Source organism: Triticum dicoccoides, chromosome 6A (assembly GCF_002162155.2).
Source record: "Triticum dicoccoides isolate Atlit2015 ecotype Zavitan chromosome 6A, WEW_v2.0, whole genome shotgun sequence".
Classification (NCBI taxonomy): Eukaryota; Viridiplantae; Streptophyta; class Magnoliopsida; order Poales; family Poaceae; genus Triticum; species Triticum dicoccoides.
The window spans coordinates 370837620-370909006 of NC_041390.1; the positions used below are offsets into that span (position 1 = coordinate 370837620).

At 48.7% G+C, this 71387-nt stretch overlaps 3 protein-coding genes across 4 annotated transcripts; 1 reads left to right on the forward strand and 2 right to left on the reverse strand.

Moving 5' to 3' along the window:
• The first annotated feature begins 1165 nt into the window (after nucleotides 1-1165).
• LOC119316934 (cryptochrome-1-like) lies at nucleotides 1166-5444 on the forward strand. The gene is made up of 5 exons (XM_037591323.1): nucleotides 1166-2435; nucleotides 3013-3228; nucleotides 3315-4024; nucleotides 4131-4965; nucleotides 5118-5444. The coding sequence occupies exons 1-4, from the start codon at nucleotides 2087-2089 to the stop codon at nucleotides 4950-4952; spliced, it is 2097 nt and encodes a 698-aa protein (XP_037447220.1). The 5' UTR covers nucleotides 1166-2086; the 3' UTR covers nucleotides 4953-4965; nucleotides 5118-5444.
• Nucleotides 5445-6048: 604 nt separating this feature from the next.
• On the reverse strand, nucleotides 6049-19254 carry LOC119316935 (UDP-N-acetylglucosamine transporter ROCK1-like). Of its 2 annotated transcripts, none has more exons than XM_037591324.1 (7): nucleotides 18825-19254; nucleotides 14977-15025; nucleotides 14678-14904; nucleotides 7848-8046; nucleotides 7634-7777; nucleotides 6600-6674; nucleotides 6049-6510 (listed from the first exon to the last, which is right to left on the reverse strand). In XM_037591324.1, exons 1-7 carry the CDS (start codon nucleotides 18983-18985, stop codon nucleotides 6346-6348), a joined length of 1020 nt encoding a protein of 339 aa, XP_037447221.1. In that variant the 5' UTR covers nucleotides 18986-19254; the 3' UTR covers nucleotides 6049-6345. The 2 variants fall into 2 exon arrangements, with proteins under 2 accessions (XP_037447221.1, XP_037447222.1); XM_037591325.1 differs by having other exon boundaries at nucleotides 18861-19252.
• A 1074-nt stretch (nucleotides 19255-20328) lies between these two features.
• On the reverse strand, nucleotides 20329-29560 carry LOC119316938 (ubiquitin carboxyl-terminal hydrolase 4-like). Its single transcript, XM_037591331.1, has 6 exons — nucleotides 29180-29560; nucleotides 27356-27472; nucleotides 24645-24743; nucleotides 21641-21826; nucleotides 21384-21565; nucleotides 20329-21011 (listed from the first exon to the last, which is right to left on the reverse strand). Exons 1-6 carry the CDS (start codon nucleotides 29423-29425, stop codon nucleotides 20615-20617), a joined length of 1227 nt encoding a protein of 408 aa, XP_037447228.1. The 5' UTR covers nucleotides 29426-29560; the 3' UTR covers nucleotides 20329-20614.
• Between the last annotated feature and the right edge of the window lie 41827 nt (nucleotides 29561-71387).

A 71387-nucleotide genomic window follows, 5' to 3' on the forward strand; every position in this document is an offset into this window, starting at 1 on the left:
TTATAAATTTTAATATTAATTATTTTATTTAGCTTAATATGTGATTAGGTTAATATGGGATTAGATGAAAAGTGGTAGACAGGTATGCTTTTTATCATGAATTGTATTTACTGTTCACTAGGTAGTGCATTATTCATAATAATGTTTATTATTTAGTATACTATTTGGAATAGTATTTCACTATTCATAGCAATATTTAATTCATATTACCTTCACGTTTTAACTTGATTATATATTTGATACAGGATCTATTCTGGGCTGGCGAGGCCAACAATTCGTCCGATGATGTACGCAGTAGTGCAAAATCCTACTCAGTATTTCCTCTGTTTTTATTTAGTCTGCATATTAGGTTTTACCATAACAAATCTATATGATGTGAAAGTACATTTAATAATGAATCTAGTGGTATTGAATTTTTATTGTATATATTAATATTTTTGTTTATAAACTTAGTCAAAACTTACAAAGCTTAACTTTGACCAAAGCTAATATGCGGACTAAATAAAAACGGAAGGAGTACTCACCATATTTATCATTATGTTGCATCAAATATAGCTAGTTGCGTTCACTTAGCAGTTTTAATTGTAAATTAATGGGGTAAATTCTTATCGTCTTCCCAGGCAGTTCCACCCGAAGGGAACACTTCTCTACGGCCACAAGGTTCTCATTCAAACGCCACTCTGGACTACACACGCAAAGGTTTCTCCTATAGGATCCCTAGCATAAGAACTCGTCCCATGAATTCATAAATAAAAATACCAAGTGAACCAAGAAACTACATCATCTAGTGAGTTGTAGAAATCACTATTTTGTTCCGAATCATCATATTTGTCATCTTCTAACCACATTTCTTTTACTAATTCTTTCTCCTCCTCATAACTTTCTAATAATAACTTATTATTGATATCCCATTGCTCTTCTTCACTAACAACTTCTTCTTTTTTGAACAATATTCTTATTCTTATTATTATTAATTATATCATTTTTATTAATAATAGCATTTGCTTTTCTTTCTGCGGATGCTATAATTTTATCTTCCATGGTTGAACTACTTGTGGCAAACTTTTTATCATTTTTTAGTTTCTTTATATATATAGTCGAAATGTTGTATTGGCACCCAAAACTTCATTGATGCAAGTTACCCAAATAGAGACTACTAAACACAGTGTGAGACAAGCATGTCTCCCAAATGCATGCTACCAAACAAAATCTCAACTTGACATGTCTCGACACATACAAGGTTTACCAAGGGGTTGTTTGATTACCAATACTAGCGATTTCTAGAGGTTACATGGGAGAGTGAGATGCATGTTGTTTAGTTCCCTGCATATGGGTTGCGTGCATTGAGAAAACAATTTCCAGTCGGTGTTTGGTTACATGCATGCATCGTAACAACTATGGTACACATGAACGGAGAGGGTACAGTAGTAAACAGTAATAAACTACACACGTGACAACACACACAAGTTTACATGAACAAGACACACGTACCAGCACACCCACACGTCCGCATGAACAAGAAAGACGCAGAATCGAGCTCCTTTCCACGGAGACGGAAAAAAATGGAGGCGAATATTATGGGATAGGAGAAAGGCCAAGAGGAGCAGAGAGTGAGATAGAGAGAGGAGAGAGCGGAGGGGATAAACGGACAAGAGGGAAAAGCTGAGAACAAATCCAAGCCAACCAACCAATCCCAATATCCATAGACCACACTGACTCTCCATTGGACCACAGCTCTCCTTCCCCAACCAAAACTAAGAAACCCCTGCAACTCTGCACTGCAAGAACACCACCATCCCACCTCCCAGCGAGAAAATCTTTTTTGTACGAAAAAAGGGGGCGGTCAGATTTACTCCACATCACTCCCCATGCACCGGCCCTGAGGAAAGCGTTCCAGTCGACTCTCCATTCTTCCACGATTCCAGGAAACCCTCGCCGATCCAAGCAAATCTTGTTCACCAGAGCGCCAAGAAGTTGTTGCCTCTTGGCTTCATGACAGCTCCTTGAGCTGCTGCTCGTTATCCAGCTTTTTCCTTTGGTAATTAGCTACCTGCTCGTCGTCGCACAAAGGCCTTGGTGCCTAGTCATGTCGGCGTCGCCGTCGATGAGCGGCGGTGCCGGGGAGCGGACGCGGACGGTGGTGTGGTTCAGGCGGGACCTGCGCGTGGAGGACAACCCGGCCCTAGCGGCGGCGGCGCGAACAGCCGGGGAGGTGGTGCCGGCGTACGTGTGGGCGCCGGAGGAGGACGGGCCGTACTACCCTGGGCGGGTGTCCCGGTGGTGGCTCAGCCAGAGCCTCAAGCACCTGGACGCCTCGCTGCGCCGGCTCGGCGCCACCCGGCTGGTCACCCGACGGTCCACCGACACCGTCGCCGCGCTGCTGGAGCTCGTCCGCAGCACCGGCGCCACCCATCTCTTCTTCAACCACCTCTACGGTTCGATTCCTCCTACATCTCTCACTCTTGCTTGTGGTTATTTATTTATTCTCTAGGTCTCTCTGTTACTCCTATTCCTACTTTGTTAAGATTTCTTCTCTTCTCTGTTAAAAAAAGAAAAAAAAAGAGAAAGGAACTAGATCCACTCGAACACGATCCAATAGAAAATGGAGGGGAGGGGAGGGGAGGGGGGGAATCTTTGCATCAACAGTACCCTCTCTCCCTCCTGTGTGATGTGTGTGCCAATCAATCATATTCGTGGATATTTCATTTCATACTACTAGCTTAACCTGTACTCCACACGTCAAACAACTCCAAGTTTAGCATCAAACACTACTCCCTGAACACTCGGTCTTTAATTCCCAAAAGTTCTTGTACCCACCAACCTAGTATTTATTACTACTAGTCCGGTTTAGTTAAAACTTACTACTCTTACTAGTACTAGTTGTTTTAAGAAAAGAAACAAACTTTTTTTCCTTTTTGATAACAAGCACCTTATCGTGTGAGCTGACACAAACAAATGGCCATGTGTTGCTCACCAATCGCTGTCTGCGCTACTCTGCTGCCCGCCGTGTAGACCCGCTGTCGCTGGTCCGGGACCACCGGGTGAAGCAAGTGCTGGGGGCCGAGGGCATCACCGTGCAGTCCTTCAACTCCGACCTGCTCTACGAGCCATGGGAGGTCCTCGACGACCACGGCTGCCCCTTCACCATGTTCACGCCCTTCTGGAACACGTGCCTCTGTATGGTCGACCCCCCCGCGCCCATGCTGCCACCCAAGAGGATTAATTCAGGTCTCTGCACTGCTTTTTTTTTTCTTCTTCCTTTTTTCGAGGAAGAGGAACAATCACTACTAACCTATATAAAACAATAACGACAGGTGAATTGTCGAGGTGCTGCTCATCGGACGACCTCATCTTCGAAGACGAGTCGGAGAGGGGGAGCAACGCGCTGCTCGCACGCGCGTGGTCGCCGGGGTGGCAGAACGCCGACAAGGCTTTCACGGCCTTCATCAACGGCCCGCTCATCGACTACTCCGTGAACCGCAAGAAGGCCGACAGTGCAAACACCTCACTGCTCTCCCCCTACCTGCACTTTGGCGAGCTCAGCGTCCGCAAGGTCTTCCATCAGGTACGGATGAAGCAGCTAACGTGGAGCAACGAGAGCAACGGCGACGGCGAGGAGGGCTGCAGCCTCTTCCTCCGCTCCATCGGCCTGCGAGAGTACTCCAGGTACCTCGCCTTCAACCACCCATGCAGCCACGAGAAGCCCCTCTTGGCTCATCTCAGGTTCTTCCCCTGGGTGGTCAATGAGGTCTACTTTAAGGTCTGGAGGCAGGGTAGGACCGGCTACCCTCTTGTCGACGCCGGCATGAGGGAGCTTTGGGCCACCGGCTGGCTGCATGACCGCATACGTGTCGTCGTCTCAAGCTTCTTTGTCAAGGTTCTCCAGCTGCCATGGCGCTGGGGGATGAAGTACTTCTGGGACACCTTGCTGGACGCCGACCTTGAGAGCGACGCGTTGGGCTGGCAGTACATCTCCGGGTCTCTGCCTGATGGCCGTGAGCTCGACCGCATTGACAACCCGCAGGTACATCATCTTCGGGTCATACTATATGATACAGTATGAAGATAATCAGAATAGCTAGCTAGCACTCTCGATTGATTTGATTTTTTGTATATATTGCATTTCTCAGTTTGAAGGCTACAAGTTCGACCCATGCGGGGAGTACGTCCGGCGATGGCTGCCGGAGCTGGCGAGGCTACCAACGGAATGGATACACCACCCCTGGGATGCACCCGAGTCTGTGCTGCAGGCTGCAGGAATTGAGCTAGGTTCCAATTACCCTCTCCCCATTGTTGAGCTAGATGAAGCCAAGTCCAGATTGCAGGACGCCCTGTCAGAGATGTGGGAGCTTGAGGCAGCCTCTCGTGCTGAGATAGAGAATGGAATGGAGGAAGGCCTGGGAGACTCCTCAGACGAGCCACCCATTGCCTTCCCCCAAGAGCTGCAGCATATGGAAGTGGACCGTGCCACTATCCATACACCAGCGATGGCTGGCCGGAGACGAGCAGATCAGATGGTGCCTAGCATCACCTCTTCCTTTTTCAGAGCTGAAACAGAAACAGAACTTTCTGCGGCTTTTGAAAGCGAAGTGACTAGGCCGGAGGTGCCATCACAGGTGCATTTCCAGCCTCAGACTCGGATGGAAGTCAGGGATGAAGTTGCCAGCGACGACACTGCTGCCAGATACAACGGCGTCCAGCAGCAGCAGCAGTATACCCTACACCGTCACCGTGTGCAGGGCGGCATAGCACCATCCACTTCAGAGGCATCAAGCAGCTGGACTGGGAGAGAAGGTGGGGTAGTACCCGTCTGGTCGCCTCCGGCTGCGTCAGGCCATTCAGATCCCTACGCTGCGGATGAAACTGACATTTCCAGTAGGAGTTATTTGGACAGGCACCCGCAGCAGTCACATAGGTTGATGAATTGGAATCAGCTCTCCCAGTCATCGTGACCTCAGATGCATGGTAAACCCAACTAGAATTTGCTTCTCAAGTACTCCTATGTACTTGTACGTTATATCTTTTTTTTTTTGAGGATTTACTTGTACGTTATATCAATAGAGCATTCTAGTACATGCTTACTAACGCCTTATTTATTTTATTTTGTTTTTTTGAAGCTGGATGAAACAACAGCGGGCTGCCAAGTGGAAAACTTTTGCCCAGATGCATGAACGAATTTAGTTGTGTAGGGAGTTGGAGAGTGACGTATGTACATTATATTGCCTTCTGTTCACCTATAGCCTTGGTATGCAGGAAGAACCAAGTGATGCAGCTTCATTCATGGGTGCAATAAGTTATGTAAAACTAGACTTGTAAAACTTCTGTGGTAATAGTATAGATTGATAGTTGTCAAAAGGATGTGCACCGTTTATCAGATAAAGGTTATGTCTGTAATGGTACATTACCTTTGGTTCTTGCCATCTTTGCAGACCAAGAAGTCACCACATAGCTTGACTCGGAAACAAACCTTTGGCAAAGTGTATACTGATAGGAATGATACAATGATCTGAAACACGAACAAGCCAAAAATGATACAACGATCTGAAACACGAACAAGCCAAAAGTAAGTTAAAACGAAACTGCACAAGCCTCACCGGAGACAGCATAGATGAACATCAGAGGACCATACGTTTCTTTCTTCATGGCCTTACAATCAAAATGGGTAGTGGTGTAACTGGGAGCTGCTACAAAATAGTACTGGCGACAGGGGGGACGCGATCCATTCAAAATTAACACAAGTGGACAGAGCAGGGCCCCACAATCCTATCATTAGCTGGGACCAGGAGCATATTGGGCACATCTGCCACTGTGTTCTGGCATAGTGAGAACGTTAGCAAGAAAATGACAAGCAACTCATCTGGTCTGATGATGATGGAACCATCATAAGACGGTGCTAAATTGAAACGAGAAATATTACCCTACGTTGCCAGAATACAATAAGGATTGTGGGCATGAAACCCGTGTTAGTATTTGGGGTGTTCTGTTACAATTAGTATGGAAGATGATGTTCCCTCCTCTCCTCATGATCAAAGTTCAAACAATCACAACAGCTCAAAATATAATACTACTCAGAAAGGCTTGACCCACACAACAATAGCTCAAGAGTAGAAGACAATACAACCAACATGAAATTAACTGGAATCGACTACATGTTTAGTGAAGCTAGTAATAATTCAGTTCACAGTGGGGATCGACAGATGGTTGATACATTACTCCATGAATACACACTCTTCCAGGTCAAATATGGCCCCATTTTCTCAGTACCAACTTCAACTTCCGTCGGATAAAATACTAGTCAGTATTACGTTGTTGATGCTAAGTAAAACCTTTCTCTGACGAGCATGTTTATCTGTCTTTCTTCTTACTGTCAACGTATGGATACTTCTGGTAAATGAATATGCTTGTCATAACAAGTGGCAGTGCCACCAGGCAATGCAGTGATGGCGGCTTCCCATCAAATATAAACTGGAGTAATGCAGTTACGAGGAGAGCCGAGACAACCACAAAACCCTGATAAGAAAAGAAAAAAAGGATAGTTCAATTTTTCGGACCAAATGAAAGGAAAGTGTATTCCATTTAGTGGTATTTCAAGCACTTGCCTTTTTAATACCTCCTGCATATGATGTGACAAGACCAACAAGAATCCCACCGACAGCATTCATTAACACTGGTATCTGAGGAAATGAGTGAAGATTACTATTGAGGTTTAAAGATTCATATAACGTACAGCATTTTTCATACTTTCCACAAATCATCTTTTGAATTGAAACTATGTACATTTGGATATATTACAGATGCACTTTTAAATTATTGCGAAGATTTTTCCAAGTGTTCCTATATACAGTTAACTCAAGTAAATAGCATGAAATTGTACCACAAAGGGAAGTCAATGGTCCTTCCTGCTCATGAATGGCCCAAATCATCATTTGAAATGAAAGTGTGTGTATTGGATATGTTAGCGATGCTCTTTAAATCAGTTCAAAGATTTCTCTTTTACCTCAAATGATTAGCATAAGATTGTAGTATCACAAAGGGAAGCGGTGGCCATATGACTCGCAAATCAATGGCCCATTTCTAAAGACTACAAAAGGGGCACCGCATGTATAAATTAGGAATCAAGCAATATTAGTAGTAGTTTAACAATCTATTATGTCCTTGCTCCCTGACACATTTTCTACTCAACGCCCTATGTCATGCCATCTGGCCATCTCTATTGAAGTAGTTACCCATATTCTTCCACCGTCATAAACAATGGCAGTAGCAGAGACTGAAATCCCTTTGGGTGCAAAGTGGAAACAGATTGCAGATGAAGTTTTTGATACTTAGCCAATCCCATAACGGACTATTTAAAAAAAATACATGACTGGCACAGTGTTCAAAGTCAGAATACAATCCAAAAGGGAGGACATAACTTCATGGCTTCATCAAAAAGGGAGGCAGGAACTAGTTCAGGTGTACTGTCAGGTTTTGTCGCACTTTACTTAGCCATCTCAATTCCGGTTTATTTTATGCAACTAGAATATATTATGATTATGATCTTATGGGTTTGTAATGCATTGTACTGATTTTGTTTTGCTCAAATTGACCTAACAGCAAGAGGAAACAAGGCATAACAAAATAACAAAGAGCTCACCACTGTCCATAAAGTCCATTCATGGAAAAAACCATATATTCTCAGGGCTTCTCCGTCTGGTGACTGAAAGGTACTTGCCAACAAGCACATACTCCCAATAAATGACATCTCGATAGTCATCATGTAAGATGTATGCTTTTTAACCTGCAATTGTTGAAAAAATGTTAATGGTGGCGATAAACTCCTTCCTGGAAAGTAGAATGACGAGTCTAACCTGAGATGCCCACTGACATAACGAAGAGGCCAAACCAGACAACACAGATGCAACAGTAACAGGAATGATTCCATAGAGTAAGACATAATCAGAGCTACCACCACTTGCACCTTTCCTGCTACTCTCCCCAATGCTTAAAAGGACAGCCGCAGTGATTAAGAGGGCTAATGCTAAAATTTGTTTGGGTGATTGTTTTTGCCTGCAAAATGACCCCAAAAGAAATCAACCAAATGAGTATGAAATCACTCCAGATAGATATCTATCCGCAGAGTGAATAGAAAAGCAATGATACCGAGGGTACTACTAAGCACCCGCCAACAAGTTATTAAGAGAACGCAATTACACACGTTTATTCGCCCGTAAAATAAATTGCCAAGATTTGTTCTGCCCCACATGGATTAAACCAATGTGATATGTGGAACACAAAAGACAGTACACTTACTTCTATAAAGAAAGAGGCAACTCCTTAAATGTATGAAACACAAGCATTAATCAAGGAATCAGCCGAATCAGAATTCTGACAATTAGCAGGGAGGTCAAGTCTGCTTATTTCATCCTTTCTCAAGGAGTACTACACAATAGCAACACAGAAATGGGCATAAATATATCAGCCCAAATACCAGTGGTCGTATAAAATAACTTGGATCCATTGCCGCACTAACCCTATATTACCCAGGGTTGAGGATAAAACACCTTCTGAGAATTTTCACTTTATAACCCCACCACCAATTACAGGCAGTTTGTCAAAATCCTTGAGATAATTTACAGCTGAAGGCCAATATTTCTTCAGGCATGATTATGTCTTTCTTTTTTGCTGGCTTGATTTCATCTGTTGAAATAGTGTCATGGTCCATTCAAAAATATATCCAATGTTCACACAGGTATCCGGATCATCACCTACGTTCCGGTTTAAATTCTATACCTAAAGCAGTGGTCATAGTTTCATAGATTGTTACCATAAAAAAAATACTTGAAGGCTTAACAGTATAGCGTGTTAAATTTGCGATGCTGTGGTAGGACTAGGGTTCCTACCAGGCCTCCGGCGCAGATTGTATGGGCAAGGACGAGGGGGACGAGGGCTTGAGCGGGCGCGCCGGCGGACAGGCGCCGTCGCGGCTAGGGTTTAGAGGCGGCGGCGGCTAGGGTTTAGAGGCGGCGGCGGCTAGGGTTCCGGCTCCTCAGGGAGCCGGGCAACAGAAGATGATAATATCTTTATTGCCTGATTTCAACGGTGTCTTACAACTAGTATTTATAACTTTAGCCTAAGATAACTTGCCTAAAATAACTTGCCTAAGATAACTTGTGGGCCAAGCCCCTAATACTAATGGCCGGTGGGCCTCTTCCTAGTATAGACCAAACCGGTCATAACATCTCTCCCCGCCTGCGCAAACAGCTCGTCCTCGAGCTGAAAGTCTGGATAGTGTTGGTGAAAATCCTCACGCTGCTCCCAAGTAGCCTCCTCCTCCGGAAGGCCCGCCCACTGAACGAGGACGAACCAGACGCCACGACGGAGCTGTGCCTGCAACACCTTTGCCGGCTCTGGAAGAATGCGACCATCGGCGGTTGGCGGAAGCGCTGGAGGAGCCGCCGGTGGCTCGCCACGAAAAGGCTTGAGCAGCCCCACATGGAAGACGTCGTGGATGCGAGCGCGGGCTGGAAGTTGAAGACGATAGGCCACCTTCCCAATGCGCTCCAAGATAGGGAAGGGCCCGGCGTAGCGAGGCCCGAGCTTGCGCTTGGCGCGCGGGTCAAGCGACTGCATAGAGCGGTGGAGAAGACGCAGCCACACCCAGTCACCCATCGCGAACTCCGCCTCGCGATGATGATCGTCGTAGTAATGCTTGGCCAGCTGTTGGGCCTGAAGGAGACGCTGACAGACCTCAGCAAGCATCTCGTCGCGGGTGCGGATAAGGTCACCCGCAACCGCTGTCCGAGCCGTCTCCGGGTCCACCGGTAGTATAGGCGGGGGTGGTCGACCATAGACCACCTCAAACGGCGTAGCACGCAGGGCGGAGTGATAGGAGGTGTTGTAGCAGTACTCCGCCCAAGAAAGCCAGTCCACCCAAGCGCGAGGCCGATCACCTGTCACACAACGCAAATACATGGCAATGACCTTGTTAACCACCTCGGACTGACCGTCTGTCTGAGGATGGAACGCCGTACTCAGGCAGAGCTGGACACCCGCCATCCTGAAGAGGTCGCGCCAGACATGGCCCGTGAATACAGGGTCCCGATCACTGACGATCGAAGTAGGGAACCCGTGTAGACGGACAATGCCGTCGAAGAAGGCCCGGGCCACGGACGCCGCCGTGTACGGATGGCCGAGTGCGATGAAATAGGCGTACTTGGAGAAGCGGTCGACCACCGTGAGGATGACCGACTTGCCGCCCACCTTGGGAAGGCCCTCGATGAAGTCCATGGAGATATCCGCCCAGACCTGAGACGGCACCTCCAAGGGCTGAAGTAACCCAGCCGGCCGCAGGGTCTCCGTCTTGTTGCGCTGGCATGTCTGACAAGACCGAACCCAGTCGCGGACCAAGGCGCGATCGCCAGGGATGTAGAAATCGGCGCGAAGATGATGGAGGGTTTTCTGCACACCCTCATGACCTGCCGAGTGGGCGAGCTGTAACACCTGGTGACGGAGATCATCATGCGCCGGAACAAAGATCCGGCGCCCATGGAGAAGCAGGCCGTCAGAGAAGCGCCACGGCTCCTCCAGGTCGCCGGCCGTGAGCTGCTGCCGAAGAAGGACGGCGTCGTCGGCCGTCGCAGTTGCGTGGCGAATGTCGGCGAAGAGACCGAACGTCGGCCCGGAGCGGATGCACAGGACCGCCCCGGCGGACTCGTCGACGGAGGGAGTGATGTCGAAGTCACGACGGGACAGCGCGTCAGCCACGGTGTTAAGGCGGCCCGGCCGATACTCGACGGAGAAGTCGAAGCCGAAGAGCTTGCTGATCCACTGGTGTTGTGGCACGGTCGACAGCCGTTGGTCCAGCAAGAACTTCAGGCTGTAGTGGTCCGTGCGAATGTGGAAGGACCGTCCCCACAAGTACGGCCGCCAATGACGAACGGCCTGCACAAGGCCAATGAGCTCCAGCTCGTATGCCGCCAGCTTGAGATGGCGAGGAGCGAAAGGCCGGCTGAAGAAGGCGAGGGGTCCATCGCCCTGATGAAGCACGGTGCCGAAACCAGCGCCCGAGGCGTCACAGTCCACCACGAACGGGCGGTCGAAGTCGGGCATCTGAAGGACGGGGCCCGTCGTGAGGGCCCCCTTGAGGGCCTCGAACGCCGTCGTCGCCTCGTCGTCCCAAGCGAAAGCGTCGCGGCGAAGCAACCGCGTGAGGGGCGCCGCGATGAGCCCGAACTCCCGGATAAATTTCCGGTAGTAGCCGGCGAGGCCGAGGAACTCGCGGAGAGCCCGCGGCGAGCGAGGTGTCGGCCATGCGGAGACGGCCGCCACCTTGTCGGCGTCCATAGCCACCCCGTCGGCGGAGATGACATGGCCGACGTAGGCGACGGTAGGTGTCCCGAACGAGCACTTCGAGCGCTTAAGGTGGAGGTGGTGCGCCCGAAGCTCGTTGAAGACGATGGCGACGTGCTGGAGGTGCTCGGCCCAGGTGGCGCTGTAGATAAGAATGTCATCAAAGAAAACAAGCACAAACCGCCGTAAGTAGGGCCGGAGGACGTCGTTCATCAAGGCCTGGAAAGTCGCTGGGGTGTTGGCAAGGCCGAAGGGCATCACCAAGAACTCGAAGTGGCCATGGTGGGTGCGAAACGCCGTCTTGGCGATGTCGTCGGGATGCATACGCACCCGATGATAGTCCGACCGGAGATCGAGCTTGGTGAAGAAGCGCGCCCCATGGAGCTCATCCAAGAGCTCGTCGACCACCGGTATAGGGAACTTGTCCTTGAGCGTGAGCGCGTTCAGGGCGCGGTAGTCGATGCAGAAACGCCAAGTGTCGTCCGACTTGCGGACGAGCAGCACCGGGGTGGTGAAGGGTGACGTGGAGATCCGGATGATGCCCGCGGCGAGCATCAGGGCACACTGGCGCTCCAACTCATCCTTCTGCAGCTGAGGGTAGCGGTAGGGCCGAACCGCCACGGGAGGGGTACCCGGCATGAGGTGAATATGATGGTCGTACACCCGAGCAGGCGGAAGACCCCGTGGCTCGTCGAAGAGGTCGCTGTGCTGCTGCGGAAGGGAATCCAGCAGGGGTTGCTCAGCCTCCGAGGACGCGGCGCCCCCAATGTCGTCCCACCGGATGCGGCGGCCCAGCCGCCAGAACGTCATTGTGAGTGCGTGGAAGTCCCATAGGATGGGACCGAGGGTCCGTAGAAAATCCACCCCGAGGATGAAGTCGAAGCAGCCGAGGTCGATCCCTGCGCAGGTAATGGAGAAGTGTTCGCCACCAATGGAGATGGGAACGTCACGGGCGAGCCCATGACACCGGAGGCGATCGCCGTTCGCCACCGTGATCCGCAAGCGCTCCCCGCCCGTCGTCGGAAGGGCTAGCCGACGCATGGTCGCCTCGGGCAAGAAGTCATGGGTGGAGCCAGTATCCAGCAGTGCCACCAGCCGCTCGCCATGGATCGTCACCGGCAGCAGCATGGTCCGCTCGCCACGGATGCCGGCGAGGGCGTGGAGGGAGACGACGCACGCCGTCGCTGTGGGATCCGCGGGCGTGTCCGCGGCCGCCTCAGGTGGTGGTGTCGCATCGGCCGAGTCGTCCGCCTCGGTGTAGTCGACCGTCTCCAAGTAAAAGAGGCGGGGGCAGACATGGGTCGGCGTGTAGGGCTCATCACAGTTGAAGCAGAGTCCCTGACGGCGACGCTCCTGCTGCTCGGCCGGTGACAACCGGCGGAAAGTCCGCGTGGTGGCCGGGGGCGTGGTCGTCGCGACTGGAGGTGGCCGGCCCGGTGCTGGGGAAGTCGGCGCTGGTCGACTGGGCTGGCGGCCGCCCCGTCCGGGCTGTTGCTGCAGTGCCTGGGCCCGCTGCTCGAAAGCTCGGGCGTAGTACATGGCCTCTGGAGATCGGGGGAATCCCGGAGCTCGACGTCCACGCGAATATGGTCCGGCAGGCCACCCACAAATAACTCGGCGCGCTGAATCCCGGAAACGCTCGGCGCGTGGCACGCCAGGGCCTGGAAGCGGTCGGCGTAGTCCTGAACCGTGGAGGTGAACTGTAAACGGCCGAGGGCCGCCAGGCGGCTCCCGCGGATAGGAGGCCCGAACCGGAGAAGACAGAGCTCCCGGAAGCGCTCCCATGGTGGCATGCCGCCCTCGTCCTGCTCGAGGGCGTAGTACCAGGTCTGCGCCGCGCCGCGAAGATGATAGGACGCGAGCCAGGTACGATTCGAAGCGAGCGTCCGCTGCCCGCGAAAGAACTGCTCGCACTGGTTGAGCCAGTTGAGCGGGTCCTCCGTGCCCTCGTAGGTGGCAAAGTCCAGTTTGGCGAAGCGAGGGGGTGTCGGACCGCCGTGCCCGGGGGTTGCTGCAGTCGGCGGCAGCGAGTGTGCTGGGTCGGGGATCTCCGGGGCGTAGGTCGCCGAGCCGGAGGGACGGTCAAACCGGAGGGAGGGCGTCGGGTGCTCCGGCGCCGTGGTATACACCGGGCCCGGAGACGAGCCGGCCGCCCACGCGGGAATTGGCGACGGTGATGGCGGAAACTGCACCTGGTGCAGGGGCCGACCCGTGGGCCTGGGCGCGGGTGGTGATGTAGTTGACGGTGGCGGTGCCTGGAGGAGCTGCGGCGCCGCAGCCAGCGTCGAAGTAGCCGGCGGAGGCGCCTGGAGAAGCTGCTAGGAGGGGTCCCCCAGCGGTGCGGTGGCAGCCGGCCACGCGGGCCAAGGGTGCCCCGCGGTCGGGTAATGCTGCAGCAGCAGCGGCGGCGAGGGCGGCCCTCCGTAGGGTGACTGGAAGGCCGGGGCGGCCCATGGGAGCGGCGGCGGCCCGTAGGCGGTGGTGGCGGCGCTCGGCCGCGGGGGCTGGTTCTCGGCGAGGTAGAGGCTGATGCCCTTGACCGCCTGGACGAGCTCCCGAAGGGTGCCCGAGACCTCCTCGGGCGAGAGGATGGGGGGCGGCTCTGCCGCGGTGGCGGTCGGCGCTGTCGGGGTGGCCGTCCCGGATGTGAGCGCCGACATGGACGCGGACGGGGCTGGCGGCAGCGTAGGCGAGGCGGTGGTGTTTGGCAGCGACGGCGGTGATGGAGGAAGCGACATGATCGAGCTGGTGTCTCTGAATACCAAATTGGTAGGACTAGGGTTCCTACCACGCCTCCGGCGCAGATTGTATGGACAAAGAGGGGGACGAGGGCTTGAGCGGGCGCGCCGGCGGACAGGCGCCGTCGCGGCTAGGGTTTAGAGGCGGCGGCGGCGGCTAGGGTTCCGACTCCTCAAGGAGTCGGGCAACAGAAGATGATAATATCTTTATTGCCTGATTTCAACGGTGTCTTACAACTAGTAATTATAACTTTAGCCTAAGATAACTTGCCTAAAATAACTTGCGTAAGATAACTTGTGGGCCAAGCCCCTAATACTAATGACCGGTGGGCCTCTTCCTAGTATAGACCAAACCGGTCATAACATGCTGCCTTTCCATGGAGCTATGCTCAAGACAAATCAAACTTAATAGCATCAAGCTACAGTTACCAAAATAAGCAAGAAGTGGTTGTTCATGCAGCGTGATGACATTACAAATCGAATACTATTCATTCAGAAAGTCCAAAGTATTGCTATGCCTACATTTTCATGGTTAATGCATCACAGGATCTTCAATGTTGTCACTTGTCAAGACTTAACAGTATGTAATTCAAATAGGGTAATCAGCATACCCCAAAATAAGATATGTGAAGAATGCTGTGAATAATAGCTTGGTCTGGTTAAGGATTGAAAAGGTCAGGGAATCCAAATTCTTGTATGATATCTGCAACAGGCTATTCTGAAGTGCATAGATGGCAGCAGGAAGTCCTGATGCAGTCAGTGATCCAACAAGACTCCAATTACTGAATTGCGCCTTCAGACTACCCTCTGCCACCAATAAAATGACCGCGCATATAACCTGTACACATGTATACAGAATGACAGAATGTCACGGTAAAGAACAATCTAGGTTATATAATTATTATCATACCTTTAAGAATTCAATTGCAAGAACTAATGAAGTCACTATGACTCCTTGCCTGCAGCAATATAAGCAACAAAATGGGTTAAGCACATCCAGATAGTACTTTGTTCGACTATTTCGTTAGTAGAAGGAAATCCACGGTCCAAGATCATGAAATACACAACCTGGCTCTAAGGAATTGTTAAAGGGCAATGCCCAAAACTTAACTGTTAACTAGTGCTGTTTTACAAGAGTATTACATCATTAACAAACAGAGTATGTGTCCATTGATTCATCAATTGCCAACAAAGCCATTTCTGGCACCATAGTGACTGAGGGATCTGGCAAGAACTCAACTGATGCAGTTTTACATATTACATAAATATTAAATTATTAAATATTAGCGAACTATGTGTCCATCTGATTCATCAATTGTTAAGAAAACATGTCTGGCAATTTGATTGACTGAGACAAAGTGTTAAAAACTGCTTGTTTAAAAAATCACTGACCACAGGTAGTACTGGTTTCAGATCATCAGCCAGTGGGAACTAGTTTTCTTCTCAAAGGTTCTTTTTTGTCAAAATTTAAACATTAAATACCGAGTTTTGATTGACTTCTGGGTAATTATTGACAGGGATTGTCTGTTTTAATTCAGGCATTCAAAGAAATTCTAAGCATTTCGGGCATAGAATCATTTCCCAGGTAGTCACCAGGATCAAGAAATTTTCCTATTCAAGCACTTATGAACGAGACCTCCTGATCGACCCCCATAGACATCAAAAAGCACAGGCGAAACCTGAAGGGAGCGCAAATGGGCCGGCCCCATCTAGCAAGCACAATTGAGCGTATTTTTGTTTTTTGTTTTCCCTTTTTTGGAAAAACTGGCTGTTGGATGTTTTTCTCTTCGGTTTTCTTTTGGGGTTTTTTCAAAAAATGTTCGGTGTGTTCTAAAAAAGTTTCATGTGAATTAAAAAAATGTTCAGCATCTAATAAAAAATGTTTAGTTTGTATTAAAAAATGTTCACCACACACTAAAAGAAGTTCACTGTATATAAAAAAATGTTCAACTACAACAACAACAAAGCCTTTAGTCCCAAACAAGTTGGGGTAGGCTAGAGCTGAAACCCATAAGATCTCGAAACCAACTCATGGTTCTAGCCCATCAATAGCTAACTTCCACACACCCCTGTCCATGGCTAGTTCTTTGGTGATATTTCGGTCCTTCAGATCTCTCCGTACGGACTAATCCATGTCAAAGTTTGGTCTAACCTGACCTTCCTTGACATTATCAGCACGCTTTAACCACCCACTATGCACTGCAGCTTCTGGAGGCCTACGTTGAATATGCCCAAACCGTCTCAGACGATGTTGGACAAGCTTCTTTTCAATCGGTGCTACCCCAACTCTATCATGTATATCATCGATCCGATCCTTTCTTGTGTGGCCACACATCCATCTCAACATGCGCATCTCCGCTACACCTAACTGTTGAACATGTCGCTTTTTAATCGGCCAACACTCAGCGCCATACAATATTGCGGGTCGAATCGCCGTCCTATAGAAGCTGTCTTTTAGCTTTTGTGGCACTCTCTTATCACATTGAACACCAGAAGCTTGGCACCACTTCATCAATCCGGCTTTGATTCGATGACTCATCTTCATCGATATTACCATCCTTCTGCAGCATCGACCCCAAATATCAAAAGGTGTCCTTCTGAGGTACCATCTAGGCACCTACCCATCAAAGCTAACCTCCTCCTCCTCCTCATCCCTAGTAGTACTGAAACCGCACCTCATGTACTCAACTTTAGTTCTACTAAGCTTAAAACCTTCTGATTCCAAAGTTTGTCTCCATAGCTCTTAACTTTCTATAACCCATGTCCGACTATCATCGACTAAAAGAATAGTTTGGTTTGCATTGAAAGATGTTCATCGTATATTAAATAAAAGTTTGATGTACATTAGGAAAAAGTTCATAGAGAAAACTATCAAAAAGGAAAACAACGCAAAAAATTAGAAGTAAAAAACCAAACCAGGAAAAAACGAAAAAAAAATTAGAACAAAAATGAAAATAAATAAATAAAAACCAAAACAGAAAAAGGAAAAGAAAAACACTAAGACAAAGGACGCCGATAACTGCCACACGTGTGGCATATACGACATGCGCCCACACACCGTGTGTGGTGTGAGCAGGAGGCAGCCCACACGGGTTGTGTGTGGGCGGACATTAGAATTGCCCACACGTGTGGGCGCGGCTACTTCGTGCCACACGCCCAACAAATACTACTCATCTCCACCCCGTGCGTGTGGCACAAAGCAAAAATGCCCACACGTCCTGACGCAGCTACGTTAGGTACCCCGCGGGATGACGATTTAGTTGCCATCCTGGTTGGCAGATGTAGTCATCCGGGATGGCAAGTGTAGTTGTAAAAGCATGGCAACTCTATCTGTTTTGGTTAACTATAGTTGCCATGTCTAATTTATGGTAGTTGCCGCGTGTAATCAAACCGTAGTTGCCGTGTGTGATTAACTACTTGTCACATATGGTCAAAACAGTAGTTGCCATGTGTGTTTACCTAGTTGCCACGTGTGGTCCAACCATAATTGCCATGTATTGTTAATCACAGTTGCCATGTGTGTTTATCTGGTTGCCACGTACGCGCAACTGCAGTTGCCGTGTAGCAAAGAATCACAGTTGCCATGTGTGAGTACCGAGTTGCCACGTTCGCGTAACTGCAGTTGCCATGTAGCAAAGAATCACAGTTGCCATGTGTGTGTACCGAGTTGCCACGTTCGCGTAACTGCAGTTGCCATGTAGCAAAGAATCACAGTTGCCATGTGTGTGTACCGAGTTGCCATGTTCGCGTAACTGCAGTTGCCATCCACAAGGTAGTAGTGTCGTGTGGGCGAAAAGCAGTTCGCCCACACGCGCATGACCTAGTTGGTGGCTATGTGGGCGAAAAGCAGTTCGCCCACACAATGCAGCTGGCAAACAGCATGGTGCGGGCGTGTGGGCAAACTCTCCAACGCCCACACGCCAGCCCCGTCCTACGTGGCACACCAAATCCACCTTTTCGTGTCAAGATTCGTGCAAAAGACAATGAACGATGATCCAGGCGTGTGGGCGAATTGGGTAACGCCCACACGTGTGGGCGTTAGTGTTTTCGAAGACAAAAACCACAGCAGAAAGTAAGAGGAAAAAAACAAACAAACAAACAGATGCGGACGCGCGCAGCAAAGCCCCGGACTGGGCCAGCCCACTGCACCTCGCTGCAGGCGAAGCCACGACTAGTTGACGCCCACGGGTTTGCCCTTACGAACTCTGCATCTAGGCTTATGATTTCATAGAAGAGGATAACATCTGAAAAGACAGCTTACACATCACTGTTTCATGAATAATAAGATCAGACTATTGAGTTAATTATGATTTTATCACCAGATCCCTAAAAAAACATTGTATTACCCAGGCACTGTCAGGTGCCAAATAACAAAATCTGATGGCATATATATCCACTCAAGACTCAAGTAGCATAACACCCTAAACATAATGAGCATTCTGCTAACCGGATGCAGCCTGAAACAATCATAAAGCCATAAGTCATCACAAGCGCATAACAATCTGCATTCACCCAACCAGTCCAGGCTAGGCTGTTATACCAATCTGTTGAACCCATGAAGGTGATGGTGTCATTCGTTCTCATCATTACCTAGTCGACACCCTGTTGCTCAACTCTATAGCCTAGTACATGTTTTTGGCAAATATTTTCCCAAACACCAGCACATAAAATTCCCCAAATCGAACGGGAACAGCACGAAGGGACTGACATACAGCGATAGATGCCGGAGTAGCCAAGCATTAGAGATGAGAGAGTAACTTTGAGGGCGAGGTGATACGAAGGTGCGCGGCGTACCCGACGCAGCGCTTGGAGATTAGGGGCTGGGCGCCGTACTGCAGGGTGAGGAGCGTCAGGCAGAGCGCTACCTTACGCCGGCTAGGCGCGGCCGCCGTCGGAGATGGCTTAGAAGCCGAACCCATTCGCCCTCGCCGTGCCCGGCTCCGATCGAAAACAAGTTCGGCTGGATTGCCACTTCAGCGGGTTACTCTAGGCACTGGAGGGGGACGATGGCTGGCCGCTGCCTATGCGGCGTAGAGTCGATACGGAAACGCGGTGCCGAGGCGAGGTGGAGCCTAGCAAACCAGGGGTAGAAGGGAATTCGGAAGCGAGGTCGGATTTGGAGGGAGAGGGAAATTGGGGATCTGGACTTCTGGACTCGAGAGCATCTCCAAACGACTGCTCTAGAATAAATAGAGCATTTGGAAAAACTATTCAATGTATCAAAAAGTAATTTCAGGGCATCATAAAATTTTCAACTCCAACAGCTGCCCTAAAAAGGAGCCCTACAATGGGACATCCAATCTATAATTTGATCATTGCAAATTAAATTCAAATACTCAAAGTTTTAAAAATGCAAACTTAACATAATTGGATTACAAACATGCAAACTTAAACCACGAACAACTACTCGCCATTAAGATTGTCCTGGTCAATGTCGGCATCCTCATTGGGTTGAACCTTGTCATCCGACTCAACCCTTGATCACCCTTGACGGGGGGCCCGCCTTGTCCTTCTTTGCTGGCTTGTTGCGTTACACTCAGAAATCGTACACCGCTTGCACGAGGTGCGGACTTTCCGCGACGAACCTTGCCATAGCCGCCCTCATCGCTCTTCGAGATGTCGCGCTGCTCCATGACAATACGAATTCCCTTCTTCTTAGGCTCGACTTAGCCTCCAACACATTATGCAAAATCGCGAGCGGCGAGCTTCGTCGGGTCAAACGTTCCAAGCCAATGCTCGGTGGCGTAGCGGGCGGACTGCCACAGCCAAACGCCGCGGTCGGCAGCGGCGCTAGTGATCGATTCACACGAGGCCGTGGGACGGCGAAAGGTGGATCCGACGACAGGGAGGTGCAGCGGTGGCGGATTTGGTGGCAACGGAGTCACTGGAGGGCATGTGGCGGCACACAGCTGCGTAGGGGAGCGGCCATAGTGGCAGACGGAGGGGCGAAGGAAAACGAGGGACTCGGTGGCAGCGCAGGAAGGAAAAGGACTGCGGGTGCGCGGCCGCGCAATGTTCCGAACACACGTGAATGTGGTTTTGATTTTGCTGTAACCGTACGTGATGTACTTTTGCAGCACAATGGTCTGTTTTCTAGGCTGCCTCAAAATGTGACTACATAAATTTGCATATGGGACAACTGTTGGAGCAAATTTGCATATGGGAGAACTATTGGAGCCACGATTTTAGATATAAAATGCACCCCAAAAGAAACGGTTTTTTGGGCCGTTGACCTATTTAGGGCTGCTTTCTAAGGTGAGCATTGAATATGGCCTTTTTTGCATCCTAGACAAAGCACGGCGGTCCAGATTGCCGGAGCATCTGGGCTCAGGAGCCAAATCGCCATACAAGTTCTGTCCGAATCTGAATACCCGTTTGGTCTCTGTTACAAGAAAAACTTTAGTCGAACTTTCACTTATGGAATTACTCTATATTCTATTGCAGTGCAGTAAATAAACTGAGGAAATTTTGAAACCAAAAGGTATCAGGTTCCCATCCTGCACACTGTAATTATTATTTTCAGCGCTAGCACTAATCCTGGAAAATTCCTAGCTCTTTGCAACGCTCTCATAGAACAAGATGTAGCCATGATCGCTGTTGCCAGAATATTCGCGAGAAGAACCATAGAACGTTTGCAGGGTTGACTCCTGAATTTTGTCAACACTGTCATCGTCAAATGACAGCCAGTGGTCGCCGCTTTTAATCTGGCTTACATAATGTCCGTGGTTGGCAGCGTTCCCAACGTGGACTACCACAGCAAAGAGTGAGTATTCGCAATCCACATCATCAGAGGCACTGCTCAGCTTCAGCTCCATGGGGTATACCACTCGGTATGACAGTTTCTTGTGCTGACTCAGCTGTTCAATGAACTTGAAGCGCTTTAAGTGGATCACCAATATTTGTGGCGCCTTTTTTATCTTCATTCTCTTCTGTGCTTCTTGCAAACTGCACAGTGCACCACAATTTCAGTGTTAAAAGGAAATAAAGCAGCACAAACGGTCTTTTCACTTATGGTAGTTCTCGACGCACTTTTCTGTCTAGGGAGGACCAGGTTGACAACCTATTGAGCAGAACATACTGAACAAACAGACATCTGAGGCACTGAGCAATCATTTTAATAACTAAATATATACTCCCTCCGCTCCGTATCTAGACAAATCTAAGACAAGAATTTTGGGACGGAGGGAGTAGATTATATACATTAAGGATTATGTTCCTCGAATTTTGTTCCTCGAATTTGATGCGTAAAGCCTCTATTGTTGCTCTGAGAGACAGAACATTAAGGATCAAAATGACAATGACATAGAACATTGTTACCTGCAGCAGTTGTCACAGAAAAACTTGTCCTCGGCATTTAAAATCTCGGTGGAAAAGAAACTCTTCAGGCAGCTTGTTAGTGAACTATTCTGTTCAATGTCGATGCTCAAATCTAAAAATGTCTCATCCTTTGCGGTGACAGTCTCACACATCAGGCACTTTGTTTCATTGGTCAAAATACCCTGCAAATGAAAATGGTGATTATAAGCACAAAATTCTTGGAAGAAACGCATTCTTGCATTTTAGCGACTAGTCACCTGAAAATTCTTGTGGACCCATGTAACCAGCGGCTCCCTTCGAACTTCATTGGCTAAATGATAAACTTCGCCATTTGCCACCCCTCCAGGGGATGTGCTTTCAGGAGAATCCTTCACAGTACTAAACTCTTTTTCCAGAATATCGACAATCTCATTCAACAAAAAATTCAAAAATTCATGGGCATCCTACAGAGAGCAAAGAGGAGTTACTTATGGAACAATTACTCTTTTATATCCCTAATGTTAAGAGTTATATATACTTAGCCATGTAATATAGTCATCGCATATTCGTATAAGGGGTTTTCTGCATATTTAACACACATGTACGTGCATATATATCGGCGTACGGCCTCATGGAAATACAAGTTACGTATTTCCTCACATTGTATTGGAGCTTAGTGTTTCCTGACGGTCAATTACATCTCATTTTCGGTCTCCAATCAAATTCTCCGGATTCTCCATACCACGCATCCTCCAATGGCCACATCGAGCCAATCCTTAGGTACATCCCCGTGGATTGTTGATCCGGGAGCATCTTTCCATATGACTCCCGATTCTTCCGCTCTGTCATCCATTAGAGTTCTAGATTATTGTATTCATGTTCTTGCCGCATATGGTACTTCTCTTCCTATCGCTAGTCATGCCACTCTTAGCACTTCATCTTTTCATGTTGCTCGTGTTCCTCGACTTACATTGCAACTCTTTTATATTGACCAGATTACTCTCTGATCGTCGTGTTATTCTTGTTGTGCCCTCCCTCCCTCCCTCCCTCCCTCTCGGTTGCTTCTCACAACATGCACAAGTAGACAAGCTGTTTTGGTGACTTGCAGGCAAATCTTTTATATTTTTGATGCACTAAAAGCTTCACTTTTGGTGCTGCGATTGCTGCAGCTGGCTGGGTCAAAAAGTTTGACTTAGGACAATCCTAGAACTTCAATTATTTTGAAATGGAGGGAGTACCATCACTATAACACTGGCCTATGCTAATGTGAAATCTATAAATGTGACGGTGCCATATGATCTCTTATCTTATAGCTTACCCTTCCCAGTATATATATACATTGTATAGAGGTTGCATCAATTAATTCGGACCGGAGGGAGTAAGTTATATTATTTCCAGATTATGCCACATTGACTATCATAATGATTTGGTTGCAAATAAACAAGGTGATCTGATAATTGTCTGATTTGTATTGTATTCTCTTATTGTTATCTGTATATACATTACCTTTTGTAAGTATATATATACATATATAAATGTATTTCCTTCATATGTAGGTGCTTTTGTAGGTTCATATGTAGGCCTTGCTGCTGGCATTGCGGCTGGCAGGAATGTGGACCCAGGAGCTGCGGACGGTCGCGGGCCTGCCTCGTGCGGTGGCCCTCGTCTCCAGCGGCGCCCACCTCCCTCAATCTGCGGTGGAGGCTCCGGCGTGGCAGTTGTTGAGGCAACGTGGTCGATTCCCCGGCGGCGGGTGCCTTTGGCGGCGCGCCGGCCTGTGTCGTGTGTTAAGAGTTTGAGTTGTGCACTACATGCATAGTTTAAAAAGGCGCGCCTAAGCGAGCGCTTAAGCACGCCTAGGCTCTAGGCGTTGGCAAAACGCATTGCGCGTAACTATGCTTAATCTGCGCATAATTGCGCATAAGCATACACTTTGGTCAGTAAAGCGCAAGGCGGTGGCAAAACGCACAATTTACGCCTAGCGCTTTTTTGAACTATGACTACATGTAATCTTAAACTACATCTATCTCTTCCCTCCTGTATCTATCTTGTACGCTACGGCAAGGCTGTTTTGCCATCAATAAACAAACGCACACGGGTCTCCCAAGGGAGAGTAGGAACGCTTCTTAACCAAATCTTACATTGTGGTGTTTGTGTGGCGCCTCGCAGTGGACCCTTGCTGGCACTGCTCCAGCCCTGGCGGCCTCTAGACCTGCGTTCTCCAGTGTTCGTGGCTTGTCGGTGTCCTCTGCCGGTGCAGCTCTAGCCCCGGCGATTCGGTAGCCGTGCTCCTTCCAGCTCACACAGCTCGTCAACGTCCTGACGGCTATGCAACTCGGATCTACACTCTGCAGTCCTAGCTTGCCGGCGTCGCTGGTCGTCGTCACTTCCCCTGCGCCGATTCTCTCAACCTCGCCGCACCACCGACCCTGTACACCTCCACGCCTCGCTTGATGCCAGATCCCTTGTCGTGTTTGGTGGTGCCAGGTGCCACCTTCCGGCGGCCAACCCCCCTCCAGACATGGCGGCTCCGGCCTACAGCAGCTTCCTCATCTCAGATTCTGCATCCGGAGGCTATGGGATTGCACAGAATCAGGCCAAGGAGAAGTCTCTGCTCGGCTTGCCAATGCTGGCAGCGGCGACGCTCGCGGGTGTCGTTTTCCTTCTTGGAGGCGCTGCCACGGCTTTCATCTACGCCCCTTTTCGAGCTCAGGGGAAACCTATGTCCGGTTCTATGGACCGGATGGCGGCAGCGGTGTGGCGTCGTTCTCCTTCTTGAAGGCGCTATCTTGCTCGCTCACAGTGTCCCCTGAGTTGGTTTTGGTGATGTTGGACGTCTTGCTAGTTCGGCCTGCCTCCCTTGTTCGGGGCTTAGTGAGTCCAGCTGTGTAGTTTCCTCTGTTCAGGCCGAGCATCCCTTGTCCTCTACTCCGGGCACCATGCTCACGCTTCCTTGCATTTGTGCCATGTGTTGTACCCTTATTTGTACTCATTCTAATTCCTTCTATTATCTGTATTCATTCTAATTCCTTCTATCAATGAAAAGATACGCAAGCTTTGCATATTCATGAAAAGATAATTGCTTAGTCAGTGTTTATATATGCATACATTAGTCAAGCTTTGGTTTTCATCTCCTTTGTATACAAAAATGTATTCCACGGTCTACGTACTGGTTTGCCTGGTGAATGATCATGTGAATGACGGGTAGCGCGCAGCTAATCTAGTTACCAAATAAATAAATACCTGAGCATTAATAAGCTTTGTAAGCTATCTGCAAGTTACCTGGTGCATATTACTACGAAACAATTCATTCTGTTTCCTCACTCTATGGACAAAACGTTTTGGAGAAATAACACCAGTCTTTTTCTTCGATAGGCTTATCTGCAAGTTATGAGTAACCGTTGTTACTAGACGAACAAAAATGTGCAGAAGTTTCAGGTAACATGTGCAAACCAAATAACATCATGCTCATGAAATCATAAATATGGAGAGTCATTAGCTACTACTCCCTCCGTTCCTAATACTTGTCTTTCTAGTCATTTCAACAAGTGACTACATATGGAGCAAAATGAGTGAATCTACACTCTAAAATATGTCTACATACATTCGTATGTAGTAGTCATTTGAAATGTCTAGAAAGACAAATATTTAGGAACGGAGGGAGTAGAAACTAATAACATGTCTGCTGTCTTACCTTGGTTGCAGGTGAGTTAATCTAAGAAGTCATATTTTTACGAGTTAAGACAGTTATACGAAAAAATTATTAAAATTTTCAGCAAGCACCATGCAAAACTGACAGCTGAGACAAACCAAATTAACTATGGTACTATCTAGTATCTATGACTATAATGTGTCCAATCACTGCCCTGAAAGTGTAAATAATGAGAAACCACTATTTATATTCTACTCCCTCCGTTCCTAAATATTTGTCTTTCTAGAGGTTTCAACAAATGACTACATACGAAGCAAAATGAGTGAATCTACACTCTAAAATATGTCTATATACATCCGTATGTGGTAACCATTTGAAATCTCTAGAAAGACAAATATTTAGGAACGGAGGGAGTATAATATAGTTTTCTCAGGTTCAAGTACTCTTCCCCAAATCAAACACATACATGCGCGAGCACACAAAAAACTGCCATATAGTGAGGAAAAATCCGGATTGTCAAGAAACAATGTAATTTTATTACTCCCTCCGCCCCATAATATAAGAGCATTTTTGACACTAGTGTAGTGTCAAAAACACTCTTATATTATGGGACAGAGGAAGTACTTATTAGTGCTCTTAGTACTCCTCCATCACTCAATATAGGACGTTTTAGATACTGACACGGTCTCAAAAGTATCACTTTAACTGCTGCCTGCTGCTCTCACTTGTTATAATATGTCATAATTGACTTTTTTGTAAGAAAAAAATGGACGCCGATATCCACCACATGTGTGGCATAATAGGTATTCGCCCACACACCGTGTGTGGCATGAGCAGGGGGCAGCCCACACGGGCTGTGTGTGGGCAAACAGTAGAATTGCCCACACGTGTGGGCGCAGCTACTTCGTGCCACACGCCCAACAAGTACTACCCATCCCCACCCTGCGCGTGTGGCACGAAGCAAAATATGCCCACACGTCCTGGCGCAGCTAAAATAGGTACCCGCGGGATGACGATTTAGTTGCCATCCGGGATGGTAGATGTAGTTATCCGGGATGGCAAATATGGTTGTAAAAGCATGGCAACTCTCTCTGTTTTGGTTAACTATAGTTGCCATGTCTAATTTATGGTAGTTGCCACGTGTAAATGTGTAATCAAACCATAGTTGTTGTGTGTGATTAACTACTTGCCACATATGGTCAAACAATAGTTGTCGTGTGTGTTTACCTAGTTGCCACGTGTGGTTAATCACAGTTCCCATGTATGTTTACCTGATTGCCACGTACGCGCAACTGCAGTTGCCGTCTAGCAAACGAATCATAATTGCCATGTGTGTTTACCTAGTTGCCAGTACGCGCAACTGCAGTTGCCATCCAACAACGTACGACTGTCGTGTGGGCGAAAAGCAGTTCGCCCACACGCGCGTGGACTAGGTGGTGGCTGTGTGGGCAGAAACTAGTTCGCCCACACAGCGCAGCTGGCAACCACGTGCTGTGAGGCGTGTGGGCGACCTCTCCAACGCCCACACACCGGCCTTGTCCTACGTGGCACACGAAAACTGCCTCGGTGTGTCAAGATTCGTGCAAACTTAACTGTACGGTGATCCAGGCGTGTGGGCGAGTTGCAATGTTGCCACATGTGTGGGCGTTAGTGTTTCCGAAAAAAAATCTAGAATGAATTGCTGCTACCACTTTATTCTTTTGAACAAAATCATCATAACTTATCAATCACCAAAAAATATAGATTATCAAAGTATATTTCAAAAATTTGTGGATCCCAGTTCATGTGAACATCTAGATTATTTTTAGTTTCGACATACTGATGGTCAAAACTACGAATGATTGATTACTTGATTTGTTGGAGGACCTGCTATCTTTACACCACAGATACAAAAAGCATGAATGGATTCTTCAGTTTTTGCTACCTCTGCCCTACTTTCTGTCAAACCACAGTTTATAACCCTCTGATTAATGGAATCAAATAGCTCAGTCATTAAGTTGGTTCTGCTATCCATTAATTTCTATCAGAATTCTAATTACTTACCATAATCTCCTCTAAGAATCACCAAAAAAAACTAAAAAAACTGACTCCCATTCCCTTCATGACTTGACGACACAGTGATTTGAACCGTGTATGAGAAAAAAATCAATCTATTGGTAAGCATATATTTTTAGTAAAACCAATAATCTTCAAGATTACCATCTTTAAATTTTATGATGACATGGAATCCATGTGTGCACTGACTAGTTAGTGATAGAGTGGGTACCCTAATTGATTTTTTAGAGCAACAACCTATCAAATGTAGCAGTATATCAGCTAATAACAGTATTTGTATTTTCACCTGCGCAAAAAGATCTGCCAAGCAGGTCAACAAATTTTCCTCAGCATCTCCTGGATTCCTGTAATTTGCATAATATTCCAGCAACTGCTCCCGAAACGGAATACAATAATAAAGTGCCTGAAATAAAAGTATAATTTGGACATATTTAATATAGTACATGACACACCGATAACTGCACAGTACTTGTAGCAAGCATGAACGGATGGTCTGGGTAAAGAACCAATAATTTATTAAAATAACAAATGACAACAGGAACCAAAACTGAACATGGATAACAAATAATTGAAAACGGATAATATTTTTCATTTGTATAAGATGATCCTGATCAGAAAACAGTGAATGCTATCAACAGTACTAGGCAAAAGGCCCACAATAATACATCTATGCTAACAAATAGGCAACACAGGGATGTTAACCGTTGCTTTGTGTCAGGAATAACACTTCCCTTCAATTATATGGAAACAACCCCCTTCCCTGTTAACTGCGACGAAACATTAAACAGAACCAGTGCTATTGCCGGACTCATTTTCTTCATTTTAATGGATTTGAGAATATCAATAATCCACAATCAGTAATGCCAAACAGATATGTTGTCTGATTTGTTTCACAGGATCCATTAGACTAGTCATTCATCATGCACTCTTGAACATGGATAAGAGGACTAAGGGCATATCACCCTGCTGTAAATGTTTGCTAATTCTTGCATATTTCAAACAAACCAGGGGGGTGGGGGGCATATAATGCAAGAGCACAACAAAAGTGCCAGGATTCCTGGATTTGGAATTTTATTATATGGGAGTAGGAATACCGACATTGCAACTCTAAAGGTAAACCTGCTTGGAACAGTTAAAATTAAGGAATAACTAATATTGAAGCATATGGAGCGAAGAGTACAAGTCATAGTTGATTCAGTGAATTATATTTTTGTATCAGGTTTTAGTAGCCGCTTAACTAGCTCACCATGTCTAAGCAAATGCCCACTGCTCGTCTACAAAAAGAAAACAGGGGTACAGGAGTAGCAAACCAGTTGGCATCAGACAGCAAGAAGGGCGGCTGGTGACGGCGCCGCCAACCGGTGGTGCCTCCAAGGCCACCAACCAGAGGAAAGCCCGCCAAGGTCACCGTGGCCGGCTGGAGGATGAGCTAGCGGAGCCAAGAGCCCGACCATTGCGGCCATCACGTCCACCTCAATCCGGAGACTGATCATAGCGGCAGGGCCCAGACACTGAGACTCATGTGGGCAGGGCGACAGTGGCGGAGCTACGTGAGGGCAAAAGGTGGCCATGGCCCGCCCAGCCTAAGAGCAAAACACTCACACTATGCATGAAGTGATGGCCAGCTCAAGAGCAATTCCCTTCAGATTAGCCTGCCCAGCCCGCCCAGTTTTTTGTTTCAAGCTCCGCCACTGCAGGGCGAGCTTAACAAATTAAACGTACTGGCTCGCAAGTTACACGAGTCAAGCCGAGTTTGAATCTGAGCTCGTTATGCTAACGAGTCAAGCCAAGCTAACTCGTTATCTTAACAGACTCTAATGAGTTGAGCCGTGGCTCAACTTGAGTTGAATTCCAGCCCTATCATCCACCATCACATCACCTGAGGAGAGGCACAATTACCTAACCATATCTATCAATGACAATGCCAAATACACAAAATTCACTAGCTAGTCCCTTGAACTGTGCCTGCCGCAAACAATCAACGATACCCTAACAGTTTCGAAAGGAACGACCTAATCAAAATAGAATGCGAATACCACCAGATTGGCACGGAACATGCAGCTAACACCACGGGCCGGTCAAAACGACGTAGTAGAGGGGATTGGGTTACCTGCAGCACGCTGTTGCAGTAGCAGGTATTGCCAAAATTCTCCAGGCCGAAGTAGTGCTCACCCTCGGGGAACTGGTCGCCGAGAGTTTTCTCGAGCCTGGAGACGCCCGTCCCGACGACCGACCACCGATCCAGAAATCCAGAGGCGGCGCTGGCGAGGGACCGGAGCCCCGACCCGACCGCGGAGCGGGACTTCTCCGCGGCCGGCAGGGCCTCCGCCGTCGGCGATCGCGCCGGTTTAGCCATCCAGGTTTTTTGGACGCCCTCGCAACCAAGCGCGCAGATGTAGCCTGTTTCTGTTAGCCGATGCTTTGCTTTTTTCAACAGGAAGGCCTTTGATGTGCATCTAAGATTTGACCTTGTTCCTAACGGAAACGGAATGGCTCTAGTTGACTTTGGTGCCCAGGTCTATGGCCCGCCCAGCCCATTGCAGAAACACTGTGTGGGGTTGAGAGTAGATGAGAGCAACTAGTTAACGAGCGCTTCTTTGAAAGCCTCGCAACGATCAACGTCACTTGGCGTGTTCTCAGCCATTCGCCACGTGTTGTGTTTTATGCGATCCCTCCGATTTTTTTCACATGCGTTTTCGGCTTTTTAAATGATTTTTTTCTGGATTTTTTCGACATTTTGGTTTTTCATCGATCTTCCTTAGTTTTTCAATTAAAAAAATTTAAAAAAAAATATTTTGCACGAAAAAACGTGTTTTCTTTTTTTTCGCGATAGAGCATGGTTTTGCTTTTGCGAAAGTCATGGCCGTGCCTCTCGAAAATGAAAAAAAAAACGTGTTTTCTGGTTTTTTTCTTTCGCGAGAGTCACGGGTGTGCTTTCGCGAGGGTCACGGCCGTGCCTCTTGGAAACAGAAAAAAATGTGTTTTTTATTTTTTTTCTTTCGTGAGAGTCACGGTTTTGCTTCCACGAGAGGCATGGTTATGCATTCGTGAGAGTCACGACCGTGCCTCTCGGGAAGGAAAAAACACGTTTTCTGTTTTTTCTTTCACGAGAGTCATGCTTTTGCTTCCGCAAAAGGCACGGTTGTGCTTCCACGAGAGTCACGGCCGTGCCTCCTTGGAAACGAAAAAAAATGTATTTTCTCTTCTTTTTTTCGCGAGAGTCACGATTTTGCTTCCGCGAGAGGCACGGTTGTGATTTCGTGAGAGGCACAGACGTGCCTATTTCGGAAATGGAAAAAACCCGTGCTCCCGGTTTGGTTTTTTCATTCGGTTTTTTTGTCCAGTTTTTCTCGTGAAAAAAAGTTCGTCAAAACCTATCAACATGGGATCTAGTTTTGAAGATCTCGACGCGAGGAATCCAACGGTGAAAGTGGTTCGAGATTTGGACGCACGGTTTAAGAGATAAAACGTTTTGAATAAATGGATCTACAAAAAAGGGAAAACTCTCAGGTTGCGACAAGTGACGCGCTGCATGTGCGCTACTTGTCGCAAACAGGGGGAATCGGAGTGATCTTTGCAGCGAGTATTCCTTAATTAGTGATATCGAGAGTAGACTAGGCCACAGAGGGCAAAACTAGCGGACCTTCCTTTCTACTGGGCCAAATTCGATAATGTAGCTTATCGTTCAAAAAAATCTTTTACTAAGAAAGCACTCTTTTTCTTAAATATTACTCCTAGAAAGGATGTTGGAGTACCCCCCCCCCACCCTCCTGGGGGCCTTTGAGGGTGACAGTGCCCTTCGCGCCGTCCATTCTCAGGTGGCGTCCAACAGGGGCCTTTCCGCGCTGTCCGATATGCCAAGACCACGCGTGCCCGGGCGACCCGCCTCGGTGGTCCCTGACGAGTGGCACACGGGTGCGTGCCCGGGGCCACCATCATTGGGCGGCGTTGGGCGCGTATGCGATGGCCTCTTTCTCGCGGTGCTTCGCGCGCGACGGGCCAGGTAGACCTGCCTGTTGGGGTGTACACCCCGTGTGGGTGCGTCACTCGTGCCAGCGGGGTCGTGCACGCTCGCGTGCGTCGGCTCGTGCGAGAGGGCACTCTATGGGGTGGTCCGCTCGCTCGAGTCGGGTGCCTTCATGTCGTCCCACCCCGGCTGGTTCGCTCACGCTAGTCGGGATGTGCGTGGCGCCACCAATGCCAGTTTGCACGTAGGGCCCCTTTGCCCGAGTGGGTTGCTCAGGCAAGTCGGGTGCTTGCGTGTCTGATGGCCCACAAGTATAGGGAATCGTTGTTGGAAATACGCCCTAGAGGCAATAATAGAATGATTATTATTATATTTCCTTAATCATGATGAAGGTTTATTATTCATGCTATAATTTTATTAATTGGAAACTTAAATACATGTGTGAATACATAAGCAAATACCAGGTCCCTAGTAAGCCTTCACTAGACTAGCTCGTTGATCAAAAGATGGTTAAGGTTTCATAATCATAGACACGAGTTGTCATTTGATAATGGGATCACATCCTTAGGAGAATGATGTGATGGGCAAGACCCGTATGTTAGCTTAGCATATGATCATTCAGTTTATTGCTCCTGCTTTCTTAATATCAAATACATATTCCTTCGACCATGAGATCATGCAACTCTCGGATACCGGAGGAATACCTTGTGTGCTACCAAACGTCACTTCGTAACTGGGTGATCATAAAGGTGCTCTACAAGTATCTTCAAAGGTGTTTGTTGAGTTGGCGTGAATCGATATTGGGATTTGTCACTCCGTATAATGGAGAGGTATCTCCGGGCCCTCTCGGTAATACAACATCACAAGAAGCTTGCAAGCAAAGTGACCAAGGAGTTAGTTACAAGATGATGTATTACGGAACGAGTAAAGAGACTTGCTGGTAATGAGATTGAACCAGGTATGGAGATACCGACGATCGAATCTCGGGTAAGTAACATACCGACAAACAAAGAGAATTACGTATGTTATCATAAAGGTTCGACCAATAAAGATCTTCGTAGAATATGTAGGAACCAATATGGCATCCAGGTCCCGCTATTGGTTATTGACCGGAGAAGCGTCTCGGTCATGTCTACATCATCCTTGAACCCATAGGGTTCGCACGCTTAACATTCGTTGACGATATAGTACTATATGAGTTATGTATGTTGGTGAACGAATGTTGTTCGGAGTCCCAGATGAGTTCACAGACATGATGAGGAGCTCCGGAATGGTCTGGAGGTAAAGATCGATATATATATATATATATAGTATTTAGTCTCCAGAAGAGTTTCGGAATGCGCCGGATAATTATTGGATTACCGAAAGGGTTTCCGGAAGGCTACGGGGGTAGTTGGGCCTAATGGGCCATAAAGGAGTGTCGGTGTCAAAATCGGCGGATCTCGGATAGGGGGTCCCGAACTTTGCGTCTAGGCCGGATGGTAACAGGAGGCAAGGGACACGAAGTTTTACCCAGGTTCGGGCCCTCTTGATGGAGGTAAAACCCTACGTCCTGCTTGATTGATATTGATGATATGGGTGTTACAAGAGTAGATCTACCACGAGATCAGAGAGGCTAAACCCTAGAAGCTAGCCTATGGTATGATTGTATGTTGTGATTGTTGTCCTACGGACTAAAACCCTTCGGTTTATATAGACACCGGAGAGGGTTAGGGTTACACAAGGTCAGTTACAAAGGAGGATATATCCATATACGTATTGCCTAGCTTGCCTTCCACGCCAAGTAGAGTCCCATCCGGACACGAGACGAAGTCTTCGATCTTGTATCTTCATAGTCTAACAGTCCGGCAAATGGAGATAGTCCGGCTGTCCGGAGACCCCCTAATCCAGGACTCCCACAGTAGCCCCTGAACCAGGCTTCAATGATGATGAGTCCGACGCGCAGTTGTCTTCGGCATTGCAAGGCGGGTTCCTTCTCCGAATACATCATAGAAGAATTTGAATACGAGGATAGTGTCCAACCCTGCAAAATAAGTTCCATATTTCACCGTAGAGAGAATAATGTTTTTGCATATCTAATCCACTAGCTTGTTTTGGCAACATGACGTTACGTCATGGCCCGATGATCATTCAAACTGTTTCTTTTAACCAGCCCCGCACATAACGCGAGGCAGTTTTTCGACACATCTTGTCAAAGCAGAGATCGTGTCCCCTTATTACGGGATTCTCATCAATACGGGCGTGGGTAACCCAACCGCGCCATCAATTGCGGCGCTTGGGGATAAGCGAGTTTTACCAGGCAAGTGGGGACGCTTAGTTTTGTCTATCCATATAAAGGGATAATGATTCACCTTTCTATCCATGCCTTCTTCCTCCTCTGCTCATCTGCTCCCGCACACTCGAGCTCTAGCGCCCAAGTCCTCACTTCCATCTCAACCTTCTCCAACCATGTCCGGAGCGGGAGGCAAGTGGATGGTCTCCTCCGTCACGGAGGGATATGTAACGCCCTCGATGCAGCTATATCTCCCACGTGTCGAAGCACGACTTAGAGGCATAACCGCATTGAAAGCAATGTCGCAAGTGAGGTAATCTTCACACAACCCATGTATTACATCATGGAAAGAGATACATAGTTGGCTTACAATCACCACTTCACACAATTACATGAATAAAGCATTACATCAACCAGATACAATCAAGGTCCGACTACGGAACCCAAAATAAAAGAAGACTACCCCAAATGCTACACAGATCCCCGATCGACCCCAACTGGGCTCCACTACTGATCAACTAGAACGAAACAACACAAAGGGCAAGATCTCCATCGAGCTCCTCCTTGAGCTTGGTTGGGCCACCTGCAAACTGGTTTTGGAAGTATCTGTGAGTCACAAGGGCTCAACAATCTCACACCCTCGTGATCAAGACTATTTAAGCTTATGGGTAAGGTAAAGGTATGATGTGGAGCTGCAGCAAGCGACTAGCATATATGGTGGCTAACGTACGCAAATGAGAGAGAGAAGAGAAGGCAAAGCACGGTCGAGAAACTATGATCAAGAAGTGATCCTAGAACAACCTACGTCAAACAAAACTCCAACAACGTGTTCACTTCCCGGACTCCGCCGGAAAGAGACCATCACGGTAACACATGCGGTTGATGTATTTTAATTAAGGTCAACTTCAGGTTTTCTACAATCGGACATTAACAAATTCCCATCTGCCCATAACCACGGGCATGGCTTTCGAAAGTTCAAAACCCTGCAGGGGTGTCCCAACTTAGCCCATCACAAGCTCTCACGGTCAACGAAGGATATTCCTTCTAGCGGGAAGACCCGATCAGGCTCGGAATCCCGGTTACAAGACATTTCGACAGGTAAAACAAGACCAGCAAGACCGCCCGATGCACCGACATCCTGATAGGAGCTGCACATATCTCGTTCTCAGGGCAACACCGGATGAGCGCTCCATACAACTAAAACCAGCCCTCAAGTTTCCCTGAGGTGGCGCTGCAAAGGACTCTAGTTCGGACCAACACTTAGACAAGCACTGGCCCGGGGGGGGGGGGGTTAAAATAAAGATGACCCTCGGGATGCGCGACTACCAAGGGAAAAAGGCTAGGTGGCGAATGGTAAAACCAAGGTTGGGCCTTGCTGGAGGAGTTTTATTCAAGGCGAACTGTCAAGGGGTTTCCATAATAACCCAACCGCGTAAGGAACGCAAAATCCGGGAACATAACACCGATATGACGGAAACTAGGGCGGCAAGAGTGGAACAAAACACCAGGCATAAGGCCGAGCCTTCCACCCTTTACCAAGTATATAGATGCATTAATTAAATAAGAGATATTGTGATATCCCAACAAAATAACCATGTTCCAACATGGAACAAGCTCCAATCTTCACCTGCAACTAACAACGCTATAAGAGGGGCTGAGCAAAGCGGTAACATAGACAAACAACGGTTTGCTAGGACAAGGTGGGTTAGAGGCTTGGCTCAATGATATAGGAGGCATGATAAGCAAGTGGTAGGTATCGTAGCATAGGCATAGCAAAAGAGCGAGCCACTAGCAAGCAAAGATAGAAGTGATTTCGAGGGTATGGTCATCTTGCCTGAAATCCCGCAAGGAAGAAGAACGAGTCCATGAAGAAGACAAACGGACGTAGTCAAACGGGTCCTCACAAACGCGACATTACCGGAACCAACCCGAAGAAGCAACACCGGAAAGAAGCACACAACATAGTAAACAACAAACACATGAACATGGTAAGATATGCGGAATGCGGTATGCGATGCATGTGCATGATTTGCAAAGGAATGATTGAACCTGGCCTCAACTTGGAAAACCAAGAGTGCCACTGGAAAGGTGAGGTGATTTCGGTTCAAATCGATATAAAGATCACCGGAATCGGATGCACGGTTTGGAAATGGCAAGCAAAACAAATATGGCACCGGTCTGCGATAATTAGCAAGTGACCAACTAAATGCAACAAGATAAATATGCTACAGCAATCAAACATGGCAACAAAATACATGGCAGGGATCCACTCAAGATGCTTGACAAAAGATGAACACTGAGCTACGGCTAATTCATCCATTAACAGGTTCAAACAAGCATGGCAAAAGTGCAAATGATGACAGGTTTCAGACTTAGTGAAATTAACACAAGTCTGGAATTTATCATCAGGAAGCACACTTTAGAGCATGAAAACCACATGCTACAGGAACTTAACATGGCAAAGCAAGGCATGAAATGAAGCTACTCAAAGCACTTAACAAAAGTCCCTTAGTGACCTTGAGCCAAAAGGGATCAGAAAATACAATTGCAAGCATGTGAACATGGCAAAAACATAAACAAATTCAGACTTACAGAAAAACTGGAGCATGCAAATCAGTTAACGAGTAGGCATGTTTACGAGCTCGATGCACTCACGACAGAGCATGGCATGACAAACTAAGCATACACCCATCAAGAATACATGGCATAGAAGCTAGACATGGCAAGAACAACAACATAGCATGCACGGATCAATAGCGACATCATCGGCAAAATCGCTAACAAGTCAACAATCTGCTAGGATTCACGATATAGCAAAAGTAGAGCTCGATTGACTCAAGCTAGGGTGCTCCATAAATGCAAACAAAGACATGGATGGATAGAGCACCACAATGTTAACAAAACATCCTTACTGATCATCCTCAAAAGTGTTGGCGTTCTGGGAACGGGGGTCCCCAGACTTGAATGCCTGCGGCCTGTGGCGTGGCTTAAAAGGGGGCCCAGCACGGCCCATCTTCGTCAACACAGACCCAAGACCCTCGCGAGGGGCCAAGCCTCGCGGGGCGGACAACAGGGAGCTTCCTCAGGCACGGCCTCACCAGGCTGGCTCGCGAGGAGGCGGGGAGATCAAGGCGGGGTACCTCACGAGGTGCCCATGACGCAAGCCATGACGACCAAGGGCGCCAGGCGGGTGCCAGCCCGCGCAGTGTCCTCCCTTCCTCTTTGGTGCAAAGGGGGCAAGCATAGCCGCGGAGTACTGAGGCATCAGGCAAAGGTTGCCATTTCGGTGCAACAAGACTAAGACCAGGAGGACTGCAGGACGGAGGTCATTGTGGAGCCCAAGACGGCGTCACCACCAGAGCTTTGTGCAGGCGAAGACTACTTTTGTCAGGGTATCTAGTACTAGCTGCCCCCTTCAAATTAGCCCGCCATTGTTGGCTCCCTTCCCGCTCGATATTTGGGAAGAGGACCAGGGCCTCTATAAATGGGACCAGCCACCCACAGAGGAGGGGGGTTCAATCAGAGAGAGAGAAGGGTGGCCGAACTCCTCCCAGCAGTTCATCACCCCAGCCAAGAACAAACCCTCGCGAGGCTGTTCTTCCTTGTATCATTCATTATCGTCAGCCCAAGAGGCAGTCCACCACGCCACACACTGGAGTAGGGTATTACACCACAACGGTGGCCCGAACCAGTATAAACCTTGTGTCCCTTGTGTTGTTCTTTCTATAGTTTAGATCTTAGCGAGGCGGAGGGGTGCAGGTAGGTAGGAAGTGAAATATCCGCGCACACCCCAGTGTTCGAACCTCAAGGGTCTGCCGGAACCCGAAATCCAACATTTGGCGCGCCAGGTAGGGGTGCACCAGAGTTTTCTCTTCCGCCACCGCCACGACCTGCCTCGCGATGAGCAGCGCGTCGCCCGCTCCGGCCGCCGGCGCCAGCACGGGGGCCAGGGGGCTCCGAGCCCTGGCCCCAGCCCTGCAACGGGTATGGTGGCCGGACAAGTTCAAGCCAACGACGCCGCCGCGCTACGGCAGCGCGACAGATCCGCTGGCCTTCTTGCCGGCGAGCGAGGAGGCCCTCCTCGAAGCTGGAGGTGACGATAGGGTCATGGCCAACTGGCTCCCCATGGCCCCCACCTGCGCTCCGCGCACATGGCTGCTCCACCCGCCGGTAGCCTCCGTGGCCTCTTGGGAAGAGCCACGCGGCCTCTTCCCCGCCCATCGCGCTACACCAACACCCCCGGTCGTCGCGGCCCTTTTGGGCGGCTCGCAGGCGCCGCCTACAAGTCACCACGTCAAGCCGTTCATCCGCCGGGTCAGCGCCGCTTCCATGCGGCAGGGGGCTCTCCCGGACCGGGCGGCGCCCAAGGCCGGCCCGACCTTCAGCTCGGAGGACCACCCCCCAACTCGGCCTGCTCGGGTGTGCTCCCCATGCTGTGCACCCCCACCATCTGCCAGGTGGCCGTCACCAGTACTCTCATCAACGGCGGTGCGGGCCTCAGCGTGCTCTCGGTCGAGGCCTTCGACCTCCTCTGCATACCCCTGGAACGGCTGCAACCCAGCCAACCCTTCTTAGGCGTTGGGGGCGGATCATCCAGCTCCTTGGGACAGATCCGGCTCCCAGTAACCTTCGGCACCTACAACAACTTCCGCACAGAGTTGGTCGACTTCGACATCGCCCCCATCGGCCTCCCCTACAACGCCATCCTTGGCTACCCAGCACTAGCCCAATTCATGATTCATGGCCGCGACGCACCCGGCATACAACCTCATGAAGATGCCCAGGAGCAGCGGTGTCCTCACCGTGCATGGGGACACCGGAGACGCGCTGCGGGTGCTCAAGCTCGCCTTCAAGACGGCGGCGGCGGCGCGGCCCGCCGACTTGGAGACCCCCGAGCCCAAGGGGGCTGCACCCGCCAAGAAGAAACAATTGTTCACCCAGGACAAGGCAGAAACCAAGCAGATACCCGTCAATGAGGACGGGTCCACCAACGCCACTTTCACCATAGGCGCCAACCTCGAACCCGAGCAGGAGGAGGCCCTGGTTGGGTTCCTGCGCGCAAACAAGAAGGTATTCGCTTGGGAGCCTGACCAGTTGGCAGGGATCCCTAGGAGAGTAATCGAGCATCACCTCAACGTGTGCCCCAACGTGCGCCCTGTGAAGCAGAAGGCCAGGCGGCAGTCCACAGAAAAGCAAGCCTTCATCATCCAAGAGACCCGCAAATTAGAAGCCGCTGGGGTCATTCGCAAGGTCCGATACCCGGATTGGTTGGCCAACCCTGTCGTTGTGCCAAAGAAGGGAGGGAAGGAGCGCATGTGTGTCGACTTCACCAACCTCAACAAAGCATGCCCGCAAGATCCGTTCCCGCTTACCCGCATCGACCAGATCATCGATTCCACCGCGGAATGCGACCTGCTATGCTTCTTGGATGCCTTTTCTGGGTATCACCAGATCAAGATGGCGGTAGAAGACGTCGAAAAGACAGCCTTCCTAACCCCGTGTGGGGTGTACTGCTACACGTGCATGCCGTTCGGGCTGCGTAACGCTGGGGCGACCTTTCAGCGGCTGATGCACATCACCTTGGGCCCGCGGCTCGGGAAGAATATTGAAGCTTACGTCGATGACATTGTGGTAAAGTCTCGGGAGGCCAGGACCCTGATACAAGACCTGGAGGAAACCTTCGCGAGCCTCAACGCAGTGAACCTACGGCTCAACCCAGAGAAGTGTGTGTTCGGAGTCCCCTCGGGCAAGCTCTTGGGTTTCCTCGTGTCCCACCGAGGCATCGAGGCTAACCCGGAAAAGGTCAAGGCGGTGGAAGACATGAGCCCTCCGAAGACCCTCAGAGAAATGCAGAAGCTCACTGGGCGCGTGACCGCGCTAGGGCGCTTCATCTCCAAGTTGGGGGAACGAGCGCTGCCCTTCTTCCAGCTAATGAAGAAAAAGGGGCCCTTTGAGTGGACTGAAGAGGCCGACAAGGCGTTCCAGGATCTCAAGAGATACCTGACCAGCCCACCGGTCATGGTGGCTCCGCGCCCTCAAGAGCCCCTGGTGCTTTACCTCGCCGCCACTCCGTACTCCGCCAGCGCAGCCCTGGTGGCGGTTAGAGAGGAGCGTCAAATCAAAACCGCAACAGCAGCCCGGAACAAGGCAAAGCAGGAACAAGGAAGACCCACAGAAACCGCCACCGCGGCTGAGAAGGATCAGCCGCCGCAGAGGAGTGCATCGAAGGCGGAAGAGACCCCTCCCCCAGATGGCCAGCCTCGGAAGGCCTCATCGCCTCAAGAGGCGCCGTGGTCTCCGAAGGGAGCCACCGATACTGATGCACCCAACCTTGTAGAGCACCCGGTGTACTTCGTCAGCACGGTGTTGCTGGATGCGAGGGCACGATACCCCATGCCTCAGAAACTCCTCCTCACGCTACTGGTGGCCTCGCGCAAGCTGCGGCACTATTTTCAGGGTCACCCCATCAAGGTTGTCTCGTCATACCCCCTGGAGAGAGTGCTCAGGAGCCCTAACTTAGCTGGAAGGGTCGCTGAGTGGAACATAGAACTACAAGTGTTTCAGCTCGAATTCAGCACGACCAGAGTCATCAAGGGAGCAGCGTTGGCGGATTTGTGGCAGAATGGACGGAGGCACCAGGCCTCAAGGCCGACGAGGATCGGTCCCTCTCCCCGGGAAGCGAGGCGCCAGAAGCTGGGTCATGTACTTTGATGGAGCATTCTCCAGGCATGGCGCTGGGGCTAGGGCGGTGCTTATATCGCCCACTCAGGATAAGCTCTACTACGCTGTGCAGCTCTGTTTCCAGCAAGGTGAAAAGGTCTCCAACAACATAGCGGAGTATGAAGGATTAATAGCGGGCTTGAAGGCTGCAGCTGCCCTGGGGGTGAAACGCCTCACCATCAAGGGCGATCCGCAGCTCCTTGTCAATTTCTCCAACAAGGTGTACGAGCCGAAGGATGAGCACATGGAGGCCTACCTTGCGGAGGTCCGCAGGATGGAGAAGTAGTTCTGGGGGTTGGAGTTGCAGCATGTGCCCCGTGGCACCAATCAGGAGGCCGACGACATCGCCAAACGGGCGTCCAGGCGGCTACCTCAGGAGCCTGGCATTTTCGAGGAGCGGCTCTTCAAGCCCTCGGCCCTGCCGTCATTACCAAAAATGGCTCAGCCCCGGGAGGAGCTCCCCCAGCCACCTGCCTCAGGAGCCCCGGCCTGTGGCCCGGCCTCAGGAGCACGCCTGCTCCTGACGATGGAACCTCAGGAGGGATGTTGGATCACGGAGCTCCGGAGTTACTTAACACAAGGGACCCTGCCGGAGAAGGAGGAGGAAGCGGAGCGAGTGGCACGCCAGGCCACGGCATACTGCATCAAGGATGGAGAGCTCTACCGAAAGCGACCAAATGATGTATCCCTGCGCTGCATCTCCAGGGAGCAAGGGAAGGAACTGCTGGAAGATATACACGGCGGAGACTGTGGGCATCATTCATCATCACGGACCCTCGTCGGCAAGGCGTTCCGCAGTGGGTTTTATTGGCCCACCGCGCTCAATGACGCCGTCGAACTAGTGAAAGCTTGTGAGGCCTGCCAGTTCCACGCCAAGCAGATCCATCAGCCAGCAGGAGGCCTGCAGACTATACCCCTTTCGTGGCCATTCGCAGTCTGGGGGCTGGACATCTTGGGCCCGTTTCCTCGGGCGCCAGGGGGCTACCGCTACCTCTACGTCACCGTGGACAAGTTCACCAAGTGGGCTGAAGTAGAGGCTGTCCGCACCATTCCCGCGGGCTCCGCGGTCAAGTTCATCAAGGGCATCGTAAGCTGGTTCGGGGTGCCGAATCGCATCATCACGGACAACGGTTCACAGTTCACCAGTAACCTCTTCAAAACATACTGTGCTAACCTTGGAACGCAGATATGCTACGCTTCGGTGGCGCACCCCCGAAGCAACGGCCAGGCCGAGCGAGCCAACGGGGAGGTCCTGAGGGGCCTCAAGACCAGGACATTCAAGAAGAAGCTGGAGGCCTGCGGCAGAGGTTGGTACGACGAGCTTCAGTCCGTGTTGTGGTCCATCCGCACAACCGCGACCAAGCCGACTGGAGAGACCCCGTTCTTCCTGGTCTACGGAGCCGAAGCGGTCCTCCCTCACGAGGTCAGACGTCACTCCGCGCGGGTCCTGGCGTTCGACAAGGCGCAGCAGGACGCCATGCGGGGGATGGACCTTGTGCTGGGGGAGGAACGTCGCCGAGAAGCCGCGCTGCGAGCGGCGAGGTACCAACAAGCACTGCAGCGGTATCACTGCCGCAACATCCGCCCCAGAACTCTTGAGGTAGGAGACCTCGTGCTCAGGCGGGTTCTCTACAGGGAGGGCCTGCACAAGCTCTCTCCCATGTGGGAGGGCCCGTTCAAAGTTGTTCATGTTTCCAGGCCCGGCTCCACGCTTTTGGAGACTCAGGAGGGGGCGCCAGTCCAGAACGCATGGAACATCCAGCACCTCCGGAGGTTCTACCCCTAAAAAGGCCCAGAGCCTGTGAAGAAGGCGAATGCCTATGAAGCTGTCGCGTTTTGGAAAAGGCCCGGAGCCTGTGAAGAAGGCGAATGCCTGTGAAGCTGTCGCATTGTGGAAAAGGCCCGGAGCCTGTGAAGAAGGCGAATGCCTGTGAAGCTGTCGCATTTTGGAAAAGGCCCGGAGCCTGTGAAGAAGGCGAATGCCTATGAAGCTATCGCGTTTTGGAAAAGGCCCAGAGCCTGTGAAGAAGGCGAATGCCTGTGAAGCTGTCACGTTTTGGAAAAGGCCCAGAGCCTGTGAAGAAGGCCAACGCCTGTGAAGCTCGCTGCCCGTGACACTCTCACGTAATAATGAGTTGGGGCTGTACACGCCCCGGAGTCTCAGGAGCGCCGGCCTCAGGCCCTGGGGCTCCCTCCCACGCCCAGTGGCAGCACTTAGCTCCGCGCTGGTGAGAAGACGTCGAAGACTAGATTAGGTGCCGGACGCGGCTTTTCATTTGCTTTCCGCAGTTGGCTTGTTCCTTCTCATTCGAGGTTTTATTGAAGTTGTTGCCGTCTTTGGCTTGTGGTTCTTCGACTTTTCGCTCTCCTGCCTCGATTTCTCTTTTGCAAGGCCTCACGAGGGAAGGGGGCAGCCGAGCGCCCTCACGAGTGTTCCTACCCTACTCATTCAAGGGTTTCGCGACCTGGGTCCATTGCAGGAGCACCCCTCCAGTCCGCGCCCCACGGGCACCGCGACACGAACACAGGGCCTGGGTCGGTCGCCCCCCACGGCTGGGGCCGGGAGCTACCCACGCGCGGGCACGAAGCTGGAAGGCACGATAACGGAAGCAAATGATGATTAATAGCAATAACCCAAACACGCCCCCTCGGGGCTCCACACTACTGTCTTTTTGCGTAGGAAAAAGGAAAAGAAAGAACAAGTCAGGCGCAGCCCGTCTCACACCGGCCTGCAGGGAGGACTCGAGCCGCCCCAGGGGCTCAGGCGGACTCCCTCTCGCGCTTCACCGAGGCGCGACGGCGGGCAGACACGCCACCACCCCCAAGCAGATACGACGGTGTGGAGGCTGACCGCGGCCACCGCTAGAAGAGTCGCCGCTTGAAGAAGAACCGGAGAAGCTTGAGAAACCCTGAGCGCCGCCAGGCACGCGAGCGCTGTCCTCTCCATCGTCGTCGGAGCTGGGTTCCCGACCACAGTCGTCGTCTTCAGGGCAGCACCCTGCGCGGCGACCATCTTCCCCAAACACCCTCACATAGAGGGTGGCATCGCCGTCAAACTTGAAGTGCAGGGTGCACCGACGCCTCGGGCCGCGCGCGCGGGCAAACGTCTGCCAACCACGGGCCAAGGCCAGGCTCCCAGCTGCGGAAACCTCCAGTGAAGCCCATGAGGCCCGGCTGCAGCAGCCGTCGGCCTGGAGCCAGAGGCCGCCCGGGGCACCGGCCGGAAGCTCGCCGAGGAGGAAGCGAGGAAGCGGAAGCCGGGTGCTAGTCGGCTCCGCCGACCACACGGCGAACTCCGGTAGCACCTCTGCAGCGCGAAAGCGTGGCCTAGGGGGACGCGCGACCAAAGCGCGCCCCTCGGCCGCAGCAGTCCGACCGTCACCATGCTGGGAATCGTCTCTGCGGCCGCGGGGAGCTGCCGTGGAGGCCACAGGATGCTTGCGAGGGCGCCCTCGGCCGCGCTTGGGCGGGGAAGAGGCATGCTCTACCCGGTGAGACTTTCCCTTCTCTGCGGCCGAGAACCTCCTCGCCAGGGCCATGAAGAAGAAGGAGAATCAAGGGGGAATGAACTGGAAGGGCGCGCGCCATTCCGTACTTATAGCCGGCGAAGGCCAACCGCCGACCTCCATGATCGCAGGTAATCATGACCCGCTTTGCATGCAGGGACTTGTCCAATCTGTGCAGTTACCGAGGCGCCATGGGGAAGTGGAGACGCCCACGTCCAATCAACCGCCACGCGACGCCCAAGACCGCAGGCTGTTAGGGCCTGCGGCGCTTCGCTCTTGCCCTTCCGCCTCCCCGCACGGCCAAGTCCAGGTGCGCCTTGGGCCCGGGGGCTACTGTCGGTGTTCTGGGAATGGGGGTCCCCAGACTTGCCTGCCTGCGGCCTGTGGCATGGCTTAAAAGGGGGCCCAGCACGGCCCATCTTCGTCAACACAGACCCAAGACCCTCGCGAGGGGCCAAGCCTCGCGGGGCGGACGACACGGAGCTTCCTCAGGCACGGCCTCACCAGGCTGGCTCGCGAGGAGGCGGGGAGATCAAGGAGGGGTACCTCACGAGGTGCCCATGATGCAAGCCATGACGACCAAGGGCGCCAGGCGGGTGCCAGCCCGCGCAGTGTCCTCCCTTCCTCTTTGGTGCAAAGGGGGCAAGCGCAACCGCGGAGTACCGAGGCATCAGGCAAAGGTTGCCATTTTGGTGCAACAAGACCAAGACCAGGAGGACTGTAGGACGGAGGTCATTGTGGAGCCCAAGACGGCGTCACCACCAGAGCTTTGTGCAGGCGAAGACTACTTTTGTCAGGGTATCTAGTACTAGCTGTCCCCCTTCAAATTAGCCCGCCATTGTTGGCTCCCTTCCCGCTCGATATTTGGGAAGAGGACCAGGGCCTCTATAAATGGGACCAGCCACCCACAAAGGAGGGGGGTTCAATCAGAGAGAGAGAAGGGTGGCTGAACTCCTCCCAGCAGTTCATCACCCCAGCCAAGAACAGACCCTCGCGAGGCTGTTCTTCCTTGTATCATTCATCATCGTCAGCCCAAGAGGCAATCCACCATGCCACACACTGGAGTTGGGTATTACACCACAACGGTGGCCGAACCAGTATAAACCTTGTGTCCCTTGTGTTCTTTCCATAGTTTAGATCTTAGCGAGGGGGAGGGGTGCAGGTAGGTAGGAAGTGAAATATCCGCGCGCACCCCAGTGTTCGAACCTCAAGGGTCTGCCGGAACCCGAAATCCGACAAAAAGAGGCACGGATCACTAGGAAACAACATGAACATATGGCATAACGACAAAAACAGAACAAGGACTTAGTGAAATTCTAAGTCCCTGAAATCAGCATTACCGATTACGCTACTTTGCAAGCTTGTGCTAGTCACCACAAACATCACAAAAATACATGGTAAGCACCTCTGTAAAGATGGCATGGCATATTACAAAACACATGTAGATCTCAACATCATATCATGCACACAATAATCATGGCAAAAATGACAAAATGCCATTTGCTGAAACAGATCTGACAATTACATCACATAGCCCTCTTCCAACAGCATTTCGGGCATCAAGATGAGCTCAAATGAAAATGATGCAATGAGATGAAATGATGTACTCATCGAGACAAACATTTTGATATGTTACATGCACAAATCGGAGCTACGGATGCAGAGTTGTGATGCAATGAACAGGGGCATAAAATATGAGGATTTGAGGACTTGGTCGATTCGAAAAAAAAACAAATGAGCGCGTTTTAGTTAAACGACACTCAGGGCGGCGGGTAGCAGGGCTTCTCACCTGCGTGGCCTTGGGCCGGAGAGATATGGAGCTGGGCCGGACTACGAGGCCCACGGAGGAGGTCAACGAGGCGACGTGGATCGGGCTCCTCCCGATCTCGTGCAGGGCGACGATGGCGCGCCGGTGCTCCAGGGAGCAGGAGCCGACGGGGATGAACGGGGGATGGGGTGGCGCTGCATCGGGGCGGCGTCGACCGAGGGCGTGCACCGGCGGAGGAGAGGAGCTCGTTCCGGCGGTCGGCAGGCGGAGAGGGCGCCGCGCTCCGGCGAGGAGGCGGCGATGCCCGGCGACGGGGGTATGACGGGGAGAGGAGGCGCGGCGAGTGGCGCGCTCGGGCGCTGGATCGGCGGCGGCGAGCGGCGTACCGGGCCAGGAGGGCCGGATCTGGGTAGCGGCGGGCCCGGCGGCGGCGGAGCGGGTAAGAACTGGCGGAGTGACGCGTGGCACGACGCGGTTGGGTGCGGGCGACGGCGGCGCTGACGTGGCAGCCCACGATTGGCCGGGGCGACGTGGAGGGGAGCGGCGGACATGTCCGGCACGGCGCAGATGCGTCCGGACGCGCGAAAGAGGAGTGGATCTAGGTTTAGACCCGGATTTCGGGGGAGATGCACATATTTATAGGTAGATGGAGTTAGGAGAGTCCAAATGAGGTGCGGTTTTCGGCCACGCGATCGTGATCGAACGAGATGATGGAGAGGTCTTAGGTGGGTTTTGGGCCACTTTGGAAGGGTGTTGGGCTGCAACACACACGAGGCCTTTTCGGTCCCTCGGTTAACCGTTGGAGTATCAAACGAAGTCCAAATGGCACGAAACTTGACAGACGGTCTACCGGTAGTAAACCAAGGCCGCATGACAAGTCTCGGTCCAATCCGAAAACGTTTAACACCCGCACACGAAAAGAGGTAGAAAGGGACACCGGGTGACATAGGAGCGCCGGATTGCAAAACTGACAACGGGGAAAATGCTCGGATGCATGAGATGAACATTGTATGCAAAAGAAAAGCACATGATGACATGATATGCAATGCATGACACGCAAGCAAAGACAAGACAACAACAGCAAATAACTGGAAGACACCTGGCACATCGGTCTCAGGGCGTCACAGGAGACGTCAAGAAACTGAGGAGAGCCGGATACCTGCCCGACGATATCGCGCGCCGGCTCCCAGATGAGGGGCAGCTCATCCCCACCCCCGAGGCCCATGAGAGGGTGGTATTCCTCACCCATTTCCTCCGCGGACTGGGGTTCCCTCTCCATCCCTTCATCCGGGGGCTCATGTTTTATTATGGCCTGGATTTCCACGATCTGGCCCTGAACTTCATCCTCAACATCTCGGCGTTCATCGTCGCGTGCGAGGCCTTCCTCCGCATCAAGCCCCACTTTGGCTTATGGCTGAAGACCTTCAATGTCAAGCCTAAGGTAGTGAGCGGCCGCCAGGCGGAGTGCGGAGGCGCCATGGTGGGCAAGATGCCCAACATCACATGGCTCTAGGGCACCTTCGTGGATACCATAAAGGGGTGGCAATCGGGGTGGTTCTATATCACCGAGCCACGCGACCCCGCATGGGTGGCGGCCCCTGAGTTCCGATCTGGCATCCCCATGCGGCTCACCTCCTGGAAAGAGAAGGGCCTGTCCTGGGGTAATTCAAAAGAGCTGACCGGACTCCAGTCATGTATTCAGAACATGGTGGGCAAGAAGCTCAAGCTTGTCAACATAGTCCAGGTTATGCTCGTCTGCCAGATACTCCCGTGCCAATAATGGGAGTTTACCTTGTGGGAGTTCAATCCGGCGCAGCACCAAACTCTGAACAGGCTCTTCGATACGACTCATGAAGATGCCTGGAGGGTGTTGTTCAAGAGCGTCGAGGTCCCTCCCCCCATTATTGAGGATCGTTGATTCAGCGCGAAGCGCCATGCCAGTGCAGTAAGTTGTTTTACCTTTCACAGGATACTTATTTTTTATATAGATTGACTCTATGCAGGATCTAAACTCCCGTAATTTTGACAGGACTGGCAGAAGATGGCCGGACAGATCGACTGTCCGGCTCCCTTGCCCGAAGGCCCCGCAGACGCTCTTCTGACGAAGATGCTGGCTCCGGCCCCTTATAAGGTGTCGGAGAAGACCAAGAAGGCCAAGGGAGCTCGAAAGAGTTCCCGACGCCAGGCGTCGTCAGACTCACCGTCCGATGACTCTGCGGTGCACTCTTCCCCCGAAGACGAGGAAGAGGAAGAAGAGGCTCCCCCACTGATTGGGGGAGGCAAGAAAAGGAAGGCCGCCCCAACTGGGGAGGCCGGAGGGTCCAAGAAGGGAAGGACTCTCCTTCCGGACAGCTCCACCGCTGCCAATGAAGGTGGAGACGAGTGGTTGCCCAGGGCGAAGCCCCCGGGGAGATCGTAAGTATTCGGATACCAAAGTAACCCATAGGATTCCTTTGTCGCATTGCTTTCCCTAACGCCGAACTCAATTGTGCAGGCCGCCCCGGACTAATATCGAGGTATCCTTGGACGGCTCCCTGGGCTCGCCGGACATGGATAGCGATCCAGTCCCGACCGCCACCTCCCCTCATCCAGCCAACGACGCTGAGGTGCTGTCTCAAGAGGCACCGGATCGAGGGGGGACAATCCCGGAGGCGCCTCGAGGCGACCTTCCAGACTCTGGGAGCCGAGGGGACGGGGTCCCCGAGAGCTCCGAGTTCGGCCCTCAGCCGAACACCGCGCCGGACCCTCCAACGGTTCTGAGCTCGGGCGGGCGGTCCCCTTCTAACGGGGGCGAGACGCCTGTGCTGGTGACTTCTGTCCATCCAGAGGCGCCGAACACTATGTTGGAAGCGCTTCACAGCGCTTCCATCGAGGAGGAGCACCGCACTATCATGAGTGCGGTGATCCAGAAGGTTCAGTCCGCTAAGAGCGGATTGACTGAAGCCTGTACTAGCCTTCTAACAGGCTTCGAGGTAAGTGTTTTAAAATGTAGTAGAAGTGTTACCGCATAGACAGTAGCCCCTGATGCTTTGTTCGGTGTTCACAAGGAAAAGCCAAACAGAGGATCAAATAATATCGTAGGAGTCTAATATAAGTATGTCAATATGCATATGCAGGCTTCGCTGCTGGCGTCCGCCGCAGTAACTGCGGAGGTCGCCGTACTGAAGGAGGCCCTCGAGGGGTCCCAGAAGGAGCTCGGCCTTGCTAAGAGGCAGATCGAGGAGAACAAGGGTAAGTAATACCCCGTCTGTAGATGAGAAAAAGGACGTGATTGCTAAATGACAGGATCATTGTATGTTTGCCAGGGGCCATGACCGAGGTGGCGACCCTGAAGCAAGCGCTGTCCCAGGCCGAAGAAAAGGCGGCCCAGGAGCGCACCGAGCGAGAGAGGCACGAGGCTCGGGTGGGCGAGGTGCAGCAAGAGCTCCAGGCTCTCGTGACAAAGCACGAGGCATTGGAGCTTGACTTGAAGACCAGAGAGTCTGAGCTTGCCGCGGCCCATGAGAGCGTGAAGAGTGCCAAGGCCGAGGCCCACAAGGCCCTTCAGGAGATCGACGCGATGAAGAAGATAGCGGTGGGTAAGGCTTTCTATATGCAAAGCAAGCATGTAATGGTGCATTACCGATTACTTACCCGAATCCGGAGCTCTTCAGGAGCATTCACAGATTTGCCCCGCAGTGTGTCCGATGCCGCATTATTCTACCAGGCCGAGGACGGAAGCTCGACGGAGAAGCTGTTCTGGTCTCAGTATGCTGAGGCCGAACATCCGGTGCCAATGAGCGACCAGCTGAAGCAGATGGCCGAGCTACATAAGGCGGCCGATCAGGCCATGAAGGGCTTCATAGTCCGGTTGTGGTCTGGCGACGCCCTTCCGAACAACTTCTTCAGCCTGGTGAGGCGGCTTGTGGATGCCTGCCCCGGCTGGAGGTTTTCAAGCGATCCGTCTGCATTGAAGGTGCACGCCGGGCCTTCGCCCGTGTAAAAACACAGTGGGTCAAGCTAGACGCCGTGAAGCTGATCAAGGAGGGGCCGCCGGAGGGCAAGGAGCACCGCCACCCCGAGATGTACTACAAGGGTGTTCTGCCGGGCGCCCGTCTTATCGCGGATGAGTGTTCGCAAAATGTAATATTTGAATGAGACTTGCTCATTTTGTCCTGTATGTATGAAAACTTGTATCGTATTCGCTATGCAACGCTTGTGTGAATTTAAAATATTACCTTCTGTTTGGCTGTTTATCCAATCTGAGAGATGGCTAGTCCTCGGCTTCTGCCCCCATGCCACGAGTGCCGGGGTGTTCGGGATAAACCTGAGCACTCTTGTTCCCATGTTTGGGTCCTTCGAGGGAGGTGCTCAACACAACGAACAAGGCAACCGGACTAATAATGCTTTATCACTCTCACTTAGCCATAGAATTCTATAATTTTAAATTTCGGCGAAGCCCCTCGTATTCGGAAGGCCGAATTCGGGGCGCGATACACGCCTATAAGCCAGACGGAGCCGGCCCCTCGCCCTAAGCGGCATAAGTCTTTAGGGACTCGAAAAACCTCGCCGAACAGCGACCAGTCTCTCGCCTTATCATGACAATCAGTTTTAGCTTTCTCTACTGAGGTGCTCGGCCCGGCAGAACCGGGGCACAATCGCAGTAGTTCTCCTAGCGCTACCTTAGCCGATAGAGCGGAACGTAAGGTACCAAAACATAGGAGCCGGGCAAACCCAACATTTTACCAAAGACATGATTCGGAGCTGATGCATATAATGCTATAAGTTCGGGGTGCCGCACTTGTGAAAGTGTTCGGACTTTTCACACCATATTGTGGGTACGTAAGCCCCTGGTGCATTGGCCGTACCAGAGTGTACAGTTGCTAGGCGTTATTAATGAACACATAGATATGTATATATATAACAAAAATGCGATAATAGTCATAATGTCATGTATTGTATATTGAAAAATTGCATTAAAGTAGAGTGATACAGATAGTGTAATAAGCAAAAGAGTAGGACTATGTCCCTTCCAAGGGCGGGCTGAGGAATTATATGAAATCTGTAATCCACCTGGGAATTCCGTAGTTGTCGGCCTCCTTGGTTGCTGTATCATGTGTTCGGCAATAGAGCTGCCAGACAGTGTTTCCAGAGATTGAAGTCCTGAAAGAAAAAGAAAAATAACCAAACGGGAAGCCCCTGGTGCGGTTTAGGCCGCGTTTTGGGGCGTGCCGTAGTTGTGCCTCCCCCTCCCCATCTGTGCCCATGGTATTTTTAAAGCGTAATTATGTACGCGCGGCACGAACAACGCCGTTGGGCTGGGATTGGGGTGGCCGCCGTATTGCTACGCGAGCTCAGATCGTGCCAGGCGGTCTGTTTGCCGATTGCCCCGAGCGCGCTTGAAGGTGTCCGGGCTTTGAAACACCGAACTGGTAGATTGCCTTGAGAGGCTGCTTTGCGCATCTGCTGCGAGGGCCGCGGTGTGCTCCTCTGTTCAAAGAGAGCGCTCTGTGTTTCTATTGACTGTAATAACTCTGCGAGGTCCTGGCATCTTGAGCTTGAGGTATGCATAATGTGGTAACGCATTGAATCTAGCAAATGCGGTTCGTCCGAGCAGCGCGTGATAACCACTGCGGAACGGGACTATATCGAAGATTAACTCTTTGCTTCGGAAGTTATCCAGGGATTCGAAGACCACTTCCAGTGTAATTGAGCCTGTGCAGTGGGCCTCTACGCCTGGAATGACGCCTTTAAAGGTCGTTTTTGTGGGTTTTATCCTTGAGGGGTCTATACCCATTTTGCGCATTGTGTCCTGATAAAGCAGGTTCAGGCTACTGCCGACGTCCATAAGGACTCAAGTGAGGTGAAATCCGTCAATGATTGGGTCTAGGACCAGTGCGGCGAATCCGCCATGACGGATACTAGTGGGGTGGTCCCTGCAATCGAAGGTGATCGGACAGGAGGACCAAGGGTTGAACTTTGGGGCGACTGGCTCCAACGCATATACGTCCCTGAGCGCACGCTTCTGCTCCCTCTTAGGGATGTGGGTTGCGTATATCATGTTCACCGTCCGCACTTGCGGGGGAAACCTCTTATGTCCTCCAGTGTGCGGCTACCGGGGTTCTTCCTCGTCATCGCTATGCGGCCCCTTGTCCTTGTTTTCGGCAATTAACTTGCCGGCCTGCTTGAACACCCAACAATCCCTGTTGGTGTGATTGGCTGGCTTGTCTGGGGTGCCGTGTATTTAACACAAGCGATCGAGTATACGGTCCAAGCTAGACGGACCCGGCGTACTTTGTTTGAATGGCTTTTTCCGCTGACCGGGTTTAGAGCCTTTGAATTCGGCATTGACTGCCGTATCCTCAGTACTTTCGCCGTTAATGCGGTGCTTATGCTTGTTGCGACGTGACCTGCTATTGCTGTCCTTGGTATCTGGGGTACCATGGTTCTTTGATATGTTATTACTGCAAGCCAACCAGCTGTCTTCTCCCGCACAAAAGCGGGTCATGAGCGTCGTGAGGGCTGCCATAGATTTCGGCTTTTCCTGACCAAGGTGCCGGGCTAGCCACTTGTCTCGGATGTTGTGCTTGAAAGCCGCTAAGGCCTCCGCATCCAGACAGTCGACGATTTGATTTTTCTTTGTAAGGAACCGAGTCCAGAATTGCCTGGCCGACTCTTCTGGCTGCTGAATTATGTGGCTCAAGTCATCGGCGTCTGGTGGTCGCACATAAGTGCCCTGAAAGTTTTCGAGGAATGCGGCTTCCAGATCTTCCCAACAGCTAATGGAGTCCGCTGGCAAGCTATTAAGCCAATGTCGCGCTGGTCCTTTGAGTTTTAGTGGGAGGTACTTGATGGCGTGTAAGTCATCTCCGCGGACCATGTGGATGTGGAGGAGGAAGTCCTCAATCCATACCGCGGGGTCTGTAGTGCTGTTGTATGATTCAATGTTTACAGGTTTGAAACCTTCTGGGAATTGATGTTCCATTACTTCGTCTGTGAAGCATAAGGGGTGTGCGGTGCCTCTGTATTGGGCTATATCGCGACGCAGCTCGAATGGGTCCTGCCCGCTGTGTTCAGCCCGGCCGGATTTGCTTTTAACTGTATCCGGCGTGACGTTTATCGTCTGGTAGAGTGGTGCACCCTCGTGATCCGTAGATCGATCTTGAATGCTTTGCTTTGTCCTCCAATATGTCTCGCAGGTCTGGCGTATCTCCCCATGCCTTTTTATTTGGATGGCGTTGGGGTGGAGGCTGAGCTTTTGGCTGGAATGCCTCTTTATCGCGGCCACGAGGTGGCCGATCAGCCGTTTCATACGCTTCTTCCTCCAGTCAGGGAAGTAACCCGCGCCTTGGATAACTCTTGGAGGGACGCTCGAGTTTATATTGCTCGGCCGCGAGGACTTCAGTCCATTTGTCAGCTAGCAGATCTTGATCAGCTTGAAGCTACTGCTGCTTTTTCTTCAGGCTATTTGCCGTGGCCATAAGCCTGCGCTTGAAGCGCTCTTGTTCGATGGGATCCTCTGGTACGACGAATTCATCGTCGCCGAGGCTTGCCTCATCTTCGGAGGGGGGCATGTAATTGTCATCCTCCTCCTCTCCGCCGGTCGCTCTCTCAGGAGAGCCGGCTCCTTCATCCTCCTGCTCTAAATCTTGCTGGAGGGGGTTGTTGTTGTCTTCGGCGCTATCCGGAGTGTTATTATCTCCTGCGCCGGTATCACCACTTTTGCTTTGGCGGGATTTAGAGCGGCGCCGCTGACATCGGCGCTTGGGTTGCTTCTAGGAGGGGTCATCCTCCGCTATCTCGTCGCCGTTGCCTTCATTGGGTGTATCCACCATGTATATGTCATACGACGAGGTGGCTTTCCAGTGCCCTATAGGTGCTGGTTCATGTTCGTCTCCTACATCGTCGTCCATACCGTCGATGTCTTCGGAGTCGAAGTCGAGCATGTCGGTTAAATCATCGACAGTGGCTACAAAGTGGGTGGTGGGTGGGCGTCGAATTTCTTCGTCATCCGCATCCCAGTCCTGTTGGCCATAATCCGGCCAGGGCTCTCCTGACAAAGAGAGAGACCTTAGTGAATTCAGTATGTCGCCGAAGGGCGAGTGCTGAAAGATATCCGCAGCGGTGAATTCCATGATCGGCGCCCAATCGGATTCGATTGGCAGGGGCGCGGATAGTTCGGGGTCTGGAGGAGAGTCCGACACCTTGGAGTCACGGGTTGCGCAGAGGATTATGCTGGTGTTTGGCTCGATCACCGTCGAGACTGCAGCCCCTGAGGTGGTGTCTAGCCACCCGTCCTTGATTGGTGCAGCTGGCTCCGAGCTAAGGGTCGGAGCTGATGCGGGCGCGGCCTCTGGGGTACCGTCCGATGGCAGAGCTAGGTCATACCCATCGCGACAGTGCGGCGCGCCTGGCTGTGGCTCGAATCCGTCGAAGATCAAGTCCCCACGGATATTGGCCATGTAATTCAAACTTCCAAATCTGACCTGATGGCCAGGGGCATAGCTTTCAATCTGCTCCAGATGGCCAAGCGAGTTAGCCCGCAGTGCAAAGCCGCCGAATACGAAGATCTGTCCGGGGAGAAAAGTCTCACCCTAGACCGCATCACTATCGATGATAGTAGGAGCCATCAAGCCTAACGGCGACGACACAGAGGAACTCTTAATGAAAGCACCAATGTCGGTGTCAAAACCGGCGGATCTCGGGTAGGGGGTCCCGAACTGTGCGTCTAGGCCGGATGGTAACAGGAGGCAAGGGACATGAAGTTTTACCCATGTTCGGGCCCTCTTGATGGAGGTAAAACCCTATGTCCTGCTTGATTGATATTGATGATATGGGTATTACAAGAGTAGATCTACCACGAGATCAGAGAGGCTAAACCCTAGAAGCTAGACTATGGTATGATTGTATGTTGTGATTGTTGTCCTATGGACTAAAACCCTTCGGTTTATATAGACACCGGAGAGGGTTAGGGTTACACAAGGTTGGTTACAAAGGAGGAGATATCCATATACGTATTGCCTAGCTTGCCTTCCATGCCAAGTAGAGTCCCATCCGGACACGAGACGAAGTCTTTGATCTTGTATCTTCATAGTCTAACAGTCCGGCCAATGGAGATAGTCCGGCTGTCCGGAGACCCCCTAATCTAGGACTCCCACAAGGAGGAAGCATGCCAGCCCACAAGGGGGCTGGCGCGCCCACCTCCTGGCCCCCCTAGGGAAGGAAAGAGGAGGGGCTGGCCCCCTCATGCCTTTCTCCACACAAGGGAGAAGGAAGGGGAGGCGCCATAAGGCAGCCAGCCCCCTTTCCTCCCCCCATGCGCCAAGAAGGAAGAGGGGGGCACCTAGGGCAGGCACCCTAGGGTGGCCGCCGACCCCTTGGGGTGCGCCTAGGGTTGCCTCCCCCCTCCACCTATATATATGTGAGGAGGGCAGGGGGGCCACACACCATGAATCCCCAAGCCATGTGCGGTGCCCCCTCTCCCTCTAGTTCGTCCTCCGCTCTAAACCGTTGTGCTTAGTGAAGCCAGATGTCTACTACACAACTTGTTCTTGTAGACTCATGTTGGGCCTGCAAGCGCAAAGTTTTGTAGGACAGTAGCAATTTCCCCTCAAGTGGATGACCTAAGGTTTATCAATCCGTGGGAGGCGTAGGATGAAGATGGTCTCTCTCAACCAACCCTGCAACCAAATAATGTTGGGAAATGTTGCATGGAAAACAAAAAAAATTCTACGCACACGCAAGATCTATCAAGGAGATGCATAGCAACGAGAGGGAGAGTGTGTCTACGTACCCTCGTAGACCGTAAGCGGAAGCGTTTAATAACGTGGTTGATGTAGTCGAACTTCTTCGTGATCCAACCGACCGAGTACCGAACGTACATCACCTCCGCGTGCAGCACACGTTCAGCTCGGTAACGTCCTCGCCTTCTTGATCCAGCAAGACGGCAAAGTAGTGGATGAGTTCCGGCAGCACGACGACATGGTGACGGTGATGGTGAAGCTATCTCCCCAGGGCTTCGCCTAAGCACTGCAAAAATATAACCAAGGGTGTAAACGGTGGAGGGGGGCGCCGCACACGGCTAGGCAATTGTCGTGGTTATGTGTGGCGCCCCCTCCCACATATATATAGGTGGGGGAGAGGGGAGAGGCCAAGGGGCGCCCCAAGTAGGGCCGAATCCTACTTGGGGTCCTTCCCTAGCCGCGCCCCCTTACCATATTTGCCGGAGGGGGAAGGAAAAGGGGGAGAGGAAAGGAAGGGGGAGGCCGACTCCCCCCCTTCCTTCTCTCCCCAAGGGCTGCGGCCTAGGAGGGGTGCGCCAGCCCCTTGTGGGATGGTGTGTTCCCCCCTTTGGCCCATATGCCCATTAACCTCATGGGGGTGTCCGGAACCCCTTCCAGTGACCTGATATCTACCCGGTACATCTCGAAACTCTTCCGGTGTCCAAATATCATCGTCCTATGTATTAATCTTTACCTATGGACCATTCCGGAGCTCCTCACCATGTCCGTGATCTCATCCGGGGACTCTGAACAACATTCGATCACCAAATCATAGAACTCACATAACATTATATCGTCAACGAACGTTAAGCGTGCGGACCCTACGGGTTCGAGAACTATGTAGACATGACCGAGATACCTCTCCGGTCAATAACCAATAGTGGAACCTGGATGCCCATATTGGCTCCTACATATTCTATGAACATCTTTATCGTTCGAACCTTATGACAACATACGTAATTCCCTTTGTCCATCGATATGCTACTTGCCCAAAATTTGATCATCGGTATCTTCATACCTAGTTCAATCACGTTACCGGCAAGTCTCTTTACTCATTCCGTAATACATCTTCTTGCAACTAACTTCTTAGTCACTTTTCTTGCAAGGCTTCTTATGATGTGTATTACCGAGAGGGACCAGAGATTCCTCTCCGATACTCGGAGTGATAAATCCTAATCTCGATCGATGCTAACTCAACAAACACCTTCGAAGATACCTGTAGAGCATCTTTATGATCACCCAGTTATGTTGTGACGTTTGATAGCACACAAGGTATTCCTCCAGTATCCAGGAGTTGCATGATCTCATAGTCGAAGGAATATGTTTTTGTCATCAAGAAAGCAATAGCAATAAACTGAACGATCAATATGCTAAGCTAACAGATGGGTCTTGTCCATCACATCATTCTCCTAATGACGTGATCCCGTTATCAAATGACAACACATGTCTATGGTTAGGAAACCTTAACCATCTTTGATCAACGAGCTAGTCTGGTAGAGGCTTACTAGGGACACGAAATTTGTTTATGTATTCACACATGTATTTAAGTTTCCGATCAATACAATTCTAGCATGAAAAATAAACCTTTATCATTATTTAGGAAATATAATAATAACCATTTTATTATTGCCTCCAGGGCAAATTTCCATCAGTCTAGAGTCAATAATCTAGTTCACATCACCATGTGATTAACACCCATAGTTCACATCGCCATGTGACCAACACCCAAAGAGTTTACTAGAGTCACTAATTTAGTTCACATCGCCATGTGATTAACACCCAAAGAGTACTAAGGTGGATCATGTTTTTCTTGTGAGAGAAGTTTAGTCAACGGGTCTGTCATATTCAGATCTGAATGTATTCTACAAATTTCTATGTCCACAATGCTCTGCATGGAGCTACTCTAGCTAATTGTTCCCACTTTCAATATGTATCCAGACTGAGACACGTAGTCATCTGAATCGGTGTCAAAGCTTGCATCAATGTAACTCTTTATCACCTCCATAACCGAGAAATATTTCCTTAGTTCTCTTAGGTAACTAAAGATAATTTTGACCGTTGTCCAGTGATCTACTCCCGGATCACTATGTACCCCTTGCCAAACTCATGGTAAGGTACACAATAGGTCTGGTACACAGCATGGCATACTTTATAGAACCTATGGCTGAGGCATAGGGAATGACTTTCATTCTCTCTCTATCTTCTACCGTGGTCGGGCTTTGAGTCTTACTCAACTTCACACCTTGTAACACATGCGAGAACCCTTTCTTTGGCAGATTCATTTTGAACTTCTTCAAAAACTTTATCAAGGTATGTGTTTTGTGAAAGTCCTATTAAGCGTCTCCATCTATCCCTATAGATCTTGATGCCCAATATATAAGCAGCTTCACTGAGGTCTTTCATTGAAAAAAAATCTTATTCAAGTATCCTTTTATGCTATCCAGAAATTCTACATCATTTCCTATCAACAATATGTCATCCACATATAACATCAGAGATGCTATAGAGCTCCCACTCACTTTCTTGTAAATACAGGCTTCACCATAAGTCTGTATAACGATACCCACTGCGTGCCTCAACACTCATTGGACCGCATACATCGGAATGTATTATTTCCAATAAGTCATTAGCTCGCTCCATTGTTCCAGAGAACGGAGGTTTAGTCATCTTGCCCATGAGGCATGGTTCAAAAGTATCAAATGATTCATAATCAAGTGATTCCAAAAGTCCATCCACATGGAGTTTCTTCATGCGTTTTACACCAATATGACCTAAACGGCAGTGCCACAAATATGTTGCACTATAATTATCAACTTTGCATCTTTTGGCATCAATATTATGAATATGTGTATCACTATGATCGAGATTCAACAAAAATAGACCATTCATCAGGGGTGCATGACCATAAAAGACATTACTCGCATAAATAGAACATCCGTTATTCTCCTATTTAAATGAATAACCGTCTCACAGTAAAAAAGATCCAGATATAATGTTCATGCTCAACGCTGGCACCAAATAACAATTATTCAGGTCTAAAACTAGTCCCGAAGGTAGATGTAGAGGTAGCGTGCCGACGATGATCACATCGACCTTGGAACCATTCCCGACGCGCATCGTCACCTCGTCCTTAGCCAATATCATTTATTCTACAGCTCCTGTTTCGAGTTACAAATATGAGCAACCAAACCAGTATCAAATACCCAGGCGCTACTACGAGCATTAGTAAGGTACACATCAATAACATGTATATCAAATATACCTTTGTTCACTTTGCCATCCTTCTTATCCGCTAAGTATTTGGGGCAGTTCCGCTTCCAGTGACCATTCCCTTTGGAGTAGAAGCACTCAGTTTCAGGCTTGGGTCCATCTTTGGGCTTCTTCATGGGAGCGGCAACTCACTTTCCATTCTTCTTGAAGTTCTCTTTCTTTCCCTTGTCCTTTTTCTTGAAACTAGCGGTCTTATTAACTATCAACATTTGATGCTCTTTCTTGATTTCTGCCTCCGCCAATTTTAGCATCGCGAAGAACTTGGAAATTGTTTTAGTCATCCCTTGCATATTATAGTTCATCACAAAGCTCTAGTAGCTTGGTGATAGTGACTGGATAACTCTGTCAATCACTATCTTATCTGGAAGATTAACTCCCACTTGATTCAAGCGATGGTAGTACCCAGACATTTTGAGCACATGCTCACTGGCTGAGCTATTATCCTCCATCTTGTAGGCAAATTACTTGTGAGAGGTCTCATACCTCTCAACACGGGCATGAGCCTGAAATACCAATTTCAGCTCTTGGAACATCTCATATGCTCCGTGGCATTCAAAATGTTTTTGAAGTCCCGGTTCTAAGCCGTAAAGCATGTCGCACTAAACTATTAAGTAGTCATCATATCGAGCTTGCCAAACGTTCATAACATCTGCATCTGCTCCTGTAATAGGTCTGTCACCTAGCGGTGCATCAAGGACATAATACTTCTGTGCAGCAATGAGGATAATCATCATATCACGGACCTAGTCCGCTTTATTCCTACCATCATCTTTCAACTTAGTTTTCTCTAGGAACATATCAAAGACAGGGGAGCTATATCGCGAGCTATTGATCTACAACATAGATATGCAAAACTATTAAGACTAAGTTCATGGTAAATTTAAGTTCAATTAATCAAATTACTAATAAACTCCCACTTAAATAAACATCCCTCAAGTTATCTAAGTGAAACATGATCCAAATCAACTAACCCATGCCCGATCATCACGTGAGATGTGGTAGTCATCAATGGTGAACATCTCTATGTTGATCATATCTACTATATGACTCACGTTCAACCTTTTGGTCTCCAGTGTTCTAAGACCATGTTTGTACATGCTAGGCTCGTCAAGTTTAACCCAAGTATATTGCATGTGCAAAACTGTCTTACACCCGTTGTATGTGAACGTGGAGTCTATCACACCCGATCATCACGAGGTGCTTCGAAATGACGAACTTTGGCAACGGTGCATACTCGGGGAGAACACTTTTATCTTGAGATTTAGTGAAAGGATCATCTTATAATGCTATCGTCGTTCTAAGCAAAATAAGATGCATAAAGGATAAACATCACATGCAATCAAAATATGTGACATGATATGGCCATCATCATCTTGTGCTTTTGATCTCCATCTCCAAAGCATCATCATGATCTCTATCATCACCGGCTCGACACCTTGATCTCCATCGTTGCGTCAGGGTCGTCTCGCCAACTATTGCTAACGCATAACGATAAAGTAAAACAATTACATGGCGCTCGCATTTCATACAATAAAGAGACAACCCTAAGGCTCCTGCCGGTTGTCGATATTACAAAACATGATCATCTCATACATCAACATATTCACATCACATCTTGACCATATCACATCACAACATGCCCTACAAAAACAAGTTAGACGTCCTCTACTTTGTTGTTGCAAGTTTTATGTGGCTGCTATGGGCTTCTAGCAAGAACCATTCTTAACTACGCAAAAACCACAATGGTGATTTATCAAATTTGCTGTTTTAACCTTCTTCAAGGATCAGTCGTAGTCAAATTCGATTCAACTAAAGTAGGAGAAACAAACACACGCCAACCACCTTTTATGCAAAACAAGTTGCATGTCAATCGGTGGAACCGGTCTCATGTGCGTGGATATGTAAGGTTGGTTCGGGCCACTTCATCCCACAATACCGTCGAATCAAAATAAGACATTGGTGGTAAGCAGTATGACTATCACCGCCCACAACTCTTTGTGTTCTACTCGTGCATATCATCTACGCATAGACCTGGCTCGGATGCCACTGTTGGGAAATGTTGCATGGAAAACAAAAAAAATTCTACGCACATGCACGATCTATCAAGGAGATGCATAGCAACGAGAGGGGAGAGTGTGTCTACGTACCCTCGTAGGCCCTAAGCGGAAGCATTTAGTAACGCGGTTGATGCAGTCAAACTTCTTCGTGATCCAGCCGATCAAGTAGCGAAGTACGGCACCTCCGCGTTCAGCACACGTTCAGCTCAGTAAAGTCCTCGCCTTCTTGATCCAGCAAGCCAGCGAAATAGTGGATGAGTCCCGGTAGAACAACAGTGTGGTGACGGTGATGGTGAAGCTATCTTCGCAGGGCTTCGCCTAAGCACTACGAAAATATGACCGAGGGTGTAAACTGTGGAGGGGGCGCCACACACGGCTAAGCAATTGACGTGGTTATGTGTGGCACCCCCTCCCACATATATATAGGTGGGGAGAGGGGAGAGTCCAAGTGGCGCCCCAAGTAGGGTCGAATCCTACTTGGTGTCCTTCCCTAGCCGCGCCCCCTTACCATATTTCCCGGAGGGGGGAAGGAAAGGGGGGAGAGGAAAGGAAGGGGGAGGCCAAATCCCCCCTTTCCTTCTCTCCCCAAGGGTTGTGGCCTAGGAGGGGCGTGACAACCCCTTGTGGGCTGTTCCCCCCTTTGGCCCATGGCCCATTAACCTCCCAGGGGTGTCCGGAACCCCTTCCGATGACCTGATATCTACCCGGTACATCCCGAAACTCTTTTGGTGTCCAAATATCATCGTCCTATATATCAATCTTTACCTCCGGACCATTGCAGAGCTCCTCGTCATGTCCGTGATCTCATCCGGGACTCCGAACAACATTCGGTTACCAAATCATATAACTCATATAACATTATATCATCAACAGACGTTAAGCATGCGGACCCTACGGGTTCGAGAACTATGTAGACATGACCGAGACACCTCTCTGGTCAATAACCAATAGTGGAACTTGGATGCCCATATTGGCTCCTACATATTCTACGAACATCTTTATTGGCCAAACCTTATGACAACATACGTAATTCCCTCTGTCCATCGGTATGTTACTTGCCCGAGATTCGATCATCGGTATCTTCATACCTAGTTCAATCTCGTTACTAGCAAGTCTCTTTACTCCACTACAAAAAAAACACTTCCGTGATGATACGTGTTTGTCATAGTAGGTCATGTTTTCTGTCATGCATGTACATCCATGACGATTTTATGATAGAATCAAGATAGTCATACGTGTGCTGTCGTACAAGTGTTCCATGACATTACCAAAATTATCATCACAGAAGTGTCCACTTCCATGATGACAAATCACGCGTCATAGAAGTGCTTTCGTCAAGGGTAACGGACATGTGGCATCCACCATAATGGGTCGCCGTTAAGCTACCGGGTTCCGATTTGGATCTGATAACCCGTTAACAACCCGGACCAATGGCGATTTTCCACGTGTAAAATTCGCATTCGCCGACGATCCACTGTCGGCTCAGCGTTGGGACAGATGTCAACCGCCCATTTGACAAGAATCGCCAATGAAACATTGACACATGGGATGGCCCAATAGAGGCCCATATAGGTTTAAAAGCCGGCCCAGGAACAGGCCCACAAGATTTCGTCAGATCTAATGGGTCGGCCCGTTAACAACTTAACATTTTCTGGACCAAATTATGGCCCACATTAGATACGGGCCTTAATTGACTGCAATATTCTGGGCCAGTTTACGGCCCATATCAGATCCGGCCCGTTAACAGCCTGCAATAGTTTGGGCCAAATTACGGTCCATACCTGATCCGGCCCGCTAACTGACTTTCATTTCTTGGGCCAAATTACGGTCCATAACAAATACGACCCTTTAGCAACTACTGTGCCATCGGGCCCATTGGGGGCCAGATTTGCTCTTCGGCCTTTTAATGGCCAGTTTAACAGTTCGGCCTGATATTAGTTTCGGCCTGTCAGCGGCCCTGTCTACATATGGGCCTCTTTCAGCCAGGTTTCACTTTCGGCCATTTAAAGGCCCGAGTTGCACCTCAGCCTAATTCTGGTCCATAGTTACTTTTGGCCTCTTAACGGCCCGTAGTCTTCGTGGATACATTCTAGCCCAAACTGCCTATTCGCCTGTTAAAGGCCCTTGAGAGTGTTGGGCCTAATTTTGGCCCGTTATACATCTGGCCCGCTTCCCGCCCGTCATGTAATTGGGTCAGCCAAGGCCCAAAAACATTTCAGCCTGTTAATGGCCCGTCACATGAATGGGCCAATAATGGGCCAATTTATATTACAGCATGCTGTCGGCCTGTGATTTGTTCGCCACAATTAAGGTTGGATCTAGTTTTCAACCTATAAAGGCAAGCAATTTACTCGTCCGTTTAAAGGCCCGAAACTAATAGTGGGCCAGATTAAGACTAGACCTAACTAATGGCCCAAGATGATTGTAGGCCCACAGTTCAGCCCGTACTAGCGATTAGTGACCGACCAATTTTAGTACAAAAATTATTATTAATAAACCTAACCTATTGGCTCATTGTGCACCGATCGAAGATTATGACCTTTTCTCAGAGTGATGATAACATAAACAACAAATAAAGTATAACATCGTGATGAAGAATAAACCTAGACTATACAACAAATGAATTACAGCATATTACATCCCCTGGGCATCAAAGTTCACCGCTAGCGATAATAAAGGGAAACCAGACATCAGACTCCATAAACTGTGCAGGTCGCCACTAGTGGAAGTAAACAGGACGACAAAATAATAGACAGAACCGACAACACTTCAACACAATTGAAGAAAGGTTAGCTCGGCCCAGGAGCTGCAGCGCAAGCAGCTTAGCAACCTGATGAGACTATGCTTCTTTGACGCTTATATCCACCAACTTAAGCTGCATAGCATCAATAGACGTCATGTACTTATGGTTAATCTTGCATAGAGATTGGAGTTCCAGTTGGATTTGAGCGGAAGCATGTCTTTCTGCTTGAATTTCAGACTGAAGAAGTCGAACAGATTCAGGCGGCGACTTCATCAAGCTTGTGTCATTGAGTAAGTTCAACACTACATCAAGACATGACTTTGTGGTTGTATCCCTACCCTCAAGATGTGTTGCCTTCTTCTCTGGAATATATGTTAGAGGGACCAACAATGGGTTCGTCTCACTATCATTGTGGCAGTTCTTCCTAGCATCAGTGCTGTCACCCTGAAAGAGAAACAAGTAGGTAGATAACAGGTTTTGCACGTATAAGCCTCAGCACTGTCAATTCATCTCATTTCTTTGTCAGAAATAAAGAGACACAGTTTAAAATAGCATTAACATAATGGGCATTGTTCATAGTTAAGACGACAGGAAATGGCATTGTGCAGGAACGGCCAGCTTCACTAGACCACTAAATTATAGATCAAGAACACAAGCATACATGTAGTTCTAAACAACGTATAAGCACGAATGGTGAGTGTACTATCAATTTATACCATTTCAGATTGGTAAATAAAGAGACACAATTTAAATAACATTAATATAATATGGCATTGTTCATAGTTGAGACATAGCAGGATATGACATTGTGCTGGAGTTGGTAGTTTCACCACACCACTGGATTACAGATCAAGAACACAAGCATACACATAGTGCCAAAGAAGATAACTTGCTATGTTTAGTTTAATTTACATGGTATGAATAAGGAACTAGGTTGTACAACTAAAGACTGAAATTGAGGACAAACTTATGTTTATGTAATTCTTCTTTATAAACTTTGAACAAGAAATTTGATGTAGATCACTACTACGAAAACCCTTATTAGTAGCGCTGTTTTTTTGCTATTAGTAGCGCAGGCAGGCACACTACTGCTACGACGCTACAACTATTTTTTAGCAGTAGCGCTTGTTTGACCTAGCGCTACTGGTAGATGAAGCTAGCTGTAGCGTTCTTCCCTCCAGCGCTACTGATACTTACCTGCAGCATGTGTAGCTAGCCAGCGCTACTGTTATTTGAGTGCTACTGGTAATCTTTACCCCCACGCCACTACTAACTTTTGTAGTTTTTTTGCGGTTTGGCTCTATACACATTTAAATAGATCCACCATTTATATAATAACATGCATATTCATTGAAAAACAAGTGAGTCATCGATGAGCCAAAGTTATTAGAAGTCTCGACATGTCTTAAGTATCTCATCATCATCAATCATGGTCAAATACATGTCTTGAAATAGCGTTACAAGTCATTACAAGTTCCCAATACATGCAACTACATGGTCACATACTCATGTTTCATCATCTATGTAGACTATGATATGACCGCATAGAAGATAAGAGCAATCATGATGATCAAAAGCGGTATTATGTACTCCCTCCATGCCAAAATAAGTGACTCAAGTTCATACTAACTTTGTACTAAAACTAGTACAAAGTTGAGTCACTTATTTTTGGACGGAGGGAGTAGTAGTTTTTGCGGTGGCGCTGGTTCTGAATCCCCTGTTGTGCTATGAATCTTGATACGTCTCCAACGTATCTATAATTTTTTATTGCTCCATGCTATATGATCTACTGTTTTGGACTATATTGGGCTTTATTTTCCACTTTTATATTATTTTTGGGACTAACCTATTAACCGGAGGCCCAACCCAGAATTGCTGTTTTTTTTTGCCTATTTCAGTGTTTCGGAGAAACAAAATATCAAAGGGAGTCCAAACGGAATGAAACCTTCGGGCCCCCATATATATATCCACGTATCCCCAAACAATCAGAACAAGGAGCCAAAAACCTAATTCCACCATCGCAACTTTCTGTATCCACGAGATCCCATCTTGGGGCCTGTTCCGGAGCTCCGCCGGAGGGGGCATCGATCACGGAGGGCTTCTACATCATCATCCAAGCCCCTACGATGAAGTGTGAGTAGTTTACTTCAGACCTACGGGCCCATAGTTAGTAGCTAGATGGCTTCTTCTCTCTTTTTGGATCTCAATACAATGTTCTCCCCCTCTCTTGTGGAGATCGATTCGATGTAATCTTCTTTTTGCGGTGTGTTTGTTGAGACCGATGAATTGTTGGTTTATGATCCAGTCTATCTATGAATAATATTTGAATCTTCTCTGAATTCTTTTATGTATGATTGGTTATCTTTGCAAGTCTCTTCGAATTATCAGTTTGGTTTGGCCTACTAGATTGGTTGTTCTTGCCATGGGAGAAGTGCTTAGCTTTGGGTTCGATCTTGCGGTGTCCTTTCCCAGTGACAGAAGGGGCAGCAAGGCACGTATTGTATCGTTGCCATCGAGGATAACAAGATGGTTTTTTTATCATATTGCATGAAACTATCCCTCTACATCATGTCATGTAGCTTAAGGCGTTACTCTGTTTTTAACTTAATACTCTAGATGCATGCTGGATAGCGGTCGATGAGTGGAGTAATAGTAGTAGATGCAGGTAGGACTCGGTCTACTTGTCTCGGACGTGATGCCTATATACATGATCATACCTAGATATTCTCATAACTATGCTCAATTCTGTCAATTGCTCAACAGTAATTTGTTCACCCACCGTAGAATACTTATGCTCTTGAGAGAAGCCACTAGTGAAACCTATGGCCCCCGGGTCTCTTTCTCATCATATCAATCTCCATTACTTTAATATTGTTTTTCTTTTACTTTGGTTTTACTTCTTACTTTGCATCTCTATACCAAAAATACCAAAAATATTATTTATCATCTCTATCAGATCTCACTTTCATAAGTGACCGTGAAGGGATTGACAACCCCTAAGCGCGTTGGTTGCGTTGAGCTATTGTTTTTGTGTAGGTACGAGGGACTCACACGTAGCCTCCTACTAGATTGATACCTTGGTTCTCAAAAACTGAGGGAAATACTTACGCTACTTTGCTGCATCATCCTCTCCTCTTCGGGGAAATCCAACGTAGTGCTCAAGAGGTAGCAAGAAGAATTTCTGGCGCTGTTGCCGGGGAGTCTGCGCAGAAGTCAACATACCAAGTACCCATCACAATCCCTATCTCCCGCATTACATTCTTTGTCATTTGCCTCTCATTTTCCTCTCCCCCACTTCACCCTTGCCGTTTTATTCACCCTCTCTCTCTCAATCCTCTCTCTCCATTTGCCTCTTTTCCCCATTTGCTTTTTGTTTGCTCGTGTGTTGGATTGCTTGTTTGTCGCGATGGCTCAAGATAATATTAAATTGTGTGACTTCACCAATACCAACAATAATGATTTCCTTAGCACTTCGATTGCTCCTCTCACCGATGTTGAATCTTGTGAAATTAATGCTGCTTTGTTGAATCTTGTTATGAAAGTTCCATTCTCCGGCCTTCCTAGTGAAGGTGCCGCTACCCATCTTAATAGCTTCGTTGATTTGTGTGACATGCAAAAGAAGAAAGATGTCGATAATGATATTGTTAAATTGAAGCTATTTCCTTTTTTGCTTAGAGATCGTGCTAAAGCTTGGTTTTCATCTTTGCCTAAAAATAGTATTGATTCATGGAACAAGTGCAAAGATGCTTTTATCTCTAAGTATTTCCCTCCCACTAAGATCATCTCTCTTAGAAATGATATTATGAATTTTAAACAACTTGATCATGAACATGTTTCACAAGCTTGGGAGAGAATGAAATTAATGATACATAATTGCCCTACTCATGGTTTGAATTTGTGGATGGTTATACGAAAATTTTATGCCGGATTGAATTTTGCTTCTAGAAATCTTTTAGATTCGGCCGCAGGAGGCACTTTTATGGAAATCACTTTAGGAGAAGCTACTAAACTCCTAGATAATATTATGGTTAATTATTCTCAATGGCATACTGAAAGATCTACTAAAAAGGTGCATGCGATAGAAGAAATTAATGTTTTGAGTGGAAAGATGGATGAACTTATGAAATTATTTGCTAATAAGAGTGTTTCTTCTGATCCTAATGATATGCCTTTGTCTAGTTTGATTGAGAATAATAATGAATCTATGGATGTGAATTTTGTTGGTAGGAACAATTTTGGTAATAACGCGTATAGAGGAAATTTCAATCCTAGGCCTTATCCTAGTAATCCCTCTAATAATTATGGTAATTCCTACAACAATTCTTATGGAAATTATAATAATATGCCCTCTGATTTTGAATCTAATATTAAATAATTTATTTCTTCGCAAAAGAATTTTAATGCTATGATTGAAGAAAAATTGCTTAAGATTGATGATTTGGCTAGGAACGTTGATAGAATTGCTCTTGATGTTGATTCTTTGAAACTTAGATTTATTCCACCTAAGCATGATATCAATGAGTCTCTCAAAGACATGAGAATTTCCATTGACGAGTGCAAAGAATGAACCGCTAGGATGCGTGCTAAGGAAGATGCCTTCATTAAAGCGTGTTCTTCTAGTTCCTATGAAAATAATGATGAAGATCTAAAAGTTATTGATGTGTCCCCTATTAAATCTTTGTTTTGCAATATTAATCTTGATAATGATGGGACTAAATATGATCCACCTTTACCTAGAAGGCGTTCTAAGAATTCAGAATTTGTTGATCTTGATGCTAAATTTGATAAAAGTGAGATTGAGGAAATTAAAACCCTAGACGTTGCTAAACACACTATATTGGATTTCAAGGAATTTAATTATGAAAATTGCTCTTTAATTGATTGTATTTCCTTGTTGCAATCTGTGCTAAAATCTCCTCACGCTTATAGTCAAAATAAAGCATTTACTAAACATATCGTTGATGCCTTGATGCAATCTTATGAAGAAGAACTTGAATTGGAAGTTTCTATCCCTAGAAAACTTTATGATGAGTGGGAACCTACTATTAAAATTAAAATTAAAAATTATGAGTTTTATGCTTTGTGTGATTTTGGTGCTAGTGTCTCTACTATTCCCAAAGCTTTGTGTGATTTGCTAGATTTCCATGATTTTGATGATTGCTATCTAAACTTGCATCTTGCGGATTCCACTATTAAGAAAACTATGGGAAGAATTAATGATGTTCTTATTGTTACAAATAGGAATTATGTGCCCGTAGATTTTATCGTTCTTGATATAGATTGCAATCCTTCTTTCCCTATTATTCTCGGTAGACCTTTCCTTAGAACGGTTGGTGCAATTATTGATATGAAGGAAGGGAATATTAGATTTCAATTTCCATTAAAAAAGGGCATGGAACACTTTCCTAGAAAGAAAATAAAATTACCTTATGAATCTATCATGAGATCCACTTATGTATTGCCTACCAAAGATGGCAATACCTAGATCTATTCTTGCTTGTTATGCTTAGCTAGGGACGTTAAATGATAGCGCTTGTTGGGAGGCAACCCAATTTTATTTTTATTCCTTGCTTTTTTGTCCTGTTTAGTAATAAATAAATTATTTAGCCTCTTTTTTGGTTGTGTTTTTTGTGTTTAACTAGTGTTTGTGCCAAGTAAAACCGTTGGGAAGACTTGGGGAAAGTCTTGTTGAACTTGCTGTAAAAAACAGAAACTTTAGCGCTCACGAGAACTGCTGTAATTTTTATTTGGAAAGTGATATTTAGTTAATTATTTTTTCAGATGATTAATAGATAAATTCCTCACGTCCAGCAATTTATTTTAGAATTTTTGGTGTTCCAGATCTTGAGGTAGCTACAGATTACTACAGACTGTTCTGTTTTTGACAGATTCTGTTTTTCGTGTGTTGTTTGCTTATTTTGATGAATCTATGGCTAGTAAAATAGTTTATAATCCATAGAGAAGTTGTAATACAGTAGGTTTAACACCAATATAAATAAAGAATGAGTTCATTACAGTACCTTGAAGTGGTCTTTTGTTTTCTTTCGCTAACGGAGCTCACGAGTTTTCTACTTTAAGTTTTGTGTTGTGAATTTTCCAAGTTTTGGGTAAAGATTTGATGGATTATGGAACAAGGAGTGGCAAGAGCCTAAGATTGGGGATGCCCATGGCACCCCCAAGATAATCTAAGGACACCTAAAGGCCAAAGCTTGGGGATACCCCGGAAGGCATCCCCTCTTTTTCGTCTACTTCTATCGGTAACTTTACTTGGAGCTATATTTTTATTCACCACATGATATGTGTTTTGCTTGGAGCATATTTTATGATTTGAGTCTTTGCTTGTTATTTTACCACAATCATCCTTGCTGTACACACCTTTTGAGAGAGCCATACATAATTTGGAATTTGATAGAATACTCTATGTGCTTCACTTATATCTTTTGAGCTTTATAGTTTTGCTCTAGTGCTTCACTTATATCTTGTAGAGCACGGTGGTGGATTTGTTTTATAGAAACTATTGATCTCTCATGCTTCACTTAGATTATTTTGAGAGTCTTATTAGCATGGTAATTTGCTTAAAATCCTAATATGCTTGGTATGCAAGATTAATAATAGAACTTTCGTATGAGTGTGTTGAATACTAAGAAAAGTTTGATGCTTGATGATTGTTTTGAGATATGGAGGTAATAATATCAAAGTCATGCTAGTTGAGTAGTTGTGAAATTGAGAAATACTTGTGTTGAGGTTTGCAAGTCCTGTAGCATGCACGTATGGTAAACGTTATGCAACAAATTTGAAACATGAGGTGTTATTTGATTGTCTTCCTTATGAGTGGCGGTCGGGGACGAGCGATGGTCTTTTCCTACCAATCTACCCCCCTAGGAGCATGCGCGTAGTGCCGAGGTTTTTGATGACTTGTAGATTTTTGCAATAAGTATGTGAGTTCTTTATGACTAATGTTGAGTCCATGGATTATACACTCTCTCACCCTTCCATCCTTGCTAGCCTCTTCGGTACCATGCATTGCCCTTTCTCACATTGAGAGTTGGCGCAAACTTCGCTGGTGCATCCAAACCCCGTGATATGATACACTCTTTCACACATAAACCTCCTTATATCTTCCTCAAAACAGCCACCATACCTACCTATTATGGCATTTCCATAGCCATTCCGAGATATATTGCCATGCAACTTTCCATCATTCCGTTCATCATGACACATTCATCATTGTCATATTGCTTAGCATGATCATGTAGTTGACATAGTATTTGTGGAAAAGCCACCATTCATAATTCTTTCATACATGTCACTCTTGGTTCATTGCATATCCCGGTACACCGCCGGAGGCATTCATATAGAGTCATCTTCGTTCTAGTATCGAGTTGTAATCATTGAGTTGTAAATAAATAGAAGTGTGATGATCATCATTATTAGAGCATTGTCCCAAGTGAGGAATAAATAAAAAAGAGAAAGGCCAAAAAAAGAGAAGGCCCAAAAAAGGAGAAAGGCCATAAAAAAAGAAAAGGCCCAAAAAATGAGAGAAAAATAGAGAAGGGACAATGTTACTATCCTTTTACCACACTTGTGCTTCAAAGTAGCACCATGATCTTCATAGTAGAGAGTCTCTCATGTTATCACTTTCATATACTAGTGGGAATTTTTCATTATAGAACTTGGCTTGTATATTCCAACAATGGGCCTCCTCAAGTGCCCTAGGTTTTCGTGAGCAAGCAAGTTGGATGCACACCCACTAGTTTCTTTTGTTGAGCTTTCATACATTTATAGCTCTAGTGCATCCGTTTCATGGCAATCCCAACTCCTTGCATTAACATCAATCGGTGGGCATCCCCATAGCCCATTGATTAGCCTCGTTGATGTGAAGCTTTCTCCTTTTTTTGTCTTCTCCACATAACCCCCCTCATTATATTCTATTCCACCCATAGTGCTATGTCCATGGCTCGCGCTCATATATTGCATGAAAGTTTATAGGTTTGAGATTACTAAAGTATGAAACAATTTCTTGGCTTGTCATCGGGGTTGTGCATGATGATAGCATTATTGTGTGACGAAAATGAAACATGACTAAACTATATGATTTTGTAGGGACGAACTTTCTTTGGCCATGTTATTTTGAGAAGACATAATTGCTTAGTATGCTTGAAGTATTATCATTTTTATGTCAATATGAACTTTTGTCTTGAATCTTTCGGATCTGAATATTCATACCACAATTAAGAAGAATTACATTAAAATT

Bases quoted from the DNA above. Each gene is read 5' to 3' on its own strand.
- LOC119316934 (XM_037591323.1), top strand. From the start codon at position 2,087: ATGTCGGCGTCGCCGTCGATGAGCGGCGGTGCCGGGGAGCGGACGCGG. The intron at 2,436-3,012 runs GTTCGATTCCTC...CCCGCCGTGTAG, and splicing joins CTTCTTCAACCACCTCTACG to ACCCGCTGTCGCTGGTCCGG. The intron at 4,025-4,130 runs GTACATCATCTT...TGCATTTCTCAG, and splicing joins ACCGCATTGACAACCCGCAG to TTTGAAGGCTACAAGTTCGA.
- LOC119316935 (XM_037591324.1), bottom strand. From the start codon at position 18,985: ATGGGTTCGGCTTCTAAGCCATCTCCGACGGCGGCCGCGCCTAGCCGG. The intron at 15,026-18,824 runs GTTACTCTCTCA...ATATTGCTGCAG, and splicing joins CGTATCACCTCGCCCTCAAA to GCAAGGAGTCATAGTGACTT. The intron at 6,511-6,599 runs GCAAGTGCTTGA...TTTTCTTATCAG, and splicing joins ATGCAGGAGGTATTAAAAAG to GGTTTTGTGGTTGTCTCGGC.
- LOC119316938 (XM_037591331.1), bottom strand. From the start codon at position 29,425: ATGGCTAAACCGGCGCGATCGCCGACGGCGGAGGCCCTGCCGGCCGCG. The intron at 21,827-24,644 runs GTAACTTGCAGA...TGCTCTCTGTAG, and splicing joins TTCGTAGTAATATGCACCAG to GATGCCCATGAATTTTTGAA. The intron at 21,566-21,640 runs GTGACTAGTCGC...TTTCATTTGCAG, and splicing joins GGGTCCACAAGAATTTTCAG to GGTATTTTGACCAATGAAAC.